Below are 72089 nucleotides of genomic sequence, written 5' to 3'. Positions count from 1 at the left end.
ACTTGACGAGCCTCCACTCTTAGCCAATGAGCCTCAGCCGCAGCTCGGTCAATTTGCTCTTGAAATTCCCTTATTCTTTCAGTATGGATCAGGTTATTTCTGGATAGAGAATTATTAGCAGTATCTAATATTTGAATGTGACTCTCCATCATTTTCTGACTTTCTAGCAATTGCTCGGTCTTTGCTTCTCCCTTTGCCAACTTTGTCCTCAATGCTTTTGCTTCAATTTTAACACTATTGAGTTCAGTTCTCACATTCTGGGTGGCTTTGACTACCTTCATAGTTTTAACCAACTCCAATTCAACATCTTTTAACTGGCTCTTAAGTTCTTTTATATCTGTTAAACGCTTGCTTGACACCGCTTGAGTTTTGACGGCCAATTCCTCCCAATAATGGGCCTTCTCCACCTGAAGCGTCTTCTCCTCATTGATGACTTTTAGGGATTCCAAGTCGTTCATTGCTTTCATCCGATCTCGGCCCAACGAGTCCTTTTCTTCCTCAGCCAATTTCCTCATAGCTTTTTCTTCGGCTAATTGATGCTCCAATGATAGTCTCAAATCTTCCTTCGTTTTAAGCTCGGCTTGCAATAGTTTTACTTGCTCTCTTAGTTCTTCTTCACAACTCACCCTCTTTCTTCGGGTGCCCACGGATTCTGAAGTTTCTACCATGTCGGAGACTCTTCTGTCACGCCATTCGGGATACTTTTCACTAACTGTGGGATTCCTTGATCCATTCTCCTTCTTTATCAACAACAAAGAGTTCCAATCCTGTTTAATGCTTTCTAACATTTCCATGGCGGCCCCTTTATAGACCCCGGTAAATTGAGCCATGTCAATTGTCCTAGGAACACTTTGTATGCCCCCAAGCTGCCTTGCCACTAAATCAGGTGCGTAACTGACGTAACCCGTTACTCCAATTAATGGTACCCAAGGCTTTTCTCCACAACTCATCAAGCTTGTCATATTTCTCATCCAATGAGCTTTCCAATTAAAAATGCTTAATGGAAGCCTTTGCAATTTTACTCTCCAATCATCCTCCGAAAAGCTGTCCCATTCTTTTGATACAAACAATTCGAGTGGCTTTTGGTCAAACCACCAGAAATTATTAAATATTGGCGTCTCCGTTTCTATATGGCTTACCAACCAGATGAATAGTAAAGAGACACAACACCTCATGGAACCTTTACCCGTTTTCTTGCAATGACTAAGAGATAGGAAGGTTTCAGCCAAAATCGCAGCACACGGGTTGATCTTTGTCTTTTCATATTCCACAAACAAATTGGCAGCTTCTAAACTGATAATTCCTGTAGTAGAGGGACACAGAACTAAACCAAATATTCCCAAATCCAATATTCTATGTCTTTCTAATTTAACATCCGGGTTAGCTTTTTTAGCGATCAGCAACTCCTCTAGTCGTTTCCATCTAAGACCCCCAGAGTTATCTTTCTCTCTATATGGTATTAACTAAGGAATCCCTAGCAATTTGGCAAGCTCATCCATGGTGTCGTCAATTCTCTAGCGGAAGTACACTTTGTAGGCATATTCAGGGAATTCAATCAACAAACTATACTCTTCAATGGTAGGTGTCATGTCGACATTTCGGAAAGTAAAACAACGGTAATCAGGATCCCAAAAATGTATCATGGCTTTTATAACTGATGGCAAAACTGGCACCTTCAAAAGGTGCAAAATCCTCCCATACTTCATAGCAAATTCTGCTTCATCTATCTGATACTTAGTGAGTGAAAACAATCTGCTAGTGTCATTTATTATGCACCTGACATCTTTGAGTAGCGGTGTCCCACTGGTATTTGGTCTAGGGCAGTCTCCCTTGGTCATTTGCAAGGATTCAGATTCGAGTCCATACTCAACAGTGGTTACCTCTCGAATAATGGTCATTATGTCACCCGAAAGTCCTGTAATGAAAATGCTTAAATGTTATGCTTATCTTAGTGAAATTATACAGGGACCAACCTAAAGAATATGTTCTAGTCATTAAATATATCTGGGTAGTTTGGCTATCTAGTCTCAAAGGTCTTTCGCATGCTCAGTGATCGCCCTCGAAAGGTTGATATGAGGTTTACAAGCAGCGTGAAGATAGAGGCCCTGAGTAAAATCAGTTTGGCATATCAACCACTATCGAGCAAACAAATCATGCAAGAGTTGGATAGTTTCGCGAGCCTTACCCAGGCTAAAGCCATTGGGGTGCCGTTACTCCTCCACTTATCTTAAAGTTGGTACCACATGTATATAAAAAACGAACTTGAATGATGTTCATATTAACATATATGCGTGATAAATATGAATAATTATGCATGCTAAAACAGTAAAAAGAACAAAAATAATAAAAATAATAAAATAAAATAAGAATAAAATAAAATACACAAGAATACGTAATAAATAATAAATAAATAAATAAATAAATAAAAAACTTGATAAACACCAACAACATAAAAAAACATATTTAACAATAAGAAAACAAAAAAAACAAAGCTTAGTCCTAGGTCCCCAGTGGAGTCGCCATTCTGTCGCACCCGACATCGCGGCGGCCCTAAAAATAATTTCTAATTTAAGGAAAAAGAACAGATTTCTAGCATCTTGTTCTTTTAGGGAAAAAAAATGTTTTGTTTGGGGAGTCGCCACCTAGTATTATGGTCACTAGGAACCCTAACTGATCAACAGAGATTCTATAGTTCGGGACTGATTACGTAAAAGGGAAGATATTCCATGGATAAAATCTCTCCTTGATGAACTAGGTCTCACGTTACGTGAACCACCTCTCCTGCTTTGTGATAATGTTGGAGCCACTCAGCTTAGTCTCAATCCTATTCTACATTCCAGAATGAAACATATCGCTATTGACCTTCACTTTGTTTGTGACTTTGTCCATCGTGGCCACCTGTGTGTTGCACATGTGCATACGGATGATCAGCTTGTTGATTTGCTAACCAAGCCACTGGCTCGGTCTCTTTCACTTTGCTGCGTGACAAAATCAACGTTGCTGATGGAACGTCCATTTTGAGGGGTCGTATAAGGAAATCACCATAACCTCAGCTCATCAGTGATCTACTTCCATGTATAGCACCTTAATAGTCGCAGTCTTGTTTATGACTGTATATTCGTTCATTAAGCTTGTCGCACCCGACATCGCGGCGGCCCTAAAAATAATTTCTAATTTAAGGAAAAAGAACAGATTTCTAGCATCTTGTTCTTTTAGGGAAAAAAAATGTTTTGTTTGGGAAGTCGCCACCTAGTATTATGGTCACTAGGAACCCTAACTGATCAACAGAGATTCTATAGTTCGGGACTGATTACGTAAAAGGGAAGATATTATCACCCCTTAAACGTTCTGCCTAAGGCAAACTGCATTGCTTTTTTTTTCTTCAAATGCTAAATTTTTTATTGGTTTACGTTTTGATGATTTATTCACAATATTCCTGACTCTGGCGTCAGTGAATATTTGACTACGGATAATTCCAACTCTGGCGTTGGTAACTATTACGTGGCCATAAAAATAAATTTGGATTAATATATTTTTTATTCATGACCCTAATGCTAGTGAATAAGCAAATAAATTAAATTCATTTTATTACTATTACGTGGCCACACATTTTTTATTTTTTTTATGTCAAATAAAAAAAACAAATAAAAAACAAATAAATCAAAATAAATAAAATTAAATCAGTGTTTTTTATTCCTGACTCTAGCGTCAGTGAATAAATAAATCAATTTATTTTTCATACATGCACATATATTTTTTTATTGATAAATAAAATAAAATATAATGAATAAGAATAATATAAACTTAAACCAATATTTTACTCCCGACTCTGGCGTTGGTGAATAAACCGGTAAATTTATATTATTTTTATTCATGTTTAAACATTATTATTTTTTTTTTTTTTTTTTCTCCTTTTTAAATTTTTTATTATTTTTGGGGCTGGGCCCAGCTCAGCCTATAGGGGCTGGACTAAGCCCAGCCGGCCCAGCCCAGTCACTGGCCCAAGCCAGTGACCCAGCTGGGCCACAGCACGCATGAACTAGTTTCATGCGTGCATGGCGTTGTGCCAAGGTAATTAATTACCTTGGCACAGTGCCTAATGCACTGAACTTCCAAAACAAAAAAAACGAATGAAAACAGAGGAAGCTTACCTTGTTGCAGTTTGCTTCGCCGGAGTGCTAGCGTATCAGGCGGCGATCAATGGCGGCGTTTCGTCAATAATAAGCTAGAATCCTTCCTCCAACCTCTGCCTTTCTGCCCTCTGCTTCCTCTGCCTTTGTCTGAAAAATTGTCCCCGTGCTCTGTTTTTTTTAAATTCTCCCAACTCTCTCTTGGTTCGTTTTTGTTTTCGTAGCTTTAGGCCGGTGTTGGTGAGGGGAAGCTCGTTTTCAGTATGGGGTTCCAAAAGTACTCAAAAAATGCAGCTGGTCTCTTTGTGTTTCGGGTTTCTTTCTTCTCTATCTCCTCTGTTTTTTTTATCACTCTCTCCAACCTCCTGCTCTTCGGTGCTGCTCGGTTTATATAGGGCTTGGCGGGTTGATAACGGGCGGCAGGCTGAGGGTCGACCACCATTAAGGCGCCCGTTACTGAAACCAACGGACGATCATTACTGCTGCAACGTTCGGCGTCCTTTACTGTAGAAAACGGTCACTGGGTTAAAGGCGAAGAAGATGAACAACGTCTTCAAAACGACGTCGTTTGGCCATTTGTCCTTTTGATCCATGCAGTTTTGAAAGTCTTGCAATTAAACCCCTGGTTTAAACTGTAATTGCCCCCCTGCATTTGCGCGCCTTTTTTAATGTAGTCCTTGGATTTTAATTTCGCAATTTAGACCCCCAATTAAACCCCAAACTTTGCTATTTCTTCAATTAAGTCCTTGATTTCACTAATTTAATTAAATCCAAAGTCCAATTAAGTCTAAAACTTATCAATTCTCCAATTAAGCCCCTGATTGGATTAATTAAATTAATTCCAAGCTTAATTAAGTCTCAAAACTTATTAATTCTCCAATTAAACCCTTGATTGGATGAATTAAATTAATTTCAAGCTTGATTAAGTCTAAAAATTTATCAATTCTCCAATTAAACCCTTGATTGGATTAATTAAATTAATTCCAAACTCAATTAAGTCTCAAAACTTATCAATTATCTAATTAAACCCTTAATTGGATTAAGTAAATTAAATCTAAGCTTAATTAGATTAAACCCCAAAACTTCTAATCATGTTGCCCTTAACCCAAATTCATTCTTCATTTATCTCATTTTACTTGTTTTTTTTTTATCATTATTATTATTTTTTTTTATCATCATCATCATTTTTTTCTTTTCAGTAAATAAAATAATAATAATAATAATAATAATTAAAATAAGATGGTCAAAAATTGGGTTATGACAAAGCTCTTCCCTTAACAGTCATAGTAACTGTATTATATATAGACAGTGTTGTAATGGAATATCTATCAAGCTTCTGCATCAATTCATTTGTAATAATCCTTTTATAAATATATTGTTAAATAACCATCTCAACCCAATAACTTAACTTGTTAGGTGAAGTTCCAAGATATGATTTTATCTTATTCTTTAACACACCATCTCCAGTGAAAGTTATTGGGCTTGAAACTTGCACAGGCTCATACTATCTTATGCTTAATTTTTATCAAATAAATAAAAATGATGAGATTCGAACTCGTGACTGCTTGGTCATCAAAGCTCTGATACCATATCAAAAAATCATCTCAACCTAATAACTTAAACTATTAGGTGAGGTCCCAAGATATGATTTTATATTATTCTTTAACATATGCATTTATAAAAAGTAATTAACAATGTTTAACTATATTACAAGAGCAAAATAAACCTTAGAAAAAAGTTGTGAGTTTAGTGATTGTGTCGGACTTAAATATTACATCAATAATTATTATTCTACTCTAGTTATTTTATGACAAAAAATAACACTAAGGACAGCCTTGTGGTGATTAAATTTAATTAAAATTTTAATTTTAAAATGTGACATATGTTTAAATATGTCAAGATGAATGATTTAAAAAAAACACAGCTTTCTTCCCAAATGTTTTTGTTTTCATATACATATTTAAAGATTAGTAAAAAAAATTCTGAATTTCTTTTTTTTTTCATAAACAAACAGTCCTATTATTTTCAGAAGATAAATAACGGGTCGGCCACAACAAGGCTCGCCCTCTGAATCAAGGTTTAAGATTTAAGTTTAGGCTTGTACGACCAGTCATTTACCCAGACTCTCATATACCATAAGTTCATAGTAATCATAATACTAGGTGGCGACTTCTGAACTCTCATTATAATTAAACCCAAAACCTTTTTCTTCCCAACAACACACCTTTCATGAAGGCATATTTATTTTTTTGCGGGCTCAGTCATTCAATGTCACCCCGCGACAAGATGGCGACTCTGCTGGGGACAACCTCGTCTTGTTGGACTAGCTTTTGCATGTTCGATTGTTTGCCTATTTGTGTTGGTCGATCTCAATTTTAGCTCGTATTTTACTGTCTTTTTACTTCTTATTCTTGCATAAGTATGTCAGCTGTGGATTGATGCCCTCATGCATTTTAAATATTGTGAATAAACTCAATTTTAGGTTAGATAGGGAGTAGCGGTCTGCCTCATGACTTTTAGTCGAATTTCAAATTCATGAAACATCCAACTATGAGCTGAGTGTTTACTCGATAATGACGGTTATATTGTGCCCCAACCATTCCTTGTAAATCCTTATATTGTCTTCATGTAAAGCAGTCATTGGGCTGTTCATAAACCTTTTGAGACCAGGTAGAAAGCTTACCCTCATATAGTGGCCTAGAACCTTCCCTTAAGGTATGAACTCCCTAATAATTCATTTTTCATCCATGCATATACATCCATTCATTGTAAATAACATACATACATGTATCATGTTGAAATATAGGTCCCTAAAAAGTCTACATCACCCAACTTCGAGCAAAAAACATGGAAGATAAAGAGCGTGCTCATCGTAATGCTCATTTTCAATAAGAGTTTTAGTCTCTGAAGGCAAAAGTGGCTCGTCTCACCAGCTTATTTGAGCAAACACTTAGAAATGCTTATGGTGAAGGTCCTTCCAACCAACCTATCACCTTTGTTCAGATCCCGATAACAGCTCAGCATGATGAAAGAATGGGCATGGTCAAGAGCCCCTACACAATCCAGCATCTGTGCGATCAAAAGTACCGACACTAGCCCTTGTAGTTATAGAAGTGTTTGCCAATAAATCCAACAAGACAAAGTCATCTGATGACATTGATCAAGATAAGATGGCAGTAATGGAAGTTAGAATCAGAGTCATTGAAGGGGTAGACTTATATGACCTTGTACGGGCAGCATGAATATGTCTGGTCCTAAATGTGGTTGTACCGAAAAGGTTTTGTATTCCTGAATTCATCAAATACATTAGAACACAATGCCCTATCACCCACCTCAAGTCTTACTGCAACAAAATAACAGAAGTAGTACACGATAAGAAACTACTGATGCACTTTTTCCAAGATAGTTTAAGTGGCGCAATATTGAGCTGGTACATGAGGCTAGACAATACAAGATTTGAAGATGGAAAGACGTGGTAGAAGCTTTTGTTAGGCAGTACAAGTATAGCATGAACATTGCTCCTGACAGAACCAGCTTGTCCAATCTAGAAAAAGGAGATAAATAAAGTATAAGGAAGAATGCCCAAAAATGGAAAGATTTAGCTGTACAAGTGCATCCCTCATTCTTGGACAAAGAAATGGTAACTTTATTTGGCAACACACTCAAGCCGTCGTACTATGAGCATGTGATGGGTAGTTCAGCACAGCAATTTACTAATGTTGTGGTAGTAGCTGAGCGCATAAAGAAAGGAGTCAAGAGTGGTAGAATTTTTACACCCATCGAAAAAAGAGGCTTCAAAGAAAAAAGGAGAGAGCTTGACCATGTTGAAAATGGCTGCAGGGGCAGGAAAAATCAATTTCAAAACTACCACACCCCATCCCAGATTGCCAGTATCAATCTCAACTCTCCATTTCCCATCAAAAAACCTAAGCCCTTAAACTTTCAAGCCAAAAGCCAAATTGAAAATTTTCAAAAAAAGAATTATCAAATGGTCCAGGAATAGCTAGCCCCATTTCAATATATCAAAAGCTACCAAGTTTCGGACTTGTAGCTAGCTCCAGAACCACTCGTACATCTGTAGTCACCTTACCTCAACTGGTATAAACCCGACCTCACCTGCGAGTACCATGTTGGCGTTGCGGGGCATAGCATTCATTCCTGCGATGCCTTCAAGAAGAGGCTCATGTAGTTTATTAAAACTGGACGGATAACATTTGAAGAAACTCTACTTTAATTTTTAGAAAATAATATTTATTTTTTTAAAAAATTTCTCCGTCACTTTCTTGAAATTTTTCTTACACCAATATTATATCTCATCATTATACATTAGTTAATATTTTTCATCTAAATTTAATTAAAAACTTATTGGATTTACAATTATTTACACGCTAACAAAATATTCTTGACACTTCATTCTCTCATTTCTTTACATCTTTTACACTTGGCTTGCGATTCTTAACGTTGAATCAAACATAACCTTTTTTTTTTTCAAAGGAACCAAATACAAGCTTAGGGATGCTGCCTCCGAGTTGCCTACAAGATCATAGTGTCCTAGGTATGTATGCGTGTCTTGACCATTTGGCAACGCTTGTTCGAGAGATCAAAGTCAATTACCGTTTCGCACATAGCTAGCATGCACCGGATACTACATGACTAGGTTTTTCCAGTCTTTGGACGAATTGATTCAAGAAACACATTTTGCTCCTCAGCACATGCAATCTCACTCACCCGTTCATCTGAATCTTTTGGACACGATAAATACTACTTGGAGGACTAGCTTTTTCTTTGTTCAATTCAAGGTCTTTTTAGGAGTGCTTACTACAATAGAGGCCACCACCTTCTCGATAGTCTACTAAACTCTCTCAACTTGTAAATCACAGAATTTGCAGATGAAATTAATTAGGAAGTCCTAATATGTATGAAATAATTTCCATTGTTATAATTCTAATATGGAAAAACACGTGAATATAATTCCTTTTTTTTTAGGAGCTGGAATTCCTGTGGGATTATTGAGTCACTTTCCAGGAACATTCCTGTTTGAAAGTTCAATGATATTTATCATTTGTTGGACTCTTTGTGAACTAACTTCCTAGCTCTCTGAAAATATTCAGTCATCGATCGGCATTCCCACAAGGAACTCTGCTAGTTGGTTTTTCTATTACCAATTTTCTAAATCAAAGTCTAATCCTAATATAATTCAAAGAATTGAAAGTGGTTAATTGTCTGCTCTTTTCTTTATTCCTTTCATAGCCTATATACGGAAATTGTCGATAACTTGTTTTATTCATTCATAACCTCATATGAAAACATATTATTCCAGTCTCCGTACCATGTTATATTTCAAACTTCAACCCATGCCAAGTCATTTGTAAGAATCCAAGCATGTTCCGCACAAGTCAATTGACCAATTAACAGGTGATTGAGCAAGCAAAACTCCTGCCTCGTACGTAAGACATGGACATGTTGTATGTCTATATATATGAACATAATTCCCCTGCTCAATCATACGCATTATCTGCAACAGAGTCCTTAAGTTCATTTTCAAAAAATGGCCTTCAATGGAAATAGTCGTGTCACAATTGTTTTCACTTTGTTCTCCATTTTGTTGACTTTGAGCACACTCCAATGTGGTGCAGCCATGAGGCCACTGCATGAAGAGCAATTGTTGAAAAAACGCTTTCCACTTATCGAGTCCCTTCAACGGGGTCCAGTGCCGCCATCTGCGGCTTCCCCTTGCATCCCTGGAGTAAGTGGCACCTGCCAGTTGAATGAAATGAACTTTGTTGGCCGTGCCAATCGTCAACCACCGCCTGCCTTTCCCAGCTCAGTTACTGAGCAACCCAAAGCCACTAAGTAGTCCATACTGTAGTAAGACTGCAACCGGGATATGGCGGTAGGTTTCATGCCCTAAATAAACCGAAAGTACGGCTGGGACATTGTCTACTTATTAATCCTGTATTTTGTTCTTTCGTATGCCAATTAAGTACTCTATTTCTTTTTCTTCTTCTTCTTCTGAAAAAAGAAACGTATAAACAGCAGCTTTACGTATAGCTTGTGTGCATACAGTTGTTATACCTACAAATGTCATGGTGACGAGTATGATTTATACATGTATCGAATCTATCAACAACAATATTTAAGAATCAATCTGAGTTTCTCTTCTCTTTTTCTTGTTCTTTTTTCAATTTTGCTAGTTAGTGAAATATTCTTGTTCTTTAATAAATACTGGGCTGGGCTGGTTTGCTGCCAAATTCCTCCAGGTCTGTGAGTTTTTAAATACACAAGAGGGCACTTCGTATAAATGGAGGTTTACCCACCTTGCTTTAATTTCATCAAAAGGATAATATTGTTAAAATCAACATATGGTACTGGTACGTACGTAGTGCTACATTAAAATTAAAAGTAAACTATAATTTAGTCCCTGTGTTTTTTATGATTTAGTGAGTTAATTAACCTTTGAGTTTTAAAAATTACAATCTAGTTTTTTTTTACCAAATTTGACTGTTAAGTATTTTTTTTTCTAGTTTCTATTACCCTATCTTAATGTATTTTTTGTTTTGTCCTAATAGGTGAGATTGAAATTTTGTTCATTAAAAATGATGGACATTCAGAGAAAAGGAATAATTATATTGTTATGAAGAGCTACTAGAAGGACCAAATTCTAAATAAAATATGAAAAATATAGGGATTTAATAATGGGGTTTTTAAACAAAAGGAATTAATTAACTAATCATTTCACTAAAAATATCAGAATCAAGACCTAAATACTCTAAGAAAACTAGAGTTTTTTTATGATATTTTACTGTTCATATGAATAATAAAGAATCTTAATATATTTTTTTAATCATGTTATAACAATTTTATGTCATAGTTTAGTAAATTAGTATGTAAGATAAGCCAGAGGTTACAAGTTCGAGTCTTGAGGATCGCGAATATTTTTTGACCTATCATCTATCACTTTTTTAAAAAAAAAATAAGAGATAGATGACATGTCATTTATTCCCTTAATATCTAATCTGAAAATAATAATAGTAATAATAAAGTATCAGTTATTGAAATTAGTTTTTTATTATTAAATTTTTTAAAATTGATTTCTAACATAATTTTATATTTTTTAGAAAAATATTTTATCTTTCAATTACACAAAATATAAACTTGCTATTTTGAAATTGTTTATTGACTTGCTTTAACAATTATTAAAAAAATAAAACAAAAACAATGATTCTGATTAAAAAAATTATATTGAATAAGATAAATGAGAGATACATTAACAAAAAAAAATTAAAAAAAATATTTTTTAATTTAAAAACATTATCAAGAAATTTATTGAGACCTATGTATATTTTTATATTTCAATAAATTTGAATGCCGATAGCATAGCAAGGAAATACGTAACTAATTGTTAGAGAATAATATAAATCATATCTTGGAACCTCACCTAAAAGCTTAAGCTTTTAGGTTGAGATGGTTCTTTGACATGGTATCAGAGCCTTGATAACCAAGCGGTCACGAGTTCGAATCTCACCATCCCTATTTATTTGATAAAAATTAAGCACAAGGTAATGTGGACCTGTGCAAGTTTCAAGCCCAAAGGGCTTTCACTTGAGGGGATGTGTTAGAGAATAATATAAATCATATCTTGGAACCTCACCTAAAAACTTAAGCTTTTAGGTTGAGATGGTTATTTGACACTAATTTACTCTAGAAGCTTTGTTGTTAGCTAGCTCTCCTCATGCCACATGCCTACTTCAACAACTTGGAATTAATTAAGGTGTATGTTAAAAAAAATGAAAATACTTAGCTAGTTTTTTGAAATTGTTTGCGCATTGTACCGTATATTTGTGTGTTTTAAAAAAATTTAAAAAATTTTATTTTTTACATTAAATTAATATTTTTTTATGTTTTTCATATTATTTTAATATAATGATGCTAAAAATAATTTTTAAAATATAAAAAAATATTATTTTAATATTTTTCTAAATAAAAAAACATTTTAAAAAACAACCTAACCTAAACTAAACTACGTATTCAAATATCAAAATAAAAAAGTCGTCATCCCAAATGGTTTGGCACCAAGTTTCAAATTATATCCATATAAGGATAGCCACCAAAAAAAAAAAAGACAGTAAACGCTTTACTGTTTTAAGTACTATATATTATTATAATACTACTATATGGTCTTCCTAAAATTTTGACCTAGCTCTAGTCAAGGATTAGCTTCATTAATAATATAGATAGAGCATGCTGAATTTGAAGCCAGCTTATTTTCCTTCTCTTCCATTTTCCAACCTCAATTTCAATACGCAATTTTTAGTTGATCCAAAGCCATCTTTTGAGTCAGTATCCACTAGCCAGAGGAACTGCGTAGAGGCACCGTGGCATGGTCTACAAAAGCATGAATTAGTCTGGCCGGAAGGCAGAGAATTACCTCAGTAAATGGACTGGTAATATATATAATTGTAAAGTCTATCTTTCCTCTGTTATATTGATAAGATGAAACAATGACACAATTCATGGAGAGATTTGATACGTTCTGGTTGTGTTTGATTCGATGTTTCAGGTTGGTGAAGGATGGTCTGGCCCCTAAACCATTAATGATATATGTCCATGATAGAAACCAGTCTGTATTGAGATGGTGCGGATTGATAACGCAACACTGTTCTAAAGTGTATAAATAGTACTGCAAGTCGATCAATCCATTCATTAGATAGAAAAAAATTACAAAGTTTCAATATCCATTATCCAGAGAAATTTATTTTCCAAACATATACAATTTTCTCTTTACAGAAAATAGAAAGAAAAAATATCAGGAGTGTGTTTTACTAAATTGTACTGCAGATACAATTGCAAAAATAAAAGAATGGAAGAGCCCTTGATGATAGGAGTTTTTCAGGACCTGTGATGTGGTCTAGCATCGCCGATCCTTTCAAACAACTTCAACAGGTGCAAACTACAAAGACATCCTGAGCTTCAGGTTTTAAATTTCTGAATCCAGGGAATCAAGATCGAATATATAGGAGAGCTTCAGCTTTGATTAGTAGCCACCCCAAACGGGACCGCATGACGTGGGAAAGCAGTATCAGGAGGCAAACCGTTGCCAGCATAGTGCATTTCGTTAACTAGTGGACAACTTGGTCCGCCGCTACCAGGAATGTTGGTGCATCCTGAGCCATCCGAAGGGGGGATAGTACCCCTCTGAAGAGACTGCAATGAAAGGTCTGTAGTCAGGTCATCAGGTAATATCCTAGTAGCTTTGTGTAGTTGAACATGTAAAGAAAGTAGCAGTAGAACTGCCAAAACAATGTTTAGACTGCTCATGATTTCTGGATGACAATGTCAAAACAAGGATGAAGAATTTGGTGGAGTGATGAGGGGTATTTATACATTGAAGGGTTTGGAACTGTTTCATTTGTTGAAAGATTTTGGTTGTTGACTACCAGGTTTTTGCCTCCATAAAAAACTTTCAAAGAATTGAACTGGTCGTAAACAAGAAGAGGAGGTTCTCTTGAACTTGGATACCAAGTTTTAGTCTCCGTTTTCTACCTACCTATATCCATAAACATTTTCTTTTCTTTTGCTGTGACAAGTTTCCTGTCAAATTTATGGCTTGAGTTTTGACGAGGGTAGGTTTCTTTAAAAGGAAATTTCTTGGAACTTCAGTTGCTTTGACCTTGAATGCTTGATGCTTAATCACGATGTGCTTGTGGCTGTCAATGGTGAGGCACATGGTTTCAACAAGATTTTCTAGGATGCGATCGTCGTACGTGTCATCCAATTAAAGGCTTTATCTTTATCATTCCAGTGGATTAAACTGTCTCTACAAAGTTCAAACGTTCCATCCTAGATGCTGAGTTGCTCACAACCATTATAAAACATGTCTGGGCTTTTTTTGTCTATCCCTTTCATGCAATGGAGATACTCCACACTGATGATTGCAGGAAAATAGGTCGGTAATGGCATCAATCTCTACACGACCGCAGGATTTTAATACGCGCACCCTCCCAAGTCCCAAGAAACCATAACTCGAATCCCACTCTTAACCATCAGATGAGACTTCATTCATGATTGTGGTTCAGATAAGAGCTGAACCTGTGTTGTGGTTTCTCATTGGATAATTAATGTGGTTTTCAAATCTTAGTCTGTAAAGTTGGGTTATATTCCATCAGATGCTCATTTCAACCATTAATCAAAACCCAGGAAATACATCAAAGCCTCATTATAACTAAAAAGCTGGAGGCAGAGAAGGCAGGAACACTCTTTACAAAATGTTTTCTTATGAAAAGATTACAACCTCACTCCAATTCTGAGACCCAATACATTATTACAACGGGGCAACCACCCACCAACTTGCATGGGATTCTTTCAATGTCCATTTGAAGGCCGAAATACTGTATAGCCATTAACACCGCTTGCCATATTTGAATACTCTGGGTTAAAGTATGGGTAACTATCACCGTCAGCATTCCTCATGTTCATCAAGGAAATATCAGAACCAGATATCTGCCACTGGTTTGGAATCAACCCATCAATATGCCCATTTGCATAAGGCAGTGGGCTAGCTTGTGGAATAAATTCCCTTGGTGTGTCAAAATGGCTTCCAGAAGAGCTATAGCTCCTCTGAAATCCACCATCATGGTAACTCCTGGTCCGCTCGAACCTGCAAGAGCTGCTGGTTGAGGAACCCAAATCACTCGATATACCCATGTCACTTGGAAAAGAAAACTGTCGATTCAATAGGTGTGGACCATTGCTATGGAAGACTCTGCTTGCCTCAGATGCCTTCCCAACAGCATGTTCATCATTAAGCAAATCATTGATAATATCAAGATGTGGGAACTCATCTGTCACCCCACCTGGGGTCTGACACCCAGAAGTACAGGCTGGGAACTCACTGGAGTAGTGCTCCTGTGATCTGCTGCATATAGGATTGTACAAGTCAATTTTTTGAATGCCATTTACCAGGGAAGAAGGGTCACTGCTCATGCTTCTACTAGCATCCCTTTGAGAGTTCTCCATCCATTGGCGTCCATTCTGTAAGACATCCTGAGTTACCATGCCAAAAGGAAAGCCGGATTGGAGAGAGTTTGGGTCTACCCTATCAGAGTTCAAAGGTGGTAAGAACATTGGTGCAGATACCAAAGTAGATGGCTGCACGTGTGCTGATAGGTTCACTCCGGTACTTGGAGAGTTGGTAAGACTGAAACCAGATGAACTAGAACCAACAGCATTACCAATTATGGCATTTCGATAGGACTGAGGAACATAACTACGAGTAGCTGATGAGGGGTCAGGACCCAGCCAGCCAGCTGCACTAAATGAACGAGCAAGTAAAGGAGTTGTTTGGACCAGGGAGACAGGAGCAGCAGTTGGCCTTGGACCGGGCACCAGAGGAGCACTGGAGGGCCTCGACATGGCAGGCAATTGTTGCGGAGTTGGTTTGTCAGACTGTTTTGCAGTTGATGCATTCTGAGTCTCGGGTTTGGGAATAGCAGCATTTTTGGGGGACGTAATTGACGTGGCAGCTTTATCAGCCTGCTGTGAGCAATTTGAAGATGCTTTCTTAACTAGACCAAGATCCACGGTTGCTGAACCCTTGCTTTCTGACTTCAGTGGTACAGTGGATGAGACATTTTTAGGACTTCTTTGAGGGCTTCTGGGAGAAGATGGCACAGCTGCTGTCTTTTCTTTAGGTCTTTCAACATCAACCAGGTCTTTGTCACTCATCTGCTTTTGCATAGAAACAACTTTGTCTTCCTATTTCATAGAAAAGAAATGCCCATCAAGGAATATCCAAGTACAACAGATTATATGTATCCATGAAAATAAAGCAGCATTCAGAAATAGAAAAGCAAAATATTTAAAAAATTCAACTCAAATTGAGAGGAAAAGGGGGGATATAAATTCACATGGCAGCAAAACCTTCAAGAGTTGCCTTTCAACTTCATTGGAATTAAAAAATGAATGGGAACATAAAGAAAAGAAGAGTTTCATAGCAAAGACAGCTAAACACTCCTTTGCGTTGATTAATTCCTAAATTCTAAAGAACATATTCTATGCTCCTAAAGGAAAAACAATTCCTATTCCCCAAACGAGGAAGAGAGAAACAATAATTAAAAAACACAAGGAAAAAAAAATAGGAAGAAGAAAATGGAGGGAAAACAATTTAAAAACACTTGTGCTGTAGGAGCAAGGATGCTAAACAACACGGCAGAGAAGAGCCTTCATACCCAAGAAGCTGACACAACCAGTAAATGTAGCCAACCAGACCGTTAGGCATCAAAAAGGAGGTAATAAATGAGTTGCAGCCCGCAAAAATTGAATTTGAACATTTGATGCTTATTATATTGTTCTACCCTACTTGATAGTTTAAACTCATTAAACGAGTAGAAATTTGAGATCATGGCAAAAGATCAGCAACTTCACCTTTTCTGTCTTAATTACATGCTGTTCAAGCCTCATCATCCTATCCCGCAAATCATGAACAACAGCCTCCAGCTCACAATCACCAGCCTTGCTACTTCTTGTGATATCGCCAAGATCACCAGTATCTGATGCAAGCTCAGAAGGCTGATTATCCATTTCAGTTGTCCAACTCCCATCACGTGCCATCTTACCCCGCTGGTTCTTCCCTCTACAGATATGAAAAGCAAGGTAAATGCCAGATAATCTAATCCTGATGTGGAAAAGGATATGCAGGCCACTTGTTACCACTTTACCTGCCAGGTGATTTTTCGAATTGATAGTTCGAGTAAGAGTTCCCCTTGTAGGAGCCATTCATTACCACTGAAGGGACTGAATCTGTAGAGCATGTTGAGGAACTATCATCCATTGCATATGTGTTCCTTTTTTCAGTTGTTCCATTTGGCACAGATGACAAGCCACTAACTCCACTGCTACTGGCTTCAGTGGGAGGATGAACTTCTGAGGTGTCAGTATCCCAATTGACAGGACTTGCATCTCTGTCTTCTGAATCAGGCTGGAGCACTTCAGTAACACCATCCACTGAATCAGACACATCAGATACATCTTCCAGAACCTCAGGTTTTTCCACCACAGGCTTCACCTCGTCCACAACATACTCCTTTTTCTCATTACTAGTATTTGTCTCTTGGTGATTGTCTACCACGGCCACACTAGACCTATCATCTCTCCCTTTATCCTTCCCTTTGCGATTGTTCCGTTTTTGTTTAGCCTGTGATTTATAAGAAGCATCAGCATTCAAACAAATAAACAAACCTTGAAAAAGGTAGGCTGGGGCTTCCTTTTGTTTAAGGGGTTTGGGGTAGGGACGAGTACTTTGAAGATTTTTTCCTCATAAAAGAAAATCTGGCCAAGGCAACATGCATTTTAGATGAGTCTGTCAAAATAACTTTTGAAATTAAAGTTTCAGAATCCCAATTACATCGTGACAAACTAATTTCCTTCCACAATCTGACACTACCTGAATTCAATGAGTTAAGACTGCTAAAGCTAGATTCTTATGAAGAAAAACAAGCCACCTGTTTTTTCTTCAATTTCTTTTCCTTTTCAGTTGCTCCACGTTTAGCCTTCTGCTCACTTTCTGCAAGCCATGCTGCCTCTTCTTCACGAATTAGCTCTTCTTGCCTCTTCAAAGCAACAGCCTCCTGGTAGGAAACTTCAATTTTATGGCTACACATGAAGGATGCAAAAAAATTAGGCCACGCATGGATAGCATCAAGAAATACTTGTTGTGCCACAAAGAATCAGAAAATTGCTAGGGCAAGATTAGCAATACTCATTATGCCAACATATTGCATTGGTGTTTACAAATTGGTATTTAATTTCTTCATTTATCAATATTTGCAATGAATTTAATACTTAACAATATGGAGCAGATGATAGCATAAAATAATAAAACAGCCCCGAGAAAAAATAAAATGACTACAAAAATATTAAGATTTTAGCAAAGATGCTTGGACTTCTAATAGACCAAAATGGTTGTCTAGATTAAAAAAGCAAGGACTTCTAAAAACAGTGGAAGACTCCAAATAATTGATCAGGTGAAAGAAAAGGTGCAAACAGCAGAAACATGGTTCTAGTGAGGTCTGGAACGGAAGAAATCTCAGAAGGATGAAGAACTAATGACCATTTTAAAAACAAAAACATATTTAATCAAATATCAGTATATTACTTAAAAATATGAGCGAGGACAAATATTTCCACCGTCCTACGACCCAATTCTGTTAGACGCCTTTCATCACGCTCAATGGAATCCTTGTTGAAGTCCTCTCCAGAACTTCCATCCTGAATACAAATGCAAAAAGTTTGTGAGAGATCAGAAGCTTCTTTAGTCACAATCATGAAGAATAAAAGTAATAGATATTGACAACTATCAAGCAAGGGAAAACAGCCAGCATTTCAAGCTCTTCTGAATCTAATCCAGTGTGCATAATAAAATCAACAAGTATATGATATCACCACCACCCCATCACTCCCATCACCATCAACATACAGCCGCTACAATCATTTTTCCGCTCTAATGCCATAGCTGCCAATCTAAACCATTGTGGGTAGAAGATGTTGTATGCCTTAATCTTTTATTCTTGTTCTGTACGTGTGCTATTCCAGAAAACAAAATGTTACTGGAGAGATGCGAGCTGCACTAATTGCAGAAAACCATTTGCTGGAGTGTCGAGTAAAATTAGCAAGAACTGCATACTGTTTTCTAACCTATGGTTGAAGCTTAAACACAATAAGCTACACCCAATGCCACCAATAAAGATTCTCTAAGATACAAAGCACATGAAACAATTTGTGAAATAGCCAAAGTCACCATTCAAATGTTTGAGTGCTCCGAGAAGACCTTAAAAGCAATGGCAATATGGACCAGCACTCATTTAAAAACAAGCCACTAAAATGATTAAACTGCTTCAAAGTCCCACAGTAATTTTCATACCGACTACCTATAAGCATAACAGAATTCAGAAAAGATTCAAACTCTAGAGAATGGTATCCAGTACCCCAACCCACCTTTGTGCGGTTCTGAGGGCCCTTCTCGTCTTTTGGAGGCAATGGTTCAATGGCTGCCCTTTCAAGTAGCAGCAGCACATCATCCACCAACACAAACATATCTTTTTCAACACGGACAATTGGAGCAGGCATTTCTTCAGCATCCAATAACTTTGCTCTCCCCTTCTTGCTCTTAGATTGGCCTTCAAGAGCCTTCAATCCACTATACAGGGAATCCATTACCAATGTAGATGTGACTTCCTTCTCTATAAAGAAATGCTTGACAACTACTTTCAGAATTACATCTGTTTTCTCCCTAGACATGCGGCGCCGGGTGTTTTGATCCATTCCCAACCAAAAACCACAAAAGCTGCAAGGGTTGCAAACACAATGCTATCACCATGTTAAAACTATACTGACCAGAAATACGAGTAAAACACACCATAATTGCCACCAAAGGATAGCACAGAAAGGAAAACTGTTAATGAAGGCCATAAATCAATAGTATGATGCAATCTCATAGGGCTACCAAAACACCACAATTTTCATAATATAGCATGTTGTGAAGTTAGGACTATTGACAACCATTCTATTGAAATGCATTAAGTAACAAACATTTTCAAAGAGATACAATACCTTGACCACCTATTTTTGTCCTCTATTAACTTCCCAAGTTTACCCCGTCTCTCTTCCACAAAACGCCGACAAATCTGCTCTACATTTGTCAAATATACCCTAACAAGTTCTCTCCTATACTGGCAATCGAGGCAACGAAAAGGCCGATCTGCTTTTTCCCTGCAGATGAAAAGTAAAGTCTCAGAATGGATGATCAGAAATATGAGAAACACCTACAGCACAATCACTAATAGACATCAATTATATATATAAACCAGTAACTTATCAGACACCTGATGACTTGCACTTGAGCCTTTATAATAAGAGTGTCAGCAGCATCTAAGAACCCATCTGACACTTTAGATAATTCCATAAATTTCTTCCATCCCCAGTCATGCTCTTTCTTCCAGAACCGATGTAACGTATCTGCAAATTTTTCTTTTAGTTAATAATAAATCAATGATTCCGTTACCAACTCCAGCCAATATTTAATCAACTAACCAGAATATTTTGATTTTTTTGGATCTTTATTCACCACAGCAATCGTAAACTGTGCAAAATGACTCCAACCTGGTTCACAAATAAAAGAAAATTACACAACTACAACCACAAAGAGAAAAAAACAAACAAACAAAGACCAGTAACTATAACCACAATTTCAAGTCAGTAGCACCAAACCTGGAAGAAGTTTATCATGGTTGGCAACACAAAGAAATAATGAAAGATGATTGCAGACGTCACAACCTTGGGGGTATATTAAAATGTACCTGTCACCATAAGCAAAAGGATTAAATCAATACTGACATGGAAACTTTCCATATCACGTTGATTTTCTGCACGTCAGCAGCATCAATGCAACGAAACTTGAGAAAACCTACATAACTGGAATGTTCATCAAAATCCATGCTCCATAATGTGAAAGTTGGCCTCTTTAAAATGAGAAAGTGGATTATAAATCAGGCAATATGATAATTTTACTTTTTTCTTAATTAAAGTGCATGATGATTTATTTCACTTTTCCTTTATGAAAAGGAAGGAAAAAAAGATTCAAAATATCACCAACTAGCTACACCAAACAGATGGTGAACCAATAAACTCCTTTTGTTCACTTCAAGAAAAAACTTATAGCAGAAGTGTGTATGAAAAACAATGCATTTACCTCTGGATAACAAGTCTTACCAGATAACTAACTTGGTTATGTGCAATAGAACACACAAGTCATCTCATGGACATCTCTCTACCATAAGCACAGGTTAAGAAAAATGATTATGCATGAGGGAGTCATATAACAAATTTAAATAATGGCAGCAACTAAAAAGTGAATGTTTGTGTGCAGAAAAATATCCCTATGATGCAACTATATAATCAAATTTAATAAGATACATTACATGCACAAATATCATGCTGCGCCGCATACTTTAGACTTGTAGAAGTGAGAATTAATGAACCCTATGAATTGAGAAAAAAATCACATTTGTTTCCTCCTTTGTGGAACCCTGCTTTGATTGAGGAGATAAAGAAAGAAAGGGACCAATGTTTGATCCCACAACTCAAGTATAATGGTTTCATGTTCCAATCGAGAGCAAAGTGAAATATTTTTGGTTCTTGAAATGCACAAATTAAGAAAGCTTGCTTCCAAAATAAGCTTGTAGACACGTTAATTTTTTTATTCATAGTGTGTGAGTTTATTCGAGCATTAAGTTAGAAAAACTAAATTTATACTCATAATGTGGGTATAAAGAATAAACTAAAACAATATACATATATTGTTGAAATATGTATATGCATGCAGATGATGTATATAAAAAATGACAATGGAGAATCAAACTGTTAGTTAGCTAAAAAAAGTGAGGAACATGTGAAAAAACAATATGCAAAGCCCCATACCATTTGTAGCCACCAACTTCAAATGCATTACTTCTAAGTTCTCTTTTATTAATCTGTGAGAATTTCTCTATCTTCCATGTATATCTTCCATATAACTCAGAAGGTTTTGGCCCTATAATGGAACAAAATCAGTTCGCAAACAGTTGCCTGGATAACAGCTTATATGAGAGGGATAAGAAACAGAAGTAGCAAACATAATATCTAAGAGGAAGAGTTAAGCATGTACTCTGCAGAAGTGCGCACACTCATCTTAATTGGATAACATCTATTCAGTCAAGTTTTCTTGCAACTATTGATACTGAATTTTGTTAATTTTCAGACTCCCGACTAAGTAAAAAAAAGAAGAAGAAGAAATCAATCTGTTCATTGATGCACTAAATGCTACCACATCCAATTGCAATCATATACGTTAACAAAAGAAACCTAATGTTGCACCTCCTTCCACAAAGTGGCAGGCAATTGATTGCTATATGAAGAACTCAAAAAAAAGTAAGAAGTCAGTGAATGTGACTAAAAATTCATTTTAGTCAAAAAATTCTTACTGGAGGAACCATTGTGTCGTAACACAGAGGGTGGGAGAGAAGGGATTTCATGATTTTGGATAGGAGATTCTTCATGAAATTCTTTTTATTTTTTATCATGTTGGTTTCAAGCTAGTTTTTGCAAGGTAGAAGGCTACAATAGTTCAGTGTGGTAGGTAGAGTTCAACCACCAAACGTAGGAGAATAGAGCCGGTGCATTATTCCTTATATTCCCAACAGCTTTTACACTCTAACTTCCAAACTCAGAGAAACAGAGAGCTACCAAGTGCATTACTGCGCTAACTGAAAAAAATATATATACCAACCAAAACAGAAAACCAAAGAAGAATAAGAGAAAATAAAGATACAATAAATCATATGGAGAACCAATGCATACCTCCATCATCGTCATCATCAGTGTCCCAATAAGGTGGTGAAGTTGATGGGGTTCCATTTTCCACCTGCTCAGAGGATCGCCATTCCGCCAACGCTTCACCTGACTGGCAACGCAGTCCACTTGAAATCCCCTCCGTAGACCTTCCAACTCCAGCTTCCTCACTCACAATCCCAGCCATTTCCCACTACAAAACTCCTCCCCAACAATCCTTCAACTCCCCTCACTGCATACAAGAAAACCAATAAGAAAAAACGGAAATGTAGCCCCCAAACAGAAAATTTTTTGGCCAACAATAGACACGCCAGTTAAGTCTTCATAACTACAAACATTAAAAAGACCACTCATAGTAGTTACAGATACCAACAAAAATCACCCAAAATTTGTACAGAAGATATTGCAAAACGTATAGATTTTGAGAAAGGAAAAACATACTAAGTTTGTTGACAACTCTTAAGAAACTTACAATTAAAAAAAAATGAAAATTAAATTCTGCATCAATTGGGGCCTCATGAAATACAATCCTACACTCATTCGATACTGTTAAGCAAAATATTTACAATTCCCAAACACCACCACTGAAAGATTATTTAGCTTATTTTAAAATTTTCAATAATAAGAAAAACATCAATAAACACATTCATAACAACAAAGTATTTTTCTTCTTCTTTTTTTCTAATCAAATTCCATCGTCGATTATATTGGAAATCAACCAAAACCCATATTTATAATCTTCGAACTCAAAAACCCGTCATCAAGAAATTACAATCAGCGATAAACCCTAGTCTCTTTCGGTCAAAAATCAATCAACTGCAGCTCAATAACGATCGAAAAGATTATGAAAAAAATCAAAACCCAGGTTAATAAAAGTAAAACTATCTCAGAAAAACCAATTGTATGAAACACACGCCAATTAAGAGAATTTAGAATCTGAGGCCGGAAAATAAAGATCGAATTCAAGATTCCCAAATAAACCCCGATCAAAAAAGAAGGTGAAAACCCGATTGAATATGGAGAATTGAAAACGACACCGTATAGATCGATGTCGATACAAACCTGAGCTTTGACAAATGGTGTTATAGGCAAAGCTATATGAGATTCTAGAGAGAGAGAGATAGATAGAGAGAGAGAGGTTCAAAGGAGCAGCAAAACAAAGTAGGAAGAAACCAAAAGCGGAGCCCGTAAAAAAAAAATATGTAATTTTTTTTATGCAACTAATACTGCTATTATTACTATTAATTTTTGTTTTTTCATTTTTTATAAGTAATTTGCCTCTTTTTTTTTTCCTTCTTATCTGGGTAGACTATTTACTGTAGTGTGAGCTGTGAAGAGGTTTTTGGGTTTTGGATTTCGCCCTAGCGCTTTCTCTCCTCTTTTATCTCTCTTAAAATAAAAAATTAAGAAAGAGCAGTCAAATTGGATAAATATAAAAAAGAAAATAAAGAAATTAAAAGAAAGAAGAAGAGGGTGGTGTTTGTGGGCAAAAGAAGTCTGTGGATGGTAGAACATAGCAAGAGGGGGTCGTTATTTATGGTTTAAAAAGAAAAAATTATAGTTAGTGATGCTTTCGATCATCAAATAGTTAATTTTTATGTTAAATTATTTTATATAATAAAAAAATTAAAATTAAGTTTTTTTTCACCATGAAAAAAACTTAAAAGAATATACAAATTTACAAAGATTTTTTTATTTCAAACTAATTTTAAATTTTAAAGTGATTTTTTGTCTGTTCGGAGATTATAAATTGATTTATTAAAATTTCTAATGTATATCAAAAAAAAAATAGAAATGGTAACTTCTAATGGACAAGAATATGTAACAAACCCAAATTGATAATTAAATGGAATGAGAGATTTAAGAGATTAGAGATAAAGCAAAGGTGAAAAGGGTAAGTAAACAGAGAGAGAAAAATCAAGAGAGTAAGAAGGAGAAGGAAGGCTCAGAAAGAGGTTGAAGTTTCCATTGTCTAGGTTTAATCAGAAGTAAAAAACTTCTCTTCCTTGTTTTATTGAAGTTTTAAGCTGATTTAAGTAATGGGATAGTGTGGGTAGTGGTGATGTATGGGTTTAATGGAAGATGGAAATGAAATAAGGGTTTTCTTAAATTAATTGTGTGGTATTTAGTTAAATTGATAATGAAGTGTATTGATGAAGAAAAAATTCTAGGAAATGCCCTATATATTTTGATCAATCTACCTTAAATGGGTTGGATGTATTTTGATTTATTGTGTTGAATTTTCTATGAATTATGATGCTTTAGAAGAATTTTAATGGGTATTAGAAAGAAAAAATCAAAAAGAAACTAGGGATCCTTCGGATAGGTTATGGCCTTACTATAGAAGAAGAAAAATGAATGGAATGGGTAATTATCATGTAAAATTGCTAGAGATAATAAATGAGTAATAATTTGTTTTAGTAAATTTAGCCAAGAAAGAATTTGAAAGAATTCCATTGACATGAGATTTTCTTATTTTCTTGACTAAGAGTTAAGTTTATTGAGTTAATACAAATTGATTTCTTGTGTAAAAAGTTGTTTAGGGTACTAGAAATATATTGGGTAGGAAGAAAAATCCATGGAATTAGTAAGATGGAAACTCATGAAATTTGGTGTGAGGGTTGATATGGCTTGACTTGTCTAGTTAAAATTATTGTGGATTACAAGAAATTATAATATTTAAAATCAATATGTGATGGGCATTAAAAGAAAAATTTATGGAAAGAACTTGTATTGGCTTTATTAAGAATCCTTAAAAGTGAATTAATAAAATATATATATATATATATATATATATATATATATATATATATATATAAAAGGAAGAGTAGGATTTGATGGAAATAAGTTAGACTAAGTATGCTAAAATATTAAAGCTCGAGTTTGGATGAGGATATAAACAAAAGTATAGGAAACGAAATCTCACCTAGTTTTGGCTTTTAAAAAAAAAAAAATACTTTTGTTTTTTAAAGTGTGATTTGTTTAAAATAAAATATCAAATGAATGATGGTTGAGTTATTGATATGGTGCATGATGGGTTGAATATGAATATGGAAAACAAAAAAGATTTATGTTTTTTGGAAAACCAAAAGAGGTAGCAGCCATAGGATCTTTTATTATTGGCGCACACATTATTATAGGGCCAGATAGATGACTTTAAGCCCTACTTTCGAAGTTTTAATTTTCATTCATGTAATTCTTTCTCTTAAATTCATCCTTGTAATTGTGATGTGGAGTAATGGGAAAAAATAAAGGAAATTGTGGATTTGAAAATGGAATTAAAAAAAAATAAAATTAACTCCGAATGTAGAGGTTATAAGATTTGAGAAATGTTAGCTTGCTATTAAGATGGAGGATGATATTAAGATGGAGGATGATGATTGTCATAATTCATTTTTAGGTTATTCTTCAAATTTATTTTTTTTTCTTTCAAAATAAAAATTAAAAAATAAAATAAAAACCGGCGACGTGAAGAAAGCAGACCGAGAAGGATCTTAAACACATGGAAAAATCAAATTATAATTTTGGAGCAAATTCGAGGCCTAATTGTACCTCATTATACCAAAAAAAAAAAGCAATGTAGATTTAATGTCAAATTAAATGATTATTTGATGAATCTGTATAAAAATTAAGTCCAAAGACATAATTAAATTTTAATAGATCAATTTGATTTAATTATGGGCCAAATCAAATTAAATTTAATTAATTTGGGTCCAATTAAAGGATTTAATTAAGTGCAAGGACTTAATTATATTATAAAATGGTCAAATTAATTTTATTAGGGGCTTACTTGGTGACAAATTAAGTTTGGGAGCCTAATTTGAGCTTAATTGAGAAAATTAGAATTTTAGAAGACCAAATTTAATTTTTACTAAGTTAATTGACTGAAATCGGGGTAAAATCACAAGAAAATCAAAGTTTTGGAGTCAATTAAGGGTTAAATTGAAGAAATTCGTAGCCAAGGACCAATATGCAAAAGACGTTGAACTATAGGGACCTAATTGATTGAAATCAAAGGTGAAATTGAAAGTTTAATGATCAATTGAGTGTCAAATTGCATAAATTCAAAACCAAGGACCAAAGAGAAAAAGGCATGTAAATTCGGGGCTGAAATTGAAGTTTTTCCAAGGACATAATTACATAAAATTAAAAGTTTGAAGACAATCTGGGGTGTAATTAACGCGTTAAAAGTTGAACGCGTTCAAAATACCTTTGAAAATTTAAATTCTTCTGAGATGACGTTGGAAATGCTAAAAACAATGCAAATATATCAAAAATGCATTTTTTGATGTTTTCATTGCTTTTTTGCTATTTTTGGTTTTTTCTGAAAATTTATCAAAAACATGGGTCAAAAACTGGGTAGCAACATGTATCATGCAAGATTGACGGTTGCTTTCCAAAGCAATGATACATGAAACGCATTATGTATCCTGGCTAAATATGCATGTAACATTAATCGATAAGAAACTAGCCTAGTCTTCCCAATAACCTCAAATGACTCGATATATGCGGGTGTTAATTTACCCCTCATCCCAAATTGGATCATGTTCTTCCAATGTGCAACATTTAAAAATACCTAACCCCAACTTGAAATTTCAAATGTCTTCTTTTCTTATTGGCATAATTTTTTTGTCGGTCTTGAGCTTTCTTCATCCTTTCCTTACTCCAGCAAATAAGAACTCAACAAAGTTCCAAGCTCAGCAAGACTCGAGTGAATGTTAAACCTAGTTAGGTTTCAACAAGAAATAATCTAGCAAGACTTCGGCAAATGAGAACCTGGAAGATTCTGAACCTAGCAAAGCTCAAGTTGATTTCAAACCCAACAAGGTTTAGCAAAAAAAGAGTACAACAAGACTCTAGTGAAAAGGAACTCAGTCGTCGCGCCTGACATCGCGATGATCTTTTTTTAAAATAAAAAAAAAAGGAAACGAACAGGGTTTCTGGTGTCCTATTGCTTAATAAGAAAATGTCTTATTTATGGAATCGCTACTTAATATTATGTTCACTAGAAACTCTAACTAGTTTTTAGAGATTTTGTGACAAGGAACTGGCTACGCTATAGGAAAGATACAATTACCTATAAAGCGTTGTATCTTAGATAGGTTGCATTGCTCGTTTTATCTTAAATTGCTAGAGGTTGTTTTGCTATGGAGTCTTTATAATATTTATGACTCTGATGTTAGTAAATATTGGGGTTGATATTTCTGACTTTGACATAAGTAAATACTGAGGTTAATATTTTTAACTTTAGCGTCAATAAATACCGGGGTTAATACTCGTTATAAGTCCACTTACCTCAAACACTTGTGTATTAAGTTGTAAAATGGTCATTAAACCTTCAAGAGTGACAAAAAGAGTGACAAAAATAGGCTTTGAATTCTTTTAAAGGAATGAATTTTTGATATTTTTTATATAAATCCGATAAATTATTTTTTTAAGTTAAGCTTTTAATGGGCTTGATAAATTTATTATCAAGTCTAAAAATGCACGCAAAAACAATACATTCTTTTTCTATGGCAAAACACAAACAATTTTTATGCTAAATCATGCAAAAGTGATTTTTTTATTTGGTTTTTGTTTTATGATTAACAATGTTTTATGGTATTTTATTTCTTGTTTTTTTTTTCTGTTATTTGTTCCAACAGTACTAAAAATTAAAATTCATGCAACACACACCCTTTTTTTTAAATTTACTCACACGTACTTCCAATTACACACTTACAATTTACATAACAAGCAAACACATGAACACCAAATCAAGAAAATAAAATCATTCTAAACTCCCAGAACCCACCTTCAAGACGGATTAATCAACAAAAAGGGCTGCTGGAACAGTTGTTGCATACTGTGGCGCGTGGACGACACGCACGGCCGTGGACGGCGGCGGGCGAGGAAGAGCGCCAGCAACTTGGGCGACGAGTGACCCACTTGATCGTTCAGCCCTTCCTCTCTTCTATACAATGGTGCTGGCGGTGTCACTAATTGTAACCTGAAAATAGAGAAACAATCACAAGAAATCTCGGGTTTTTCTTCTTTTATTTTCATCTTCTTCCTCTCTCTGATGGTTGCTGTTACAGTGACCATAGGTGGCTTTCCTGTTGTGGTCTAGACTGAAGGGTGATGACGAGTTATGCTTCGGGTTATTGGGTTTCGGCTGGTTGGTTTTCTGGTGTTGGCCGTGTGAGAGGAGCTGTAGTGTTGCAGGCGGTTGGAGGCTGAAAAGGCAGGGAAGAATGGCTGATGCTGGTGGTGATGAGGGGGCTGTAGGTGGTGGCTTTTATGGTTTACTGTGCTCTTGGATATCTTATTTACCAACCTGGCAGAGACTTCGTCCAAAGACTCTTTTAGTCCATCCCCGATATTTCTGATCCCGTAAATGGAGAGAGGATCAGACGCCTCTGACGTGGAGGTAGAGATCTCTTTGTAAGTCTTGGCAAGGAGATAAACCAGGGCGGGACATTTCTTAGTTTGCAAATTTGAAAAATAACCCGGATCGAACACTCTAGAGTATCTAAAGTATGTTTTTCGGTTAGGAAGCTTTTCATGCCTTAAAACATCTTCTATGGCCAAAACAGCTTGACGTGTCAGACGGCATTTCAGCTCAGACAATAAAGTGCTCATGTCACACATGGTCGATTTTTGGATATCCATGGTCAGCTGGTATCCTTTCATTCCCATGTAAGAGAATACTTGACCAGCCAAGTAGTCTAGCATGCTTGAGTTGCGACGATCCATGTTTCCTTCGTTCTCATTATATGCCACCCACATGACCCAGGTGTTTACTAGCGGTGGATCCCTCCCTAGCGCTTCTCTCAGGGAAGTGGCAAACTCAGCAGTTAACCCCAGGTTCACCAAGATGTCACTACCATCATCATACCAACCTTGATATCTAGCTTTGAAGTTTTCTATGGACCTTAGAAAACTCTCTGGCGTCTTGATAGCTAATCTCAGAAGATGGGCAGCCAAATAGCAGTATGCACAGGCTGACATATCCCTTTTCCTGTTGTCTTCACCCTTAACATCTAAGTTTTCAAGGAGGACATTAGCTATGCTGGATGTTGCTTTCTTCTTGTTCTTCTTCTTTTCTCTTTCCTTGCTCATGGCAAGCAACTCAGCTTCAGCTTCCGCAAGTTCATCATCTTGATTATTCTCAGTATCAATTTTTGCTTCCATGCTCTGAGTCCCATAACCTGCATCAGGAGGTGGAGTCAAAAGGTGAGCGTCAACATCTCCGCCTGGGAGAGGAAGTGATATAGCTAAGAGGAGGATTTTGTAGAGGAGATCTCTAGACACCTTATCATTCCTAATTTCCATCAGCAAAGCAGACCCTACTATCATGGATTGAGCACTGTCTAATTGCTTAACATTATAGGTGTTAATTTTTGACAATTCCGAATCTGACCATGTTTTCGGTAACAAATTCCCAGATGCAATTACTACTCCGGCTAAGTCACTATACCGTCTGTTTAATTCCATCTCAGCTTCAGCTGATTTAGCCATTGGTTGAGATGCTTGTGCCTGGGGCTTATTTATCTGAATCCCTTTACCTTTTGCTGCGGCAGCTTCCATTATAGCACTCTTAGCCTTTTCTTGATAACATTTTTGCCCTGGCTAGAAGGATATCCCTGGCTGCTTTATTTTCCATGTATGGAAGTGTGTCGGATGTTAGTGACGCTGCTGTGCTGGACTGCGTCAGGGCTCCTCACGGTGGCTGAGGGATGATGAGCTGGTGGTGCTCACGATGGCGGTGCAGAGGAGAAACCACCGCTACTGGATGTTGAAGAGTGTTACTATAAATGGGTAAGCCCACGGTGGCTGGCGGCTGGAGTTGGTGGTGCTGGCCGTGGGGGTAGTGGCTGTCGCTGGTTGAGGAGGCTACGGCGGAGATGGGTAAAGGAGCAGCTGCTGTTTTGGAAACGAAGGTGGTTGCTAACGGGTTTGTTTGTGTTAAAGGATCGATGATGGAGAAACAGTGGAGAGGAGGCTGAAAGGGTGTTGGTTGCCGCTGGGCAGAGCTGGAGCCGAGAGAAGGATTGGCGTGGTGGTTGCTGCTGGTTCAGTGGTGGAGGAGAAATGGTTGAGGGCTGGTTTGTTCAAACGGGTATTAGTTGGAGAGGGAAGCCATGGGTTGAAAGTTTTGTTCCTGGGTATTTTGGCCAGTCTAGTAAAATTACAGTGAAGGCTCCCCTCATCGTTTTCTCGAGCTCCCCCTTTATGCTATCCTGTAAATCATAACAATGTTGAGTGGCCAACAATGTTGTCTGTCAATTTTTGCCCCTCTGCAATAATGAGCAGACAATATTTAATACACTTTATTTATTATTATTATTGTTTACCTTTTATTTTAGAAAAAGATTATAAAAGCAAAAGCAAAAGCAAAAGCAAAAGCAAAAGGTAAAATGTAGAAAATTACAAAATGGTTGTTATTGGTCGCGTTGAAAAAATATATATGTTTTTTTAGAATTTTGTATTTTCTTTAATATTTTTATATTTTTAAAAATATTTAGAAAATTAGGAGCTGAAATTAGAGTATAATAGTTGCTCCACTCTTTACAATGCTTATGGTACAAATGTTTTTGAAAAAAACTTTACGTAGTAAATTTGTAAAAAAAAAGATGATATTTATTAAAAACTTAAAAAAATTTAAAATGATTTAATTGTCCCATACAACCTATATGTTGGTGAAAAATATAAATTTTTTTCTAAATGATCAAATTATCCCAAATGACTTGTTCGTTGGTGAAAAATACAAAGATTTTTCAGGTTGATCTAATTTTAATGGGAGACTTTCCCAAGTGAAAAATACAATGATTTTTAAGGTTGGTTTAATTTTCATTGGCGACCTGCCTAGGTAAAAAATACAAATTTTTTTCCAGAATGATCTAACTCTCAGATGAGATGGTTTGTTTATAATATTTATGACTCCAGTGTTAATAAATATCGGGATCAATATTTCTGACTTTGAAATCAATAAATACATCTCACTTTAATTTTAAATGAGACGTCATTTAACTTTTACCCACTTTCCATAGCTTGTATTTAGAAATTCATTCTTGCATTTGAGGAAAAATTAAAGAAGTTTGTAACACTTATAATGACTTAAATTATAGTAAAAATAATAAATATTACAAACAAATCATTAATAACATAACACAATAACCCATAAAAATTTAAGATAAAAACTAGCAATGCAGCCTACTTAAGATATAACGCTTTAAGGATGATAATATTTTTTATCTAGCGTAACTAGTCTTTTATCATAGAATATATAAAGGTTAATTAAAATTTTTAGTAGTTATAATATTAGGTGACGACTTCTTAAACAAAATATTTTTTTTAAAAAATAAAACATCACAAATCTTATTCTTTTTTTTTAAAAAAAGATCATCGCGCGATGTAGGATGAAACACACCTATCAATGAATTATCATCTTATTTTGGGACTTTCTAAACATGGATTGCAGCTCAAAATTCATTTTCCATGAAGCGCCAAAACCACTAACCCATGCAATTAGATTCTTCATCTCAACTTCTCAAACTAGAATCCAAAGCATACGGTGCTGGATCTGGTGGTATATATAGGAAGTTTTGAGGATTAATCTTTAAAGTTTTTTAATACCACTCATTTTAATTATTAACCTGAGTCTTCACATGAACTGATCTTAATTATTAAGATTTTAATTATTAAGCATACGGTGCTTAATTATTTATTTTAATTATTAATGTGACCCTCCATCAATTAATTTTTTTAATATGACCCTTTTGCTTATATTCCATCACTTAAAAAGGTTCTCCTGTCCAGATTCAAGATCTCAGTTTCTCTTTCCTGGTCCAGGAAATCAAAATTTCATAGATAAGAAAAAAATTGAAGATTATGAGAAAAATTATCTTGAGCTTGTTGACATATTGTTAAACAGAAAGATCAAAGTGGAAAATCAGGTAAGCATAAGGGTCATATTGCACTTTATATTTAGAAAACAATGTCATTGAGCAAATTTGAAAAAGTTATGCGTTCAATAAAGTATAAACCTCCGTCCCCTGACTCCGCGGAACAAATTCAAATCCGTGGATCATTTTCCGGGCCAGGCCAGCAATGCTAGTCTCACATCTAGAGATGGTGACGAGTGTCCACGAATCAAGTTTTTATTATATTTATATTCTATCAATTGTTTATTGAATAAAAATTCAGATATTCATATTTTCTTCATTAAATTTTAAATATCCATTCCCTAGGTGCTATTTATAATTCAACTTAAAATAAAAAAAAACTATGATAAACAATTATGTGATCCTGATACTTTTATATTTAACATTTTTTATCCTTGTAGTTTTTTATGTTAACATTTCACCCATGAAAATTTTATTTTCTTTATGTTTTAATTACTACAAGTTACGAATTGAGAGAGAAAGTCGTTAATTGTTTTATTTTTATATTTTATAATGATCTTTTTAAAATAAAATTATTAAAATAATATTATAACCAATTATGTTTATAACTTATAAATAAGACGAGAGTTGTTTATAATAATATTAATAATTTATTTATGAATATCATACATGAACCTAACATAAAAAAATTGTTTATGAGAATTTATTTAAAATAAAATATTCATTTTATTATTTTTATATAATTTTATCAAAGTTTTTATTTTTTTATACAATCAAATAAAAATTATATATATATATATATATGTTTTTTAAACCTGCTTTATAGTCCATGGTAATATTTTATTTAAAAAATCATGTTTACAATAAAAAAACAAGTTTCTAAAAAAAAAATACACAAATAGAATTCTCAATTTAAATTATTAAAATTCTTATGAACATCTATTCTAACTGGCGTTTATAAATATTTATGTTAATTATCATATAATTTAATAAAAATAAAATAAAAAAAAGCCCCGCAATAGCAACGCGTGCAAACTGGCGTTTTTATTTTTTAGGCAATAACTCACTATTTCTGCCGAATACCCCGTGGAGTTTATTTCTCAGGACGCCCTTTTATTTTATCCATCGCATCGAGCCCCCTCCTCTCCTTTTCTTAATCGCATTCTCTCTTTCCAATCCCTAATCAACGCGCAACTGCAAAGTTTCGACATTGCAGGTACGCACCCGATTTTTTTCTTGGTATTATTATTAGTTTCTCAATTTTTTTTGCTGTTCGACACTTGAAAACGAGAGTGAAAGGATTTGAGTTTTGATTCTTATGTGAAATCATTCTTTCGTTTGGTTGTTTCCCGGCTTTGTTTTTAAAATTGAACGGAACCAATGATTTATTAGGTTTAACATATTATTTTTTGTTAATAATAATAATAGTTTGTTAACACAGCAATGCATGTTTACTCTGTAAATCCTTCTCTCTCTTTTTTTTCTTGGCCATCCCTCTTTAATGACTGTAAGGATTTTTTTTTCCTGATAGTAAATGGGTTATTAAGGTTTTTCTTTTCTTTCCACTTTATGACAGTTTTTGTACTACATATATCATGTTTGGATATTGCTTGTCAATAGGTCTCTAGATGTCATGTAATGTCAGAATGTTAGATATTTTTCTGAAAAATAATTGGATTAAATGTCAGTCCCAATTAAATGATACTGGGTTCAGGGAATGTCTTTCGAAAAACTTGGAAAATCATCTTTATTTATCTTCGTGGTGGTGGGTTGTTGATTAGATTGTTCTTGGCTGCTAACTACCGGGAGAGCAGTGATTTCTAGTGAATGGAAGGGTGTTTCCACTACCTTGCTTACTGTATAAGTCGGGATTTGTTTGTTTTAGACTGTTTTAGAATTCCAGCTCATGGCTGAAGTGCTTTGTGTCACAAACTCAAGGGTTTCTTAACCTCTAATTAGAATGAACGAAGAATAGGGGATTGCAATAGTTTTCCTTTTCCTTTTAAGCGTGAATGAAGTGCTTCTGTACATGTATTGTTGATATACCTTTTCTACCCCTTCATTTGGTCTATGATCACTTACTTAGAAATCTCAATTTCTGTAGCTATACAATTTGATGGACAATCATGGATGAGAATGACCTTCCTTTTAAAGTGGGTCAGCTTGCAGAGGCAAGATCTTTTGCACAAGGTTACCGTGGTGCTTGGTTCCGTTGCAAGGTATGAACAAAGGTTTGCAGCGACAGATTACGTTTCTGAGTTATTTAAAGGCAACCAAATTCTTGCTGGTTGACACCAAGGAACAGAAAGAGCAACACATGATTGTGACATCTTCTTAGTCATCTTTTTTTAGATGAGATGTATATGCTTTGTGATGTCCTGGCAAAACCTTTTCTTTGACTTTGAGATTGGATGTTTCCAATTTTTTGAGGAAATTAAAGTTAATTTGTTAAACTGCTGATTTTATTTTCCTTTCTTCTTTTCTTTGAGAGTTTGAGCTACTTTCACTACTTCGAAGCATTATTTCACTAACTGTGAATGCCTGATATATAAATGCAAGTTAAATCTTTCATGTGGAAGATTTTAAAACTGTCTTGTAATCAAAGCTAGGTGGGACAGGTTCTAAAAGCCAAACTGCTCCCTGCTTTCTTTCTGCTGCAAAGTAAGAAGATGGAGAGCTTTTCACATCAGATCATTCTTCTCTTCTATGCTTTCAACATGCAAAGAATAACTACTGAGAATCAAACAATATCACATTATCTTAGCCAACAGAGATATTATATGACAATTCTAGTTGGGTAATCTTGTTAAGATGAACCTTTTCCAGTTATCTGCCATCACTGTGTGTTAAGAACCTATTATTTAGTGGTTAACAGGAGGATGTTAGAATTGAATATTTTGAAGTAATAGTAAATGCTTGAGTAGGCTACTGGCATCTATTCAGAGTTACATTTTGTTTCACAATTTATTAGTGAAGCCTGTTTCTGTAAGTTTTTTTTTTTTTTTTTTTTTTTTTGACTTTGAACACTTTTTTCTTTTCATAAATTTCTGCTTTTCAAATTTTGTGCTTTCCATCAGATAATAGATATTGCCCGGAGAGATTCTGGGATGCAGTATGCATTGCAATATTACGACTTTCCAGATGAAAGTAAGTGATCTCTCTCTCATGGCATGTTCTCAGACTGTTGTGATAATCTTCCTCTACACTTTGCATGTCAGTATTTTGACTGATTGATTAATGATACTTGTTATCATAACAAATCTAGTGACTCTTTCTAATGCTTTCCTAGAAAAATAAAAGTGCAAGCAACCTTAGTTATTGTAGAATGTTATTTGTCTGCCATCACTGTAAATATGTCCAATGTAATTGTAGAATCGTATGCTATAAATATGCTTGTTGAATTAGCTCTTGCTGGTCTGTTCCAATTTATGCGAGCTTTAACAATTATTTTGTTCATGAATGTAGAACTAAATTGGACAAAGCTATATCAATATCCAAAGCCTAGACTCAAGAATACAGAGAGGCAATTGATGGTGCGCCCTTGCTTTCCTTCTGTCTATCTTGAAAGCAAATTGTCTGAAATCAAGACCATCTCAGAATTGGTAGTCGCTGTGAATGATGTTTGGAAGGTGGGAGATTTTGTAGATTGGTGGACTGATGGTTGTTATTGGTCTGGAAGACTAACTAAAGCATTAGGAAATGACAAATATCAGGTAACATGTTTGTTCTATCTGGTTTTGATTCACAAGTTGCTCTGATGACACTTTGACTTGTGGGTCATTTGAACTTGTTGCGCTCTCAAGTTTTCTTCTTGTTACTACATTGATTACTTTATTTAATGTCATGTTGCGCTCTCAAGTTTTCTTCTTGTTACTACATTGATTACTTTATTTAATGTCATGTTGTGCTCTCAAGTTTTCTTGCTGTTACTACATTTATTACTGTATTTAATGTCATGTTGCTCTCATATTTCACACGCTGAAAATGCCTTGTAGTCAATTAGAGCTTATCTAGGATTGTAATTTTATGCTTTGTCTTGTTATTTCACAAGAGACCTTCCTTTTTTGTGCCACTAATTAGAATTGCATATAACTTAAGAGCTAATCTTTCTGAGCTAGTATTAGTTTAGTTCTCTATTGTTCTATCTAGTTCGTGATGATAGGTCCATTTGGATTTCAGAAGCACAAGGTTTGTGATTATAACTCTTAAAAATTAAACAACATATGCCTTAAAATTACACATTAAGCAACACAAAAGTGACTGTACAAGCACCAAATAATGTAAAATTTCTTGAAAATGTGAGTGCTTGCTTCACAAACTAAAATGTACAAATGAAAATTTTTATTGAGAAGCACTTCATTATATTGTGATTACATATCTTCTCTTAATTGCTATGTCCCCATCTAGGATCAATTGATTATGCTGGGAACATGAAACAAATGCTTGCTATCAAAAGATAGACTGGAGAAGCTTTTGGAGGGAATTAATATGATTCATATCTATTTGGTTAGGTTAGGTTTGGAGTCAGGATGTTAGGGATGAGACAGTTGAGACGGAATGCTAGGGATGAGACTAATTTGTGTTTGATATGGTGGATGATACAAAAAAAATTTCTGTCTTTGAGACGGAACAAAATGCTGTAAATGACTTTTTTGCCCATATATGTTTTTTCTTATGCGTATTATGTTTGGTAAGCGGTTTAGAGATTTTAGTGTGAGATGAACTGCTAGAGGGTTGCACAAAATATAAGGGCATAACGAGTTACATCTCAAACAGCTTGAATTTTTTGTTGCAATCCTTCTAACATCTCCTTCTATGAAGTTTTCCTATAGAGTTTCTCTTAATATCGTGCTTTATACTTGCTATTAAGTTGCTGTAAAAGTATTTTGCTGACTTTCTTGTCTATCCAAAAATGTTTGTACTTGTAGATTGAATTGTTTCCACCCCCTGCTGGTGAAGGGTCGTCTTATGAAGCTTCCTCCAAGGATTTCCGCCCATCCTTGAGTTGGTCTCCAGACAATGGTTGGACAGTGCCAATTCCTTCGGTAAATCCCTTGTACTCTTTTATTTTCTTATTAATAGCACTATATTTTATCGCTAACTGTTTTTAAAGGTTAGATATTTGACTGTGTCAGTGGAACTCTGAAACCTCTGTAACACCAATAAATGCTTAGTTTACATGAGTAAACATATATTGTGAGAGAGAAAGAATATTGATGCATTTCTAGTCATGGTAGTATTTGCTCCTTTACATTTATGTGATCTGAGGGGCTGTTTATGTATGTCTTGTTGTTCACCCTTTGATGGAATGTGATAAAATGACATGAGCAAGTGATGTTGAATTGCATGAACCAGAAAGTTAGACAACTGTAGAACACAATGTGGAATTGAATCTGGTTTTATCACTTATCACTGATGAATGAGTGTGTTCATGTTTGACAGAGATAGTACAGAATTAGATCCCTTTTTATGTAATTCTATTGTTTTTTTCTAATTCCCTATTTCCCTATTTTGGGGGTGGAGGAGAAAGAGAAAGACTTTGTTTTACTGATTGGTAAACATTAGCAATCTTCTTGCTGGTTAACTTTTGTGGGACATTGAGGCTGAAATGGTGAAGCTCATGGGTGATGAAATGGTGGAGCTCCTAGGTGCAGGAGAACTCACAATAGGAAATAAAGTCAACAAAACAAGACAACAATAAAAGGTTGCATGGCATTTATTTTCTCTTTAGAAAAAATTAATAAAAATTTAGGGAGACATTCAAATCACATTTATGGAATTGTTTGAGGAATTACTAAACATTATGATTCCTATAGTTCAAATACTGTTATTTCTTGAAGAATGGCTCTCCTACTTATCAGAGTGTGGAAGTATTCATTGACTTTTTCCATAATTTCTGTGTGTGGTTTGAAATTGTGCTTTGCAATGTGATAGTGGTTGTTATGGGTACACTTCATGCTTCCTTTTTATGTCAATGGTGAAATTGGGTATCAACCAACCTTTGTAAGTTGGAACACTAAAAGCTAGTTATCTTTGTTTATCTTGAAGTTTTATTAAATGGAGACCATGATTAATTTTTCCCCTTTTGAGCTGTAGTGTTCGATCTCATGTTATTTGAATCATTTATGATCTTGCTGTTAATGTTGGAGTCAATTTCTGTACGTGGTGGTAATTATCTATGCTCAATAATTTTGGCATTCTCAACTCTAATTCTCTGATTTCCCTAGCTTTTATTCATGATTGCAGTGATTATATGTTCAGGATCTACTGTCAGCCATTTTGCTTTATCTTCATGTCTTCTGTAGGTTCTAGTGCAATTTCTATCTTATTATATGTGGAACGCTCTTTCATACCTTCTTTTCGTGTAAGATTGGTTTTTTTTATGCTACAAATGGCTAATTCATTTTTCAATGCCTTGTTTGTTACAGGGGATCAACAATCATCATCCATGTGCTCGGTTGATCAAACCTGTGAATCAAGGTAATTTTTGATTGTTCAAAGTTTAAGAAACTTTATGCATATTGCATTCAAAATCTATACTGTCTTTTTATCTGCTGGCTTTAGGCTGATCCCAAAGTTAATATTGCATTCAAAATCTATTCTGTCTTTTTATCTGCTGGCTTTAGGCTGATCCCAAAGTTAATATTGCTTTCAAAATCTATTCTGTCTTTTTATCTGCTGGCTTTAGGCTGCTCCCAAAGTTAATAAGATCACCAAAATTGACTTAAAAAAAATAGTTGATAATGACGATATATTATTGGTGATTATTTGCTAAGATGAATATTTTATATTTGGTTTTAGGATACCAAATTTGAATGACCTGGTTTATAGTTGTTAAAACTTTGAGAAGATTTTAGGATTGTGAAAGTAGTAGGCAGGTGGAAGATTTGGTCAATGAATGAACTGAATGTGGAAAGGTGACGAGAGTTGCATAACATGTTATGGTGTTTTTCTGATTTTATTGCTTCTTCATCTTGGATTTCGGCTTCTAATATTCATTATGATTTTTAAAACAATGACTTGTTTTCAATATCAATTGTGTTTGGTAGCACTATTATGTTTATTTTGTCCCTTGAATAATTTTAATAATTAAATTAGGCTTTTAAGAACAACAAAAATGGTTTTATGTGTTTAGTTTTACTAATATTGCCACCATTATTTTCATAACTTTCATGAACTTATTATGATTATATTTATCGTAATCATATAATCACGATCAATCTTATCGTATCATTATCACTAACTATAATTATCACTATTTACCAATAAAGTAACAATCACTGTAAATTTGATATTACTCTTTATGCCTTGTCAATTATCATCACCTTTAGCATAATACCGTTGCCACCACCATCATTGCTATGCATGTTGATGCCATGATGCCACCATTTTATTATCATGATTAAATCACATAATATCATTAGTTTTTACCTTTTTTAATTTACTAAATATTATTATAATTCTTCAATTAAGTTTGTGCTAGAATTTTTCCTTCATATACTTTTAAGGAGATGATTTAATTTGTCCTTATGTAATTGGATAACTATCCACTATATATGTACATTTCTAATTGTATTTATTATATACGATGTGTGCCACCCAATTATACCATATTTCATTTTATCAAGTTTTTTCATTTAAATTGAAATGGTTGTATCTTTATTCCAAGAATATCCTTTTCTTGTACAGGAAAATAATTTTTTTTTTCAAAAAAAAAATTATTCTTTTAAGATTTCAATGGTTGAGTAATTTTTATTTATGTTTTCATTGATTTTTTTACTATATCCTTGTATAACTCAAGGATATTTTTTCAATTAGAAAAACAACCGAAAGATATTCTTGGAATAAAAAATTTAATCTTGCCATTTTGGATGAAAAGACATTGAAGAATTGGTTATTATACAAAGACATAATAAATGTAATTAGAAACGCAGAGTTTAAGTACACGCCATTTATCTTATCCTTTTTTTTTAAAAAAAAAAACTTTTATAAGACAGTAAACATAAAACAGTTTTTGTTTTAAAAAAAGAGAGGAGGAAATGACACCATATGGGCCTTTAGTTCGGTGATTGTCGTTTGCCTTTGTCTTTATTTTACTTCCATGACTGTTTTTGGGAACTTTTTGGCACAGCGACCTGATTTTAGGATTATTTTACTTGCTTGACATGGGAAGCATGATGGTTGCAGGGAGTCCCACAAACTTGGCAGTCCATGCAGCTGATAAAATGAGAAAGGACCCCGAAGATACAGTTAGAGCATCTTACGAGCTGAATGCTTCGCTTTCTTCCCATATTGCAACTAGTAGATATGAACTAATGGGAAAAGGGCCTTTGAACCCTGCTGCATCTAAGGAGACACGTACACCAGGAAGAAATATAGTGTTAGGTGTAACAAATGGTGGAGCTGCTAAATCTAGGTGCTCAGATAGTCAATCAAGTCCACAAGTTAGAGATGCATCTGCTGAAGTGGTGGAAGATGCTGGCGGAAAGGACAATGACGATAATGACCCCCCCCTGAAGAAGATGAGAACTGATGGAGGTATATGTTCGGATTCCACATTCTCAGATACGATTGGAGCTGCTGTTCTGGACCTGGAGGTGCTCGTTAACCGGGTAAAATGGATGAAGGATGCCTTGAAGTTTGGGATGCCTTTGTCAAATACTGCAAGACTGTCATGGAAGTTTTTGGAACACCGAGGACCTTCCAGACAAGAGTGATTGCATTTTAGAGACTAGCTTAGATGATCAGCTGCTATCAGTTGAAAAACCGAGGAGGAGCATTGACAAGTACTGATAAATCTTAACTTTACAATATCACCTGTAAATTTGTGCCCTCTAAAACTCCAATCTCGTAACAATTTTGCCTCTCAAAATCTAGAATCTTAATCACAATGGAGGTTGAATTATGGAGTCCTCCAAAACTCCTACCGTCTCAGGCTCTCATTTGGGATGAAGCCACCCCACTGGAGGTTGAAGTATGGAGTCCAAGCTCAAAACCATGACCCACGTTAGAACATGGCATGTGCGCACAGTCCAATCTCGAGCCAAAGTACCCACGAATTTCATTCATTAAGGGATGCCCAATCACATGCCCCCCTTCACCCTGAACAGAGCCAGCCTCAATAACTGAATCAGTTTCGAAGTTGTCTTCACCTGTAATTCCAAGGTAGAGGCAAAACATAATAAGCCTCCCACGATTCTGTTCTCGGTGCTGAAACTGAACCTACTTTGGCAGCAAAAATAAATAAATGAACTTAGTCTCGATTAATAAAAGCTTTCCTGGGTATACACTTGGCCATAAAATCCAAAAAAAAAAAAAGCACACCTGCCCGACTTTACTTGCATTGACTCATTTACAGTTGCCCTTCATCGATTCCAACCATAATTTTTAATTCTTTTAACATTATATTGCATCCTTAACCTAATCCTTCCACCCACTCTCTCTTAAAAATATTTAACAAAACCATTTAATGTTTCATTAATTCAACAAAATAGAGGGCTAAGACAATCTAAAACCCACAAATTCACTTCAATATCAAAATCACTAAATCCATATTTTTTGGAATATTAAGATGGAACGCGAGGATATTTCTCGCTGAAATTGCTCACTTAATAAAACACACAAGTCGTTGAGAGAGTCTAGTAATTATTAATAAAGACCAGTTGGAAAGACAATATTCAAAAACTGTAAGATGTTGAGGACAAAATTGATCGATCAAATTAATAAGGTGTGATATTAGAAACAAGGTAATCTCCTCTTATTAATAAATAATAATAATAAAAAGAATACACAAATATGAGAATAAGCCAATGGAGAGAGTCCCTTGCCGCTCAGTCAGCATTCAAAATATTGGATTCAACGACAATCCGGTCCATTTATTAATTACAGAACCTGCCACTCCTTTTCCACTTCCATATCAATTTCCAAATTCCAAAACGACGCTTCAACACCCGAATCGTTTCTCTCTAACCAATGGAGCCCCCGATACTCAGACTGACGGTGGAGCTTGGCCATAGAGAAGGCGAAACCCTGGAATTCAGACCCGGATCCACTGTCCGAATAGGCCGGGTTGTCCGTGGCAACAATGTCACTATCAAAGACGCCGGCATTTCCTCCAAGCACCTTGTAATCGTATCAGAATCAGGAAAATGGAGCCTCCAAGACCTCAATTCCTCCAACGGCACTACTCTCAATTCCACTGTTCTCTCTCCCTACAAATCCTTCGATCTCCGCGACGGCAACACCTTCAAACTCGAGGAGCTAACTTCAATCCTCGTCCAAATCAACGTTCATGAGGAAACCTCGCAGTTGAGACGCAATCCGAGGAGACGAGTTAATGAATTGAGTAAAGTAAGACCGGTCGCAGCGATTCGGTTCCGGAGAGGAAATGAAGGCGAGAGAGGGAGTGCCGAAAATTGGAGAAAGAGAATGTTGAGAAATCGGAGGGAAAATGTGAAGTGATAGTTGTTCCGGAGGGGAAAAGGGAGACCGAGGAAGCCCAAGGCTTTGGAGAAGAGTTGGAAAGCGCGGTTCCTGCTGAGGCAAAGAGAGTGAATTTGAGCCTTGAGGAGTACTAGAAGCAGAAAGAATGAAGATTGTTTTGTAGGGGGAGGAAAAGGAATTTAAAGGGAATGCCAGTGGAGACAATTTGGAGAAGTTGACATTGGAGGAATGGTTTGATTCCATGGAGCTGAGTCCAGAATTCGTAGCCGAGAGGGAAATTGTCAAGGTCTGGTAAAATCTATTGAAATTAGTTAGAATCCGACAGCCTCGAACTTCCTCTTTTCTCGGTTTTTCTGTTTATTTAGTTTAATATTCCGTATACTTATTGGAAGATCTTCATCCATATAATCTTGCGATCCAAGCTGAAGGTTCAGTCATTTTTGTCCAGGGAAAATATGAGAAATTCAAAGAAGTGATAGAAAGGTCCCCAGAAAAAGACCCCGGCACCAGTAACAGTCCAGACCACCCCGCTGTCATCGATGTAATGACAGGCAGTTCAGTTCTTTCCAGGTATTTGACGGCTGACTAGTGACTAGTATTCTCGTACAAGTCTATACATGCATCTCGAGATTGTATGCTTTTACTTTTCATGAGTTGATATGCAGCAGCCCATGCGACATAAATACTACTGAAATTGAATTTTATTATGGTGATGGTGATCATACATGTTCTGCGATTATTAAAGACCTTATGCTCATGCGTGGAACTTCCGAGTGAAGTATAGCTCTTTATTATGTTAAAAATAATAATAATTCAAAAGCATAAATAATTAGATGAGATATAATAAATAATTTTATATTGTTTTTAAATGAAACGCGTCAACTAAATTCATGGAGTATTGTGCAAAATAAATAAATAAATTGTCTTTACATAAAAAAAACAATTTGCTGTAAGCAGTCGAAATAAAAAACAAATACAATAAACAAACATATTGTTTCTTAAGAAATAATATAGCCCCAGCTGGCTGCGCGTTTAAGGGGTAAAAATCCAATGAGCCTTAAGTTAGGCGAGCTCCAACTAGCCATTTACCATAATAACTAATGATGCCCCACATGTGGATGGCTGATAAATTTAAGGAAATATAGGCTGTGATTGTTTAGTGGAAAGTTATTTTAAGGAACTTATTTTTAAAATTTTTTTATATTTGTTTGCTATTAAAAAAGTTAGTTAATAAAAAATATTTTCCAGTTAATGAAAAATTTAACTGGTTTTCAGAAAAGTGTTTTTCTAGAAAATTTGGGCAGAAAATACTTTTTGAAAATTGTAAAAAATTTAGAAATGTTATATTATTTGCTGATTATATCAAATTTGGTTCTCAAACTTTTGATTGTTATATATATTTTGTTTTGAATATTTATTTTTTAATTTCATCTCTTAAAATTTAATTTTTATATTAACTTTGGTCATCATTTTTATAATTGTTATTTGCTTTTTTCTTATTATGTTTTAATTGAAATTTTTTATGTATCAAATTTGATCCTCATTCTTTTGATTGTTACTTATTTTATTTGAGATAATTTATGAAATGTTTATTATTATTATTTTAATTTCTTCATCTTTTATTTTTTTTATTTTTTAGATTTGATCTTTATTATTTTGATCATTAGTTATTTTATTTGAGATAATTTATGAAATTATATTTTTTTCAATTTCATTATCATTCAACTTTTTAATTTGTAAGATTTATTCTTCATTATTTTAATAAACTTGAAAAAACTAAAACATTAATAAGTTATTTTTCAGTTCATTGTCCATGACATAACTAAATACTGGAAAATGTTTTTCAACTTATTTTTCATTATACTATCAGACATCAGAAAATATTTTACTTTTCTAGAATTTACTTTCCAAAAAATACTACTTTTCAGCAAACAAACGAGTCCATAATACCAAAATATTGATTGAATTAATCACTATTTAGCTACATTGGTAAGATTGTATAGTGTGACACCGAATGTAAGTGCTTGCCTATATTGATTAAATAGTGCTACTTTAATTCAGATAAGTTTTATTTTTTAAAAAATATATTTTTCGCTTATTTAAATTTTTTGGAAGTAATATACAATTATCAAAACAATGTGTGTCAGTAGCTTTAAGTTTCTCTTCAAAACTAGATATTTTTTTTTCCCAGTAAATCTCGATCCGCTATAAATTAACGAAACAACTGTTATATTTGATAATTTATACCGAAACATTCCAATGATGAATAATCTTAGGGAACTAGAAGAACATGTCCGTCCTCATTTTTTTTGGAATATATTTAGCATAAAATATATAGCGTCAGGAGAAAACACTGTAGCACTATAAAGATTAATGTGAATTATAATAATAAATTGCTAAATCAGTCTAGAAGACTAAATTTAGAGGTAAAATGGTATTTTCCATGTAATTAATTTACTATTTTTATTTTAATTAAGATTATAATAGTATTTTTTTACAGTAAAATTTCTTCAGCACCCCTAAAAGCAAAAAATCATATGATTAGTCTTTAAAGTTTTTGCTGAGATTTCACATTTTTTATCACAATAAATTTACTAAAATAACCTTAGTTTCAAAATTTAATTGAGCTTTTTTGGGGCATTTTCATATTTTAAATTAGGTTTTTTTGTTGTAATAAATATCTTTGAGGTGTAAATTAGTCTTTTTAATAATTAAAAATATAAAAAACCTTCCAAGTGCATGAGATAAGCCACGTTGCTTCAGCGACGCTTCCACCGTCATATAAAGGTTAAAAATTTGCTTCTGCCGTGCTATTCGATTCTTCTTGGCATTCTCTTTCTTGAAGGACGACATGTTCGGTTTTGGTAGACAAATTATTGCTCGTGCCCTTTTTTTTGTTTTATTTTTTATTTTCTTTCTCTTCTCCTTCGAGATTTGTGTCGGACATTTAGAATCAGTTATTTTAATTAAGGTTATAATAGTTTTACCATAGCTATCTTGAACATTGAATCAGTTATTTTCGGGGGCGTTATTAGAATCTTCCTTTCAGGAACCGGGGAGAGGATGTTGATACTATTTATGAATTATGCGATTGTTGAAGGAATGCTTAAAAGGAAGGACAAGGGGCGGATTTCATCATCAGTCACTCTCCGATCTACTGTATTTTCAATATTTTTCTTGTTTTTAGGATATATTTTTTTAATGTAATAATAACCAACATGTCACACATTATTATAAGAATACGCACGCCTTTGTCTTCTACCTTAATTCTCCATTTCTTGGTTCTTTGATCTGCTTTTTCTCTCATTTTGAAAGTAGTAGTCATTAACATGAAATTAGACATAGAGAGCGAGTGTTGTCGGAACTTGGTGATGTTGATTTAGACAGACAAAATCCTTGTTGGAGTGACACTTCTGGCTTTTTCACCAATGTTCGTGGAAACAGTGTAATGGAAGGCCTGTATTTCTTTATCTCCGAGTGCATGGGTATAGCTGCTGTTTCGAGGGATGTCATGAGGAGGCAGAGGAATTAATTCATCCAAGTTCCAAGTTTTAGCTAATAAATTTCTAAAGAAGCCTTTTGTATCTTCTTAACCTGTTTCGGCACTTCAATGAGTTTTATTCACTCAATAGCTGTAAGCTCTAAAAGACGTTCCGTCTTCTGAACCAGGTTTCATCATCATGGTTTATGGTCTTTTCATTCATTTTTCTATCTTCCCTTCTGAAACATTTTGAAGAGATCCTCTCCACAGGAGCCTCGATCCAGACCTGGTTGAATGAGCAGCGCATATGGATGATGAAGTCAGTCACCGCATACACACTCGGCAGTTTGGATGCCATTTTGAAATGCGTTGGCATGAGGGAAGCCAGTTTCCTGCCGATAAATAAAGCTGCAGATGATGAACAATTTCGCATTATATCAAATGGGAAGACTGAATTTCCAAGCATCAACAATGATACTTACGCCAATTGTTTCATTAATCATTCTGAACATGGTTTCCTTCATTGGAGGAGCTGCTAGGATATTCATCGAAGGAAGTTGGAATGATGAGACGTTTGGACAAGTATTCCTATCACTTTACATATTGATGGTAAACTACCCTGTAATTGAAGGAATTTTATTGAGGAAGGGCAAAGGACGTGTTCCAACTTCAGCCACCCCGTTGCCTCTTGTAACCACCATTTTCTTAGTGTGCTTCGGACATATGGATCTAAAGTGTTAAATTGCCATGAAATCTCATTCACCCTATAAGCCAACATGTTCCAATGTGAATCAGACTTTCTCTCTTGGACTACATCCTTTTCTCGCAAGACAGCGAAAATTGAGATTATAGGCAGATGAGCACCACATCATAGATAATGGTCTCATATTTCTAGTCCTTGAAAGGTCATTTTCTGGGGATGCAGGGTATCCTCTGCATCGATGCTATAATAATTAGCTACTTATTGCACAAGATTTTATTTGTTTAGGATGTTATGAGTTTATTTTTCAAGTTCTTTACAGCATTAAATTAACAAGTCATAGGTGCTCCAAGATCCAAGCTGATCAAGTAATTTTATTCATAAAACCCAATTCACTATTTGGAGATTAAACCCAATGGATTAAGGTTAAACTGCCCTGTATTGTGACAGGATGCAAGTATAAACTGAAACCCAAATGAATCAATGTATTTCTGAACCAGTTAGTTACAAGAAGCCCAAGGCCTCCCTGTCAATCCCTCTTTAGTCCCTACCATACTGTTAAAAAGCAGTCCTACGTTCACATGCATCCTCTCACTCTCATTTCATAAAGATCAATCACCGCTCTAACTGCGCCTCTCCCTTTCAACACTGAAACCTCACAAGAAAACCGCCAGCAAAAAACCTACCTCTCCTTCTCCGGAAGGTTCAAGACAGAAGGAAGACTGTTCTCAGGAAAAATGCCACGTAAGGAGCTCTTATCTTCTCCAACTTAAGCCCTCCTTCATTGTCAAGCTCCCTGTAACTCCATACCCAATTCAACAAACCAAAAAAAAAAAAAAACTCTCGAGACACCTATTCGAGATCGAGACACAGCCAGCTTCATGGCTCACTTCCAAGACCAAAGAACCAAATCCCAAAGGGTTCAATACCCAGTTGACTCAAACGCATACAAAATCTTGGACGAGATTGGTGTCGGCGTTAGTGCCACAGTTTACAAAGCAATATGCGTCCCCATGAACTCAACTCTTGTTGCAATCAAATGCATTGATCTTGATCAATCTCGAGCCGATTTTGATAGTGTCAGACGTGAAACCAAGACCATGTCACTTCTTTCACACCCTAACATTCTTGAATCCCACTGTTCTTTCACTGTTGATCGCCATCTTTGGATGGTTATGCCTTTCATGTCTGCTGGTTCTCTCCAATCCATAATCTCTTCTTCTTTCCCTGATGGCCTACCAGAGCCATGCATAGGTGTAGTTCTCAAGGAAATTCTAAACGCATTGTCTTATCTTCATGATCAAGGCCATTTACACAGAGATGTCAAGGCCGGCAACATCCTTATAGACTCAAATGGAAAAGTAAAGCTCGCAGATTTTGGCGTATCAGCCTCAATTTACGAGTTGAACACCCTTGAAAGGTCATCCTCATTGTCTTGCTCATCAAGAATGAGGTTAACTGATCTTGCAGGGACGCCATATTGGATGGCACCAGAGGTTATACACTCCCATACAGGTTATAGTTTCAAAGCTGATATATGGTCTTTTGGTATCACTGCATTGGAATTAGCCCATGGTCGCCCTCCTTTGTCTCACCTTCCTCCTTCAAAGTCTTTGATCATGAAGATAACAAAGAGGTTTCGGTTCTCTGATTGTCATGATGAGAATCACAAGAAAAGTTGCAGGAACAAGAAGTTCTCTAAGGCTTTTAAAGATATGGTTGCTTCTTGTCTTGACCAAGACCCTTCAAAGAGACCTTCTGCTGCAAAGCTTTTGAAGCATTCTTTTTTTAAAAACTGTAAAGGATTAGACTATTTTGTCAAAAATGTTTTGCATGGGTTGCCTAGTGTTGAAGAAAGATTCAAAGAAGCCAAGGTTTTAAGTGGGATATCAAGCCAGAGTGGTACTGATGTTGAAGAAGAAGAGGAGGGGGATATTGATGGTGACTCTGTGATTCAACATGTGAAGACTAGAAGGATTAGTGGCTGGAACTTCAACGAGGAAGGATTCGAGCTTGACCCAGTATTCCCTACTGACTCAAAAAATGATTCAGTTGTGAGACAGGTTCGTTTTGGAGGTGAATCCATCATTCAAGATAAGAAAATTGAGTTCAGCGAGTCAGACGGGTCAGGTGATTTAGTTGACTCGGCCAAGCCATCAATCCTGAATTCACCAGCTCCAGTTAAAGAAGAGATGAACCAAGTGGGAGATCATATTGGTGTAAATATGAGTGGTGTGGGAGGAATTGTTGAGGGTTTAAATCAAGTGACAATGTTAGAGGGTTTAGTGGCATTAAAGAGGAGTTTGGAGGAGCAGAGAAGGCATGTCGCAATTATAATTGGTCTGTTGGGAGGGGAGACTGATGGAGAAGACCAAATGGTGCAAATGAATGAGAATCTGAAGGAGGAGTTGGACATTGAGAAGCAAAAGAACTTGAAGCTGGAGATGGAATTGGAGTTTATTAAGATTGTGATTTCTGGTGCATTTGCTGCTGCTTCATTTCCTAATTGAGAGTTTTTCATTGAAGCATTGACTTTTTGGGGAAGATGGGATTTTGGCGTCTCAAGCTTCTGATTTCTTGTGCATATAATGTTTGATTTCATAGGATTAGTAAAAAGGAAAAACTAAGCCTTCACATCTTTTTATTTATTTACTTGCGTTCCTTTCTAGTTTTTAGCAACAGTAGAGGACAAATTGGCTTTGAGACTTCGATCTGGTTTTCAATTTTGTCTTCAGGCTCAGTAGGATCCCTTTTGTAGATCTTAATGCATGCAATGAATGAGATGCAATATGACCTTTCGCTGTCAATCTCTTATACAACTTTGATCTTTTGTTTTTTTCAGTCAGCAATTGAGTCTGTGCCTTCTCTTGACGTGGTGCTATTTTGTGTTGTGTGTTGATATGGGGCTCAGCTCTAAGAGGAGCCAAGTTTCTGTCTGTATACAAAACTAGAAAGCGTTGCTTTTTGTCTGTATACCTTTTGTTTTGCCGGTAGAGTTTACAGTTGTGTTCATGCTTGCAATCATATGCATATGCATAGCTTTGAAATAACACTCGCATCTGTGTGAGATCCAAAATGGTCCTGTTTTGGTTCGACCGATTGTTCTTTTTTTTTTAACATATTCAGTTGATAACACCCAGTTGATCGGGACATATTTTAATTTTAGCCCAGCCCCTACCAGAGTGGATTTCCCACTCTTTCAAGTTGAGCCTGTGGGATTGGAAGCCTGAAGCTTGTTATACTGGACCCTTGCTAATTGAAACTTTGTTGGGTTTTCTTATTCTAGTTCACAAATAAGGAAATAATTGTCCAGAAATTGCTGTCTGCCATTGCAAATTGTGACCGGTAGTGGCTGAATGGAACAGCCTGGTTTCTGCAACGCAGAGCCCTTGTCCTCGGAGGTGGCTGAGACAGCCTTGGGCTGACTTCACCCAGATAACACTGACGGTGGTAATGGGGAGTGACTACAAAGATGGACTAGGCCCAACAATGACATCTATTAAAGCTGAAAGAAGCCCAACCGTAACATTTCATTATTTTATGCATTCCCTTTTGCGTTCTTGATTTTTTAAGAAAAACTCAAAGGAGAACTGGACTCCGAAATCAAGGATTACAAAACCTTAGAATAACAACTTACAGGTGTTTCTGAAAAATAAGTGATACTCAGTGGTAAGTAGAATACCATAAGCAACAAGCCAGCCCGCACCTCTGTTGGCTTCCATGTACAAATAAGAACCAGCTTAAGTGTTTGTGGTAAAACCCAGAAACACAAAATCATTTGTGTACATAAGAAAGGGCAATATGAAAATATTACTGCAAAGAGGGCTGGGCTTGAGTTCATGAAGCCTTATTATCGAACAAATAGGCCTAAACTTTCCTGGTAGAAGGCCTACAATATATCAAGCAATTTTTAACCTGAACTTCAAGTCTAAACTTTTTGAGCAGGTGTGTCCTCTTTATGCTTCTCTAAGAGATAAACATGGCAAACGATCTCTTAACACTAGCTCGGATTTTAAGGTCAATGAAGATGTTCACTGTTGTTAGACGCTGAACTTCAGCTGCTGAAGAGACAGCCATCAAGTGGAACATACTTTAATTTCGATTCCTATATTGAAACAGCAACTAAATTAAATACATAAGAGTATTTATTTTATCTACTAATATTGGACCCGTCTTTCTTCTCCCGCTTTTTTGTCGATGACAAACTTGGAAACCACACCATTGGAGCAGGCTCATATTTTAAAAACCTTTTTGGTGTAGCTCTCAATATTTAATTATGAGTGGAGCAGACGGCAACGGGTTACACTGCGGGAAAACCCTGCAATTTCGGCTGTTGAACCTCATAACATCACAACTATATTTAGCACACTATGGGCTCACCTCACTAGCCACTAGTTTTTCAAGAAAGATAAGCTAAATGTGGCACGATCTTTTGTACATATGGGTTCACTCTACCTCCTTTTCACTTGAAAATGGCAAGGAAATCTTGGAGCACTGAGATAACCTGTCTTTCAAGTACATGGAGTTGTGTAAATCAGAGCTTTCTGGAATGAAATTAAACTGGAAAGGTTGCGGTACTCATAAATACTGTAGCAACTAACCTCCTACCGATCTTCATTGGTTATAGCCCTTGAATATGCAAAAAGATAAACAAGATCCAAGAAATCCAACGAAGAGAAAAAAGAGGGAAATAAACAAAATACCAGGAAAGGGAGTTTGGGCCAAACATTGCATATAATATACATCAATGATGATGCTCTTGTTGGAAACCAGCTCCCCTCCTTTTGTGATCATTTTCGTAATATATTTGAAGGTAAATCTTAATTTACGCTCCTGAAGTTTATGAGGTGTTTCAGTTTCACCTAAAGAAGTTCGTTTGTTTCAATTAACCTCCACTATTTTTGTTATCCTTTCAATTTCCCTAGCCTTCCGTCCATATTCTATTTATTTTCGTCAGAAATAGTAACAAAAAACGGTGCCTAAATTGCAATTTCATCCCAAAAGTTTATGGATTGCCTATTTAGCAACCATGAACAATTTGAACATCAAAATCATCATTTTTAAAATATTTCTTTTATGTTAGAAAAAAGGTAAAAAATATTTTTTTTCCCATAAAAAATATCAACAGGAACTTTGACAATACGAGAAGAAGGTTAAGTCGGGAACAAATAAGATAAAAAAAAATTACCAACACTATCAAGAACTAGTGTAGCTATCTCTTCTACACACTCTCACTAGCATACATATGATGTATGCATATTTCTAATTATTCATTAAGATCTATTAACAAATCTTGAATAAGAGTTCCAAGAGAAAAAAAATTCGGAATCTCATATAATTGGAATGGTAGCTTGAAGAAAAGTTTAATATCACTTAAGATGTGATTTTTCTTCAAAGTTTTCATTTTTTTAATTTCAACACATTTAAGTTCTTTTTATTTTTTAATACTACTTTATAGATGATAGTGAGATATATATTTCATAAATTTTATAGACGAAATTTAAATCTACACACGTTTTTTCATTATTATCACTTAAGAAAATGGATGAATAAGAGAAAGTGAAACGATTATTTAAAGTTATGGAGATTAATTGAAATAAATCAAACTTTTTAAGATAAAATTATAAAATTTACCTTATATTTTACTCTGCATCTTAAAAATCGTAAGCTCGAATAGTGAAAATTTGCCCCGAGGCTCTTAATATTATTTTAATAAATCAGACAAGAGATTGCGGATTCAAGACTTGATCTCTCTTTAATTTTAAAAAAATATTGTTTCGTCCATGTGAATAAAATGAGATAATTATTTGTATATTAAACCCATTGCTATAAATATGCGTTAATCCGTACAAAACAAAATATGGGTTTATGCGATCCTATACGATGATCGGTGTAGTCCAAGAACGTTAAAAGTTCTACTTTTTTTTTTTGTCGAAAGAAAATGTGATCGACCAATTATCGATCAATCTTTAACCTTATAGCAGTGAGTTCTTAGGTTACGGATTCAAGTCATTTTTCTCGATACTAAAATATTTTAGTTTGAAAAACGTTTTAATTAGAAGAGAAAACTAGAGAAGCCCTTCAAATTCATATTCAGTTCTCTTTTCATAATAATATAATTTTTTTTTATCTTGCTAACCACTAACCACGTACTAACCCATGAACATTTAGCTACTGCTTGTGGATTATAGGACCTTAAGCGTAAAAAACAAAAAACAATTATATGCATTATAGCCATTTCACCAAAAAAAATAAAATATTGTGCGATGAGGAACTTCCCGTGTGAGTAATGTTATATAAAGGAAAGACAATTGTGAAAATAAGAAATATTGGTGAACTGACCGAAAGAAAGAAAATGCAAGAAATCTGACTCCGCGCATTTTCGACAAGGAGAATAAGAAATTTTACGACGCATCAATTGCTGGGTTACCCTTCAATTCTCTGGCGTTTCTTTTTATCTCCTGTTTCGGTTTTAAAAGAAAAAAAGAAAAATCAATTTCTGGGTTACAAAATGCACGTCCTTTTTTTTCTTTTTTGTGTGGGTTACATGGACTGTAAAGAGGAATACTGTTCATAGCGTCTGTCACGGATGGTAAACGTACCGGCGCACGGAGGAGGAGAATTCAATACTTTGATTGTTAAGTACGTAGTGTTAGGAGTGATGGAATTAGTAATATGCATGATAACATGCAGTGAAACTACATTATTTAGGATCTCATGATGAACTAGTGGCCTTGTGGAGGGGGCATTGACAAACAACAGAATTATTATGTGTTCCTCGCTGTTGTTATCATTATCATAATGTTGCTAGGGTCCAATATTTAGGTGGTGATTAAAAAAAAAATACTAATTAAGCTCGTTTGACCTTCGGTTAATTTCAATCACATTGGTTAACAAACAAGGCCCCTCTCTCTATCTTCTCGGTTATTTCCATGTATTCTAAAAATCAACCAATCATATCCAGACAAGTCATCGAGCACATCGAGCTGTGCCATCTACGCATTGCGCTTCAGTTTTCATTGCACAAAAATAAGGCTACTGTGTACTGTAGTAAAACTTAAATAGAAGTGAAAGGTATCCAATAATTCATGCTAGATTTAGCATACAGGTAATAACCTGGCAGGCCGGGGTTTTAGTACATTTAGTAAGCAGTGACCAAAACATGTGGAGCACTTTGCAGGGGATGAGTAACCAGCTCTAATGGGATCTTCAGCTTTTGGTTGGGAATTTGATGTGCTCTTTGCTTCAACTTTATTAATCTCCACTTCTCTCCCTCTCAAGCCCAAAACCCAACTCTATATATAGTGTGCATAATTTGGTCAGTTTTGTTTCTCTCTCTTTCTTCTGTACTATTTAACTTTTGAGAGACGGGTTTTTACTTTCGTTATTTGCGATATGATTTGAGCTAGACTGTTGTTGGTTTTTCTTTCTATCTTGATAGGTCTCACTTAACCATAAAGAACTCATGGAGAGGAACAGTTTGAGTAGCAACGTGAATGGCCATAGTAATATTGGAAGTAGAGCGTGCAACAACAATGACAAGAAGAAGAAGCTTAGAGATTCATGGAACTTTAGCAGCTGCCAAAGCAATGGACATGATTATCTTGGTGGGCTTTCTTGGCCTCCAAGATCGTACACGTGTAGCTTCTGCAAAAGGGAATTTAAATCTGCTCAAGCTCTCGGAGGTCACATGAATGTTCATAGGAGAGACAGAGCCAGGTTGAGACTGTCACCTCCAAGGGATGAACAGTGTCCTATTCTGACCCTTAACCTGAACCCTAACCCTAGTTTCTGTACTCCATTCAATCGCACAATACCATCCTTGGTTTCTCCTCCTCTTACTGAACTATCTACCCCATCTTTAGCTTCCGAAGTCAAGAAATGGACCGTTGGTGGTAACCCTCTCGACCCTTCAAGCCCCAACCTTTCTGATTTAACAACAAACGTGAGCAGAAAATCCTTCTTTGAAAACTTCGATGGTTTCACAAGACAAGATGGATTCAAGATCTGGAATAAGGGTGAGATTGTGAGGTTAGATTTGGATATTGGTCTTGTCAGTGACTCCAAGGATGATTTGGATTTGGAACTTCGACTGGGATCTCTTAATTAGGTGAACATGGGCAGCCTCATCAACGCAAACTAACACGTTAAATCTTGGAAGCTTGTAGTTGCACCAGTTGTGAGATTATGTATTATAAGATGTCTTTATGTTAATTATTAATCCTCCATAGTTTCTTGCAAAGTTAAGTAGATGTCAATTTCACATGTTATATGTTCTGTTATTAAGTCTCTTTTTCGCTTAATCATGTCAGTAATAATGTTATCTAGATTTTCTGTCAGCATATTATATAGTTCAGCTAGTATAACTCTTGTCTTTTGTATATAGGATATATATATGTTTAGCTTCAGTTTTGACTGTGATATCTCCCATTTCTTTAGAGAGAGAGAGAGCCGTTGGGTGTGAGATGGAGGATTTTGATGATTCATCCATGAAAAGAATGTCGGGTTTTTTTTCTTTTCTCCTTTTTTGTTGTTGTAATTTTTCTCCTTTGTAGGTAGCGTGGATTGTGGTTCTTGTTAGGTTAACTGTAACTTAAAAACAAAAGGAGTTATTCTAATTAAAAATGGAAGAAGTAAAACTCTTCCAGTAGATATATTTACACTGTATTGTGATTATTCTAAATAGAAGAGAGACCGATCATGCAGTTTAGGATTCTTGAAGAAAGATAATATGGAAGAAGAAGAAGAAGAGGTGGATGGGAATAGAGAAACATAGGAGGTCTTCCTGCTCTACCAACAGATTTCTGAGAGGTTTATAGCCACCGAACCAAATTAAAGCGAGGGATGTGTAGCAAATTAATAGCATCTTAGGTGGTTGACAAAAGTTATTAATTATATTTTATGAGTATGTGCGTGAATGATTTATATATAAATGTTGTTTTTTAAATCTATTAAAATAATATTATTTTTTATTTTTTATATTAGTATATGAAAAAAAAACAGCATTGAGATCACATGATGTTGCATGAACTATGATATAAAAAAATATCAAATAAATTATGTGGTGAGGTTAGAAGATTTTTTTGTTGTAGATTAGAGAGTGTTTTTATTTCTTAATTAAGATGCTCTCTCAACCTAAAAACAGCAAGGCTTGAAGTTTGTGCTGAAATTAATTATTATGTAAAAGGATGAGGTTAGCCAAGTCAAATCATTGACTGTTGAATCAAAACAACTTTGATATCAAATTAAAGTATAATTAATCGCACATGGTAAGCCGCCGACCCCTCCCTTTTTCTTCCCTAGTTTGTAATCATTGTTCTTTTGCCTTCCATTATAATCTAGAGATAAGCAGCTCTGCCTCTATGGCAGTTGACGGAAAGATTTCGAAGCTAAATGTCTTCGTTGAATATCATGGGGAGAGGGTTATGTCGAAGAAAAGCACCGAGCTTTCGTTTGAAACTTAGAAACCTCCAGCTATACGTACAAGATGATGGGAATTGACTTATTTTAACTTTTTGAGAAGTCTTTTTCGATACATGGAGCAAATGCTGTGTTATTTCAATCATGATGGCAGACCTTGGAACCAAGTTCCAACACCTACTTCATAAGTGTAAACTGTGCAAAAGCCATCATGCCATTTGATCTTTTCTCTCTTCAAGTGCATTGAAGAAACATGAGAACAAAGAGTCCAGAAGTAAATTAGCCACCTACCAATTTGGTTGGCTATGTTTAGTATTGTAATGTACTGTGTTTTTTAAATATGATTTTTATTTAAAAATATATTGAACTTATTTTTCTGTATTTTTTATTGAACAACATTTAAAAAAATCAGATATTTTTTCGTGCCAAATGTATTTTTGAAATCCAACTAAGCACACAGGTAGTAGACATGGAAATGCAAAGCTAAACAGCCTCAGTGATCCAAGTTTCAACATTCAATTTATAAGAGCCAAAATCGCCTTCTTCTTCTTTTTCTTCTTCTTCTAGCTTGTGAATAATTGGTTGATATGTATATACTTTCAGGATATCATCGAATAAAAATCTTGTATTTGTGAAGACAAATAATCTAGGTGTCGTGCAAATTCATTTAAACTTTATGCGGAAAGAAAATCTTTCAATTTTTACAATCACAATTCTACTTTTGTGTTGAAATTAATTTTTTTTTGTAATGGGTAGTTTAACAATTGACCACGCTATGGTCATTGATATAGATTTATATATATTAGGTTGGTGCTCGATAGAAGTTGCGGGTCCGCATTATTTTCCTTGTAAAATATTTAAACGTTATTAATGCATTTTTTTAAAAAAAAGAAATTCAATAACTCGAGTTATAGTCTCAACCAACTAAATAAACTGGTTTTATTTGAATCATATGGGGAAAAAAAGGCAACGATAGCAAACGAGAAAACATAAATATAAAAAAACCGATCAATGAGGACCAAAATAAATAAATAAAACAATACACTATCAACTTGGATTGAAGGGTGAAATTAAAAATAAAATTTTATAAAAAGAGTTAAGGAAAAAAATCATAAGAATAAGAATTAAATTGAAAACACTAGTACATGATAAAAAAAAAACTTGAACATGTTTTTTTACATAAAAAATCATGAATATAAATCGAAAGACTTATACATGCATCAAATTAAATAAATCATGAATCAATGTGTAAATAAATAAAGAAAAAAAAGAAATTAACGATAAATAAAAAATAATTGGAAAAATCAAGAGATCAATGTAAATCAAGATATTTAATATCGCAACACGAGTCATTTACCTCGTTGTGTTTAATGAATTTGTTTATGAAAATTAATTTGTAATAGTGATTCACAAATGCATAAAATTTATTGAATAAAATAAAAGGAAAAAAATATTATGAAAGGTTACATATATTAAAGATATTATAAAAAATAAATGTTTAATCTATATAAAATATTCAAAAAATTATAGATGAATCATACTAACCTATTGAAAAAATTAAACACATTCAATATAATTAAAAAATAATTACTATTCAACAAAGGTTAAAAAACCTTAAAAAAAATCATAAAGAAGGGATACTAATTAAAATATAAATTTAAAAATTATTTTAAAATACACATATAAAAAAGCAATTAATATAAAAAAATTTGAAAAAAAAAAAGCAAAGCGGCTTTGTGTTGTTAGGCGTGGTAAGTCAAGTCTAACGCCTAACCCAATCAAGAAAAGGCCCACGCTCGAGCCTTTAGGTTCTTTATTTTAATTTAAAAACTTATTTTCAATCTGTTTTTTACTTAAAACACATAGGAAGCACCCTAAAAAACTTGTGAAACCAATTTATGACCCAAAAAAACATAAAAAATAGCCCAAAACTTGGAATCAACTCGAAACTAAAACTCTTTCTGGGCCCAGATTTGTTTTTTTTAGGTGTTTTCAAGGTTAAAAAACACTTAATATTAACTTCCATCATCGTATGAAACATTTTGACACAAGATTCAACCATTTTGGTGGCCGAAAGCTTTCCTTACGACAACTTTTTCTCTCTAAGCTAAAATCCAGTGATTCCCTCTCTCCTCCACCCAAAAAAGGACTCCAAAAAGATGAAAATAAAGTTTGGTCTTAAAATGTATTTTAAAAAAAAATTTGTAGGGATCGATTATTGAATAACTTAAAAGGATGGGGGACTAAAACGAATGTTTCAAATAAATTAAAGACCTACCACCTATTTTACCAATTTTTATCACTTGAGTCCTCTGTCTTTCAATTCAACCCTCACCCCCCTAAAAACAAAAATTGAATTAAAATGGCTCAATTATGCAAAATAAAAAAGTTTGAGAATAAAATTGAATTTTTTAAAAATTACAATCCACAATGAATTATGAGATGATAAATAGTAAAAGATGGCTACAGTGTTTTACCTACATACTTTAGTTTTTCAAAAATGTACTAAAATAGATGAAAATAAAGTTTAATACCAAAATGTATTTTTTAAAAAAATATAGAGATTGGTTATCGAATAATTAAAAATATAAGGGGTTACAATGAACCTTTCAAACAAATTGCATACTTGCCACCTATTTTACCTAATATTTTCACCTCAGTCCTCTATCTTTCAATTCAACTTTCATCCCCCAAAAAATATGCAATTTGGCTATAATTTGGGCTTACTTGTGCAAAAAAAATTTGAGGATCCCATCGATTTTTTTAATATAAAAATCACTATTACAATCCATGGTGAATTGTGAGACGATGAACAATAAAAAATAATGTTTTACCTATGTCGCACGTGTGCGGCGTCGGGATGATCATCCTCTTGGAATCGTGATATATGATATGTCGTACGTGTGCGGCATCGCGGTGATCATCCTCTTGGAATCGTGATATGGGAAAAGAAGGAATGAGAGTCGTCACCTAGTATTTTAGTCACTAAGAACCCTAACTGGTCTCATAGTCTGGGTGTGATATCCCACATCGGCGAGTGAGGGTTTGGTAGCTGACCTTATTAGTAGTGCTAATTACTAACATGTTGTACGTGTTTTGGGGTGTTAGGCTCAAAAGTGGGCTCGCGTCACCAGGAACAAAACCGTGAGGGCGGTAAGGCCTAAATGGGCCAAGCTATTACATTTGGTATCTGAGCCGACCTCACTGGCTGTCTGATTGTGCCGACGGGAATCATCAGGCTCCTTAAGGGGGTGAATTGTAATATCCCAAATTGGTGGGTGAGGGTTTGATAGGTGGCCTTATTAGTAGTGCTGGTTACTAACATGTTGTACGCGTTTTAAGGCGTTGGGCTCAGAAATGAGCTCGCGTCACCAGGAACAAAACTGTGAGGGCGGTAAGTTCAAAGCGAACAAATACAACATATTGGGTCGGGCTGTTACACTGGGAAAGGGGACTAGTTGCGTAAAGAGAAGATGTTAGCACCCCTAATACGTCTTATCTGAGGTAAGCTGCATTGTTTAATTATCTTATATAAACTAAGATATTGTTGTGTTTTTTAATTGTTGGTATCGAGAATATATCTTATGTATAAGTTTGTAATCCCAAATACTAAAAAAAATAAAATAATAGGCAGCAGCGAAAATAAAAAAATTAGAAAAATGGATACTGAATGATTGATTAAAAAAAAACACTACTCATTAAATAACTCAAAAGGCAAAGATTTGATAAATCTGAATTTGCACGAATTTGGCTAGTACCAATTGATAGTAGAATGATGATGGGGGAAAAAAATGAAAATAAAAGGTTACATGAGAAGTGAAGGTGAAGAGATAGAAACGTAAGCAATCTCTATCATTCATGTGTGTGTTGAATCACCTGCTGATACATACACTACCACACCCATGATCCATGTGATATCATATACACAAATGAGAGGTGAGTTTTGTTTTTTTGGCAGAGCCTTTGGATGCGCTCTTTTTCCCAATCTCTGATGGTTTTGCATGTTCCCGACATTGTCTGGACGTCAAAGGTATGATGGTTTTCCTTAAACAGAATGCAAGGTTTTGGTCAGCGCAGAGCATGCCAGACAACTAAAAGACTAAAACTCTTACTGTATATGGTACTTTAGTCAAGACAGACACTGCTCGTACTTAGACACCGCTATCCCCCACACCCAACCCCTACTGTCCTTGGATATAATTTTTTTTTACTGTACAGTCATAAATATCTTATCCATGTTGGTGATGAGCGAGGCACTTCCCTATGTCCTTTTTACCTTCGCTTTCAATCGATTAGCTGACAGTTTGTTTTAACTCTCTGGGAAATGGATCAAGTACAAAACTAATCGATTAGCTGACAATTTCTCCTAACTCTCTGAGAAATGGATTATGTAAAAGACAAATTGGGCTTATCCTCGGTGTATTTTACCTTCCTCCATCCTCGAGGGCTTCATCTTGCATTGAGTGAATTCGTTTAATCATGGAGAAGCTAGTTCGATCAATTTGTATATTGCATGTATTGGAGCCCTGGATAAGCTAAATAAACTACATATCGTTCCCTGGTATATTTGATTACAAGTGCAATTTGTCAATTTATGTGTTTGAATTTGTATATTGCTAGGTTATCAAAGCCTTGCTATAGAGCAAACATCCTTAAGACGCGTTGAGCGGGTGTTGTTAGTGTAGCTATAAAAAGTCATTTGTTGTCATAATCGCAATGATCAACTCTCGCTTTTATCAGAGGCCCATTTGCAATATCATTTTCTAATGTACACTAAATTCCATTTTAATTTTTTTTTTATCATAATGTGAAAAAAAGAGAGGCGAACTTTCAAAATATTGGTTCTGTCAAGATTTGTATGAGCATAAAAGATTTAAGTCTACATAAACACTTTTTTTATAGATAGAAATGCATGAAAAAAGGAGAATTATTATAAATATTTTGTCAAAAGTTCTCCTTATATTTATCAATATCAGATCATTAGATATGTCCAATAAATGGCCAGCAGTCAATTAATGATTCATGTTGTTGTTTTTTTTTTTAAAGCAAATTAGTGATTACTTGTTAATAGTTTTAACATTTTAGGAAATTTCATATTTTTTTTTCTTTGATAGGAAGATAGAGAGGGAATTATATAATTAATGAGTAATGTTAAATATTAAAAAAAAAGAGTATTTTTTGTCACTTTTTTATATTTAGCCTTATTCTTCCATGATTAGTTGTTTTTTTCTTCTGGTTACAAGTCATTAATTTGGGGTTGCGGCCCCAGCTTCGAGTTGCTAGCGTTGGGATTTTTTTCTTTTAACATTTCTACTTTTTTTTTTGGGCTTTGCTACCAGACGAACCGGCTATAATTCCTGGGTGCCTCATCATTCTGAAAGCGGAAAGAATTGAAGCAAACCACATGTTCACAATTCTTAAAACATTGTACCCTTTACAAACTCTTACCTCTGTCAAGTAAGATACTGATGATATGTGATTGAGGATCCTCAGAACGATAGCACCCCCCGCACCAGGTCTTATCATTACCCTTATAGCACAGTTCTTTCAGATTCTGACTTCACGCTAGACTATGGGGCCAGATTGTTGGTCGACGTACAAATTATGCCTAGCTACTGTGTTCGAAATTTTCCCTCAAGAATCAGTTCTCTGCATTAGACAACTCTGGCCTACCGATCTACATCACCGTGGCCGTTCATTTTGTAGATAAAGTCACTATTTCTTGCATCGGTCAATAAAATTTACCAGCTAGATGACAACCGAACTAATCATGTGGTTTGGTTTTCAATTGTGCTGAGAATTGAGCATTGAGCATTGAGCTGCAAGAATTGCAGGACCAATTACAGCCCACTTCCTCAAAAGAAATTGTTTTTATATATATAATTATCAAAACCCCATTCTGTTAATTTTCTTATATTAATATTGTCAACATAATATTGTAATACACAAGCTGTAAATAAGTTTTATACTTTAAACCCATTGAAATATTTAAAAATTCAGAAAAAAAATCATATAAAATCCAAATGGGTTAGGTATTAAGTGGAATTTAGATATGCGGCTTTTTTAGTATGAAAACATTGTTTAGGGGTTTTCAAATACAAAAATATTTAGATGGGTTTATTCGATAAAAAAATGTATCTATAATAATATTGTTTGGTAATCAATTAAATTCAAAAGGCAAAATTTTAGTTCTTTTTTTTTTTGGTTTTTTATGATAATTTCCTTTTAAGTCTAAATTTTGTAAACCAGCTAAATTTTAGCCCTCCTATCTGCAATGAGGCCGATGTGCCTTGAACTTGTTGTGCTTGGGTCAATATATACAACAGATAACAGTTTGTATACTTCTAGAACTAACTAATTTGTCAAAATCGATAAGATAACACATGAGAAACTGTAGATGAGCTTGATTTGTCCTCGTAACAGGTATATCTCGAGTAATATATCATCTCTTTTTGTATAATATTAGAAATTTAGTGTCACCTAATTTTTACTATAACATCTAAATACGTATGGTAAAAAAAGAGCCATGAAGGGTCAATGCCTCAAGGGATAGCATTTAATTAGTTGAAATGCGGGTATTTTTAAAGGGAGCCCCCCATTCCCCACACCTGATAGGTGAAAATAGAGAGGAAAGAGTAGAGACCATTAAGATAGAGGAGAAGCTACCTGAGTGCTTATTTTAGTGAAAGTGAGTGGAGGGGATGGCATAAAGCAAGGCCTTTCCCCAGTCGGCGCAAATCATCATCGATCTCTCTGATCAATCTTCCCGAATCCCGACCCTTCTTTTATTTCACACCTTCTCCCTCGTGCATTGCTTTCAAGAACATATGCACTTCGATACATATTCAATACATGTGACCTGAAGCACCACTTCAATAATTTTCGTTCTTAGGTTCAATATGGGCACGCGAGATCTGTGTTTTTTTCTCTGTGTCGTTATTAACCAAAGTGCAGGGAAAATCGAAGTAGGATTTAAACCATGGTATGGTTGCACCCTACATGCAGCATGCATCAGTATGTTGATGGAAATATAGTCATTGGAGTCCATATATGGCAAGGTATTTTTGCAAGTGTGATTGTATTATATGTACTATATGACCACAACTATGCAGATTCTGTACTGTGCATTGCATGTATACGTTAGCTGGTCCTAGCTAGCTGCTAAATACAATTTTGAGATAGATGGTAGCATCACTGCTAGTTCTTCAAGAAGAACCGATCCCTCCTAGAAAATTGAAGCGAAGCTTTTCAAGAAGCAACAATTAATTCACTCGGAACGCTTAATACCGCACGTATCACGTAATACCTTTTAAATTACCAAATAAAGCTATTGATTTATAGCTTTCCCATCCGTGAGGTAGCGTGTGTGTATATCAGAGATGAAAGCAAATTGAAAACCTTGCTCTGACCGGTATATATATATATATATATATATATATATATATATAACATCAATAGCTCAATATAATTTTTTGTTAATAAGTTGATCGTCCAATGAAATAGAAGAACAATGTATGCATGATTGTCTCTTTACAGTATTGTTATGAAAGTCAACAAGTCACGATGGGTTCACCTCATTTCTAGTGACTCGGGATTTTTGCTGAACTTTAAATAAATAAAACTCGAGTTTATAATTGGTTGCCGAGCAACCTCCAAGGTTATCCAACATAATCTAGTGAAACTTGTCTTTTTATATATATATATATATATATATATATATATATATATATATATATATATATATATATATATATATAATACAAAAAATCCAAGAAATATAAAATCAATTTATAAATATTTAGTCTCATGTATATTTTTTATAGTATACATTTATATAAATTATTTTTTAACTTTTCAATGTGATATAATTATTTATAAACTCCATTCACGTGAATTGTTTCTTAACTTTTTTATTTGAAATAATTATACTACACTTCTTGCCATATATTTTTTATAGTTTACATTTACACGCATTATTTTTTATTTTTTCAATGTGAAATTATTATATCTGATTACAACAACATTAATTGTTTCTTAAATTTTTTATATGAGATAAGTAGATTGCACTTCACATTTTTTTTTATAATCTTTATTCATATAAATTGTTTTGTTTTTTTACTTTTTGTTATGGGATAATTATAGTGCACTTCATATCTCACATTTTTTTATATAGTTTACATCAACGTGTTTTATTTCAAGACTTTTCTATGAAAAATATTAAAACCTCAAACTTAAATTTTTTTTAAAAATTTATTAGATTTACTCGAGTTAACCCATATAACTCGAGACCTTGCCTCTTGATCAAGTCAATCCTAGATTGGGTTTACTAACTATTCTTACATGACCATTAAAGCCTGGCTACCATCTAACATTAATTCAAACTTAAGGCTTTAAAATTGAGATTTTCAAGTTTGAAAAATTAGTTTAACCTATTGCAATTTAAATAACTTTTATTGAGTTTTACTCTCGAGGAAAGTTCCAGCTGATTGCCAATTTAAGACCTTGTTTGTTTCCAGGAAAATGAATTCCTGGAAACTATTTTCTTCACTTTCCCATGTTTGGTGAATATAAAGAAAACTGATCAAAGGAAACTCAATTCTAGTTAAAGAAAAACACAAGGCTTATGACAGGAAAGTGTTTTCCTTTCCTTATTCTAAGGAAAACACTTTCCTTTCTCTTTATTAACAAAACGTGCACTGTACAAATCCCAAATTAATTAATCCCATCAATGGACTTTTTTTTGACAGAATATGGGATGTAATGAAATTACAGAAGAAGGTCTTAATTTTGTTGCTGTAATTAAGATAGAGTAATAGTATGAGTTAATTTTTTAAATTTATGATATTAAATAAAAATATTTTATTTAAAAAAATTATAAAATTTAATTTTTAATTAATTGCCTATACCCGTAAAAAAAATAATTTTTATCCAAAAAATCTATCAAAATATTTATATATTTATTTATCTTTTAAAAAAATCTTTATACCAAAAAACTCAAATATCTAACTCTTACTTGGTTAAAAAAATCTTAAAACCATAAACTAATTTAATTTTCTTCATATGAAAAAAAAACATATTTTAAGCTTTTAAAATTGAAAAAAAAAATAATAGGTTTTATTTATGAAAAATTTTACAAGGTTAATATCTCTATAATATTATATGACATATATAGTTATATTTTATAAAATAAGCTATATATAAATATAAGATATAATAAAAAAATTCATCATTATACTTTTTATATTTTATTTTTTTATTGTAAGTGATTAAATATTTATATTTAATATTTTTCATATATCAGATAAATTTGAAAAAAAAATTAATTTATTAATAAAACATTTTCCAGTTCATTTTTCATAATATAACCAAACACTGGAAAGTGTTTTCCAGTTCATTTTCCATTATATTACCAAACATTGAAAAATACTTTTCCAGAATTTATTTTCCCGGAATTCATTTTCTCCGGAATTTACTTTCCAAAAAAAACTACTTTCCTGCAAATAAACGGGGCCTAAATATGACTAGACCTTTAATGGGCTGAGCGAGCTTTCGTGAGTCTAAATTACTTGGTAATCTACCAAAAAATAAAATAATAAAAATGGATTATGCCGATTTCCACTACCATGCCAGGCTTGAACGTGCCAAACGAAACATGGGCCCATAGTTTGCAGTTGGGGCCCATGTCACTGCAGGCTAGTTTCATCTTCTTTACACCCAGTTGTTATTTTCACCATAGAGGTCAAATGGATTAAACGTTAAGTACCTTATAAAAAAATCAATTATAAATCTCCTGATCTATCTTGTCTTTAATCCTCCTTTTGATCTATACAAGCAGTAAAAAAACTTTGTATAATCATATTTCTTTATAAAAAATTAAATGAGCTCTCCTAAAAATCCTAGTCCATAAAATTACAACGAGTCTAGTAGATTTAATAATTCAATAATTAACACGTTTTAAACTGGGGTTTCAGAACATCATCTTAGAAGACAGCGGATGTATGAGATTATGGAGAAAAACGGGAAATTGGGACTTCGCAGCTTTTGTTATTCATGTTTGGGACTTTTTGACAGACCTTATGAAAATAAAAATCACCCTTAGGCCCAAAGTTTTAAGTCCAGGTCTATTGTCGGCAGAAGGATTACCTGCAGATAGTTTTTGGGACGAAGCCATGTTGGGAATAATATATGTGAATTGTAATATCACTGCAGCTAGCCCTGAGAAAATATTATTGAGAAAATGTCAAATGGACCTTCAAAACCTGGATGAGCAGATCGACTCCAATAACATGTCAACACTGAATAAGTTAACGAGATGGCGCACCATTTTAAAAGCAAAACAAGTAAATACATCAACGTGTTGAAAACTTCACTTGTAAATCTGGACAAGGAGCAAAATGACAATCTCATAACAAGACATCTGGATGATTTAGAATTGTTTATGATGCATGTAGCCAGAACCTTACTGTCATGCGCTTATGTGGGAATTCATTTTGATGGCTATGACAGCAAAGTTTTGCCCTTTCTTCTCCTTGATCCCAAAGAAAAGACCGTTCCTAATATTAGACATATATTCAATCGATAGATGTAAGAAGGAAGGATTACAACATGCACCTAGAGGTTTATGAATGGATATTCATATAATTCAAGCTATCAACAGCAAAAGGAAAAAATGGGTATCCCTTGCCTAGATCATACAAGAAAATCTAAAAAAAGAAAAGTGAAACGCGACGCAGTACTATTGGCCTTCACGGTGAAATATATTATAGAAGTATATCATTCTTTCATGTCATCATTAGAAGAAATTTGGAAACTTTTTTGGTGCTTTTTTTGTAATGTTTGGCTTATAAAAAGAGAAAAGAAAAAAAAAACAAGATGAAAGTTGGAAAGTTAATTGGAGCTAAGTTCAAGATAAAATCAATTTGAAAATTTATCATAAGCTCACGGTCAAGTCCGGTCAGTTTGACCAGAATCAACCAATAATTTATCGGAAAGCATTTTTATTAATTCTCTTAAGCATAAAGATACGTTCAATTTGGTTTTGTTTGCCAAATTTTACTTATTAAGGACCTGTTAAGGTCAAACCAGACAACAAAATAAAGTTCTACGTTTAATCCACTCAAGGTCATTATTTTTTTTTGAAACGTCGCCTGTGATTAAGCTCCTGAAATTAAATAAGATTTCCATTCATAGAATTAAGCTTGAACATCGTGTTTTGTTGGGTCAAAAGGTTTTCAAAAGCTTAATTGTAAATGAACTGGCACTAAGTGATATTACAGTACTCGTGTTGTTGTCATTGATTACCTTCTTCCATTTGTCAAAAATTGTTTGTCATTTAATTTTAATCATTAGTTATTACAGTTATAATCAATACATAAGTATATAAGATCGCATACACAAGCATGAAAAATTATAAGTCATTTCTATGACTTGATAAGAAATTTTTAACAAAAAAGGAAAAAAAAGGACATGGTCAAAGCTAGCTTAAGTACTGTCAATGCGTTGTTTTTGCCGTCTCTCTATCCTAAAAGAATGACAACCAGCTACCTCATAAGAAGGGGGGAAATAGCTAATCAAGTAAGCACATTGAAAGACACATGGTATGTTCGAGGTTAATTTTCCAATAAAAGTTGAGTATTAAGTTGCATCAATTCATTCTTATCGAGCTTCAAGCTCAATCCCTCTCTCCCTTTCGTTTGATTTTGGATTAAGTAATTATTAATTACTATAAATGTTTATTTGTTGAAACTAGCTAGCAAAGTCACAAGATGAATAGGAGAAATGATCAGGCATGTGGAAATCAACTAGGACATGCATCAAAATTGAACGAGTGAGCTTTGAGCCAGTACAATATTAATAAGTTTCTATTACCGCATGGATGAATTAGGCAATTATATCAGATTTGATGCAATATATTATACCCGCTAATGTTATTAACATGCCATCTCTTTTTCTCTCTTTTTTCCCTTTCTAGCAGTATTCAAGTTATCTACGCCATATATTGGGGGTGAAAGGAAAAGGCATATTTATATGAATAATTATTGATTCAATGAAAAGGAGACAGTCGCACAACATTGAATTGAAGTAGCCATGTAGGTATAATTAATAAAAAGACAGTGATTTGTAAGTTATAGATTTCAATTTAGGATTATATTATAATTATAGCAAGACCATACACATTTTGAGCAAATCATAATGGCAGCCTATAGCACCTAAGAGGGGTTTTTTTCCGATATAATTCCACGCGGTTTCTCATTAGCAATTGTTTTCAATGGCTAGATGTTTAGCTGGACCTCTCCTATAGTATTAGCATTATCATCTCCTCTGGGTTGTAAGATTAAGATTGTCATTCATGTCTAATGTTGAGACTTGATCAGCCTGTGTCTCATACATGAAAACAAGGCATCCTATATGCTGGAAGGTTCATTTCATACCTTCAAATGTAAAGGGCACGTTTTTCGTCAAAAAGTGAATTGAAGCCAAATAGAACCGATGCTTCCTGTGCATTAGCTACTAGTAGCTGTATGGTAAATTGAAATTATCATATGTTGGAAGGTCTCATGTCTGTAAAAAGAAACAAAAGTCATGTAGAGCACATCCTCCTCAAAATTGGAAACCAGACCATGTGGAACTAGTTTTTCTTGTGCACTTACTATAATTAGCTTAATAGTAAGGTTGTAAGTACTGATAAGAGTGGTAAATAACAACCGCGTTAGAAAAAAAAAAAAAAAAACGGGATTAATGGAAGCTACATGGGCAGATTTTTCACCCCAGCCTCAGTAAAAAAAGAAAATCCCATAACCAGCATACAGATGATCAAAAGAGATGAGAGATGATAAAATTTACTAGATAAATGGATACATCACAAGAGCCGACCAACAAGAAAAGTCCTAAAGCAAACGCCAAAATTGAGTCTCCCTTAAATACAAGTACACAGAAGTCTCAATGGAAATGCCAATGACTTGTGTTGTCACTATTTCACAAGCACCTGCCTTTCCCTTCTGTTGCCTTCTCACTGTTTTTCTCTAACCTAGATCAATTCCACTAAAAACCCTTTCCTTCTCTTTCTCTAGCCTTTACCTTGTATTCTGATCTCAAGCGAAGAAATCTTTGGTCAAATAGTCAATATCGCAACAAGGTTTTCAATTTCTTGATATTTATTTATATGGAGTCGGCTAAACAAGGAAGCCCAGAGGCTTCAAGTGAAGAAAATTATGATAGCCAAGAACAAGTCAAAGAAGATTTATCAAGCAATACAGCAACTACTGCTAAACGCTCATATGAATGTTCTTTTTGCAAGAGAGGCTTCACAAACGCGCAGGCCTTAGGGGGACACATGAACATACATCGGAAAGATCGAGCTAATCGAACAAGAGGCAAAAACCTTGCAAGTTCCTCATCAGTTTCAAGCAAAGCCAATGAGGAAATCAAGAATCCTAGATATATGGTACCAAATTCAAGTATACCCACAAATTACTATCCGTTTTTGGAGGCTCAAAGGAATCATGAAATGTATTTTCAGCCACCTGCAGGTTCTAGCCCTAGACAGCCATATAGCAATTACAAACATGGTAGCCAGGATTTTCTTGGGCCAAGATCTCAATCTTTGAGCATGAACGAAGAGCTTTGGGGTAAAGGTCTAAGCTTGCAAATTGGGTCTGCCAATATCCAAGATAGTGGAGGGAATAGGAGGGTTTCTGACGATGACGAAGTCGATCTGGAGCTTAGACTTGGACGTGACCGCTAATGGGTCACACTGGTAAATCTATATTTCAGGAATGAACAAATGTTTTTTACAGGGTTTACGTACTTATTTGCTGGTACTGTTTGATAGGGGGAATTTAATATGGATTTCATGAAGATTGCAATATGCATATTACTGTTCCGTTGGTGTAATATAAAGAGTACCATGTCTGCTGTGAGATCGAAAACGCCATGATATTTGATTCAGAATTCCACTTCCATGACAGATGAATCCATGAATCAAGTTCTACTTAGGAGGTAAGTGCATTGTATTTAATAGTTTTGGTGTGGCTAAATTCAGATTATATTAGAATTAGTCATGTTCTACCTTTTCTATCTCTCAATATTCAAACTCGTATAAGCCATGTTTGTGCAGCATCAAAGTTTCATTCTTGATTTTCGTATACAAAATCTATCAACATTTTATTTGTCACTGCATTTTCTTCTTCCATTGCATGGACAGAAGGTAAGACTCCGATCAATTCTCTCTTTGTCAAATAGATAATTGCGCAAAATTGTTTATAATTGGATGACATCAAGCCTCATGATCAGGCATTGTTCACAAAAACTATTTTTTTATATAGTAAAAAAAACTACTTAAGACCTAGATGGAGTACTAGCTAGGGAATTGTGAGTCAGTGAGTGTCCAATTTAATTAAATGATCTTTCTTTCTAAAATTTATTTAACGATTTCACATTTAATCCAAAACTACACTTAATTCATGCATTGCTAATGCTACCTGATACCAGGAACCACTGCTTGCATAATCAGTTGTGAGAAATTAAAGCGGTAATTAACATCTTTGGAATTATGGTAGACCTCCATGAAAGTTATTAACAGAAGTTGGTCGTCTGCTCATGTGCTAAGGAAGCATTGATCATGAATCCAATTAATAACCTTTGTGAGTTATTAGTCCCTTGGATATTCCCATTGATTGCTAGCTTGTTTGCCAAAGAGATGCCATATATATACTTAATTGCTTATAGCCAATTAATTAATTAATTATATCGCATTATTCGATGTTATAACGTAGCATATCTAACCATAAAGGTAATATATATACATGCGGTGCTGATGATTTTAAAAACGTTTCTAGTATAATTAAATGAGACATTTTCCTTAAATCGAAAGGAATGATTTTTCTAGGTCAGAAACAATTTCTTGTATACTTCCTCTCTCCCTGTCCATCACATGGGCATTCGCCATCATGATCATTGATTATTACTTCGCAGAAATTTTCCTAGCTATAATTGTATTATGTAATTTATCATGCAATAAATTCAAAATCCTTAGCTCTTTTTGTTATTCGTGACGGTAAGAATTACATGCATGTGATTCCTTGCCATTAATGACCATCAGGAAGCTAACATTGCTAATTAAAGAGAAAGGAGATGTTACTATTTTCAGAGACTGTGTCATGCCTTTTCTCAATGTTTTATAGACAAAGTACTCGCTAATTATGTTAATTATTTCAATTGTATATTTTTAGTACGAATTTGGTTATTTATAACTAATGATCTTGTATATTGTTTGATATTTGTCTCTTTTCATCCAGTTATTAACTTGTAATGTTAGAACTTTTTTCATTAGAAATGCTAATCTTGAATTAATTAAAGAATTAAACAGAAGTTACCCGTTGGATAAACTTCAAGAAAATCGGGTAACATGGCATAGAAATCAACCCAATTTATAATTTGAGGATGTAATTGAATAATTGACCTAAAAACATGTTAACATAAGGGGTTACCTATTATATATATATAAAAACAATGCTGTTACTAAATATAATGAGTCCAAAGGACATTTATCTAGAAGTTTGTTTCTTTGTATAATTTTAATTCGAAGAGTAATGCCTGTATCTTTCTATGAAATATAATGTAAAACCCTTTAAAAACTTCTCCTCTTT

General features: G+C 34.5%; 5 protein-coding genes and 1 pseudogene across 5 annotated transcripts; 5 read left to right on the top strand and 1 right to left on the bottom strand.

The window, feature by feature from the left end:
- Nucleotides 1–14277: 14277 nt before the first annotated feature.
- On the bottom strand, nucleotides 14278–23849 carry LOC133704550 (TNF receptor-associated factor homolog 1b-like). Its single transcript, XM_062129406.1, has 13 exons — nucleotides 23574–23849; nucleotides 22521–22743; nucleotides 21603–21714; nucleotides 20394–20482; nucleotides 20217–20285; nucleotides 20009–20141; nucleotides 19737–19895; nucleotides 19122–19470; nucleotides 18283–18395; nucleotides 17630–17780; nucleotides 16847–17322; nucleotides 16554–16761; nucleotides 14278–15884 (listed from the first exon to the last, which is right to left on the bottom strand). Exons 2-13 carry the CDS (start codon nucleotides 22696–22698, stop codon nucleotides 14493–14495), a joined length of 3429 nt encoding a protein of 1142 aa, XP_061985390.1. The 5' UTR covers nucleotides 22699–22743; nucleotides 23574–23849; the 3' UTR covers nucleotides 14278–14492.
- A 9577-nt stretch (nucleotides 23850–33426) lies between these two features.
- On the top strand, nucleotides 33427–41270 carry LOC133704349 (uncharacterized). Its single transcript, XM_062129156.1, has 7 exons — nucleotides 33427–33614; nucleotides 34503–34617; nucleotides 35476–35545; nucleotides 35864–36111; nucleotides 37327–37443; nucleotides 38827–38878; nucleotides 40586–41270. Exons 2-7 carry the CDS (start codon nucleotides 34525–34527, stop codon nucleotides 41113–41115), a joined length of 1110 nt encoding a protein of 369 aa, XP_061985140.1. The 5' UTR covers nucleotides 33427–33614; nucleotides 34503–34524; the 3' UTR covers nucleotides 41116–41270.
- A 926-nt stretch (nucleotides 41271–42196) lies between these two features.
- On the top strand, nucleotides 42197–43585 carry LOC133705119 (FHA domain-containing protein At4g14490-like; annotated as a pseudogene).
- A 4091-nt stretch (nucleotides 43586–47676) lies between these two features.
- LOC133705042 (serine/threonine-protein kinase BLUS1) lies at nucleotides 47677–49829 on the top strand. The gene has a single exon (XM_062130134.1). The coding sequence runs from the start codon at nucleotides 47904–47906 to the stop codon at nucleotides 49530–49532; it is 1629 nt and encodes a 542-aa protein (XP_061986118.1). The 5' UTR covers nucleotides 47677–47903; the 3' UTR covers nucleotides 49533–49829.
- Nucleotides 49830–54487: 4658 nt separating this feature from the next.
- LOC133704983 (transcriptional regulator SUPERMAN-like) lies at nucleotides 54488–55132 on the top strand. Its single transcript, XM_062130065.1, has one exon. The coding sequence runs from the start codon at nucleotides 54488–54490 to the stop codon at nucleotides 55130–55132; it is 645 nt and encodes a 214-aa protein (XP_061986049.1).
- A 14472-nt stretch (nucleotides 55133–69604) lies between these two features.
- Nucleotides 69605–70186, top strand: LOC133705162 (transcriptional regulator SUPERMAN-like). Its single transcript, XM_062130283.1, has one exon. It carries the CDS (start codon nucleotides 69605–69607, stop codon nucleotides 70184–70186), a length of 582 nt encoding a protein of 193 aa, XP_061986267.1.
- The last annotated feature ends 1903 nt before the right edge of the window (nucleotides 70187–72089 follow it).

This window comes from Populus nigra, chromosome 10, assembly GCF_951802175.1.
Source record: "Populus nigra chromosome 10, ddPopNigr1.1, whole genome shotgun sequence".
In the NCBI taxonomy this organism is placed as follows: domain Eukaryota; kingdom Viridiplantae; phylum Streptophyta; class Magnoliopsida; order Malpighiales; family Salicaceae; genus Populus; species Populus nigra.
This window is presented reverse-complemented; position numbering and strand designations above follow the sequence as displayed.

Coding starts and splice junctions, on each gene's coding strand:
- LOC133704550 (XM_062129406.1), bottom strand. CDS start 22,698: ATGGCTGGGATTGTGAGTGAGGAAGCTGGAGTTGGAAGGTCTACGGAG. Junction 20,483..21,602: donor GAAGTTGGTGGCTACAAATG/GTATGGGGCTTT, acceptor TTATGGTGACAG/GTACATTTTAATATACCCCC. Junction 20,286..20,393: donor CCATGATAAACTTCTTCCAG/GTTTGGTGCTAC, acceptor TTTGTGAACCAG/GTTGGAGTCATTTTGCACAG.
- LOC133704349 (XM_062129156.1), top strand. CDS start 34,525: ATGGATGAGAATGACCTTCCTTTTAAAGTGGGTCAGCTTGCAGAGGCA. Junction 34,618..35,475: donor GTGCTTGGTTCCGTTGCAAG/GTATGAACAAAG, acceptor GCTTTCCATCAG/ATAATAGATATTGCCCGGAG. Junction 36,112..37,326: donor TAGGAAATGACAAATATCAG/GTAACATGTTTG, acceptor TTGTACTTGTAG/ATTGAATTGTTTCCACCCCC.
- LOC133705042 (XM_062130134.1), top strand. CDS start 47,904: ATGGCTCACTTCCAAGACCAAAGAACCAAATCCCAAAGGGTTCAATAC.
- LOC133704983 (XM_062130065.1), top strand. CDS start 54,488: ATGGAGAGGAACAGTTTGAGTAGCAACGTGAATGGCCATAGTAATATT.
- LOC133705162 (XM_062130283.1), top strand. CDS start 69,605: ATGGAGTCGGCTAAACAAGGAAGCCCAGAGGCTTCAAGTGAAGAAAAT.